The sequence below is a fragment of the Amblyomma mixtum genome, chromosome 6, assembly GCF_055824585.1.
Source record: "Amblyomma mixtum isolate Tamu chromosome 6, ASM5582458v1, whole genome shotgun sequence".
Taxonomy (NCBI): domain Eukaryota; kingdom Metazoa; phylum Arthropoda; class Arachnida; order Ixodida; family Ixodidae; genus Amblyomma; species Amblyomma mixtum.
Window position 1 is genome coordinate 18,321,505 of NC_143017.1, and position 72,089 is coordinate 18,393,593.

Sequence of the window (72,089 nt, forward strand, 5' to 3'; positions counted from 1 at the left end):
TTTAAGGTGTTATCCGTGGTGAGACATCGAATTTTTGTGTTAAACACACATGCGCGAACTTTCTTGTGCCGGGTGTTTCAATGCAGAAGTTCTGCAATTTTTAAAAATGGTTTTTCAGTTAGAACAGCGCTGTTTTCGGCACAACATTGTGTGCGGTGTAGCGCATCAGACTAGAGCTACGATGTGCTAGCCAGAAGGATAGTTACCAAATACTGAGTTGGGAACCACTAATACTGTGTCCTTATTCATTGAGAGGCATGTAGCCATCCATAAGTAATATCCATGATGTAACAATAGCGCGAAAGGAACGCGAGGAACGGAAAGGAAACGACGCAGACAAGCGCCGACTCGCAACGGTGGTTTTTCGCGCTATTCTTACTTCGTGAACGTTATCTAACTTGCACAACTTTCGGCTTTGCGACAGTAATATCCGGACCAGTGTTACAAAATTTCGAAAGCGCCGTTGCCCTCGGCGCCCAAGAAATTTACGCTACATCCGGCCAAAATACATCCGCGCGAAAAGCAACCCCTCCAGTACAAGCCTGTCGGTAAAATAGCCGAAATTTGGTGGACCATGGCGCCGAGAGTAACTGCCTGTCCGAAATTTTAAAAACTGATATGGATGTTACCTACGGTGGCCTACACGTTTCTCAATAAATAAGGAGATTAGCATTAATCGCTAAAAGGTTAACATCCGATATTAGTTACCAAGCCTACTAGTTAGCACGACTTAGCTGCATTCTGATGCGCTGGACTGTTCGCAATGCTATGTGAAAAAAACTGCTCTTCTAACTCAAAAAGCGCATTTTTAAAATTTGCTTTATTTCTTAGGTGAAACGCCCTCTATTATTGTCGTGTAAAGTTCTTTATCCCATAACTTTCGCGCAGTATTTATGGCAACCCATCGTAACAGCGCCGTGGTTTTCACGTTCGGCTGGTGATCTCGCCCGCGGCACAGTATTTCGACGGATCGAGGCGCAATACAAAAGCGCCAGTGCATTGTACGATGTCAGTTGCAAGTAAGTGAAGGCGGTTTTAATTGAACCGGCGCCCTCCTTCGTAGCGACCATCGATCATAGCCGACCCGTCGTGTGGGGTATTTGTAAACCACGCAATTCGCAATATCTGCAGCCGCTTCGACCGCGGCATCTGAACGGAACAAAAAAAATGAAGGACACAAGTTCCACCCTAAGGCTATGGTGCGATAGCGTAAAGGGTTAATCACATATATACATCAGGTCGATCCGTTTCTTTACATTCATAGATGCCTGGATGTCCTCATACCCCTCTTCGCGCAGTGGTGCAGCGGTTAAGCGATGCGCCACTGGCCTGCGATGGCGGGCGCTCCCCGCAGTGGGCCCTGTGCCGCCCAGGTTTGCTCTTCGCGAGCGACCCTTCATTAATTTAAATGCCACGGAGGGCAGCTGACTCACTATCCAATGGGCAGGTTGTGATGACTTGGTGCAAGATCACGTGACCTTGTGGCCCACCTGCCGCCTAGGTTGCTCTGTGGGCACCACCTGCCAGAGCCAGGCTCGTGATTTTTCGCTCTCAGCGCCGGCAACGCCGACACCTGATGTTCTGGGCAACGGGGCCTTAACTCTCGCGTTACATTAAAAACTGCCTCATGGAGCACTAACGTAGCAGAGCCTGTACTGGCCTTTTTGCCTTTCGCCTCTACCTGAATGCGGTCGTCGCGGCCGGATTTCTCAGACGTCCTTGCGATTAGTAGCCCAATACCACATCCATTAACACCATTAAAGTGTCAAGGGAAAAAATAGAAGCGGACCAACGTCAGGAATATCCGCGACAATACGCCATCTGCTGTAATGCCTCGCTGCTTCGTCAGGCAGTGTTTCACCACTGCTGCGACGGCACGGGGGAGACAGGAACAGCCCCGCGAGTGGGCACGCGGGGCTCCCAAGACCGCACGAGGAAACACACACAAAACATACGTTCGACATCACGAACATCAGTCTCGTTCAGCCTTCAGTTGTGATGTCTTGTTGCGATGCAGCACCAGTCTGGCCCTCCCTGCACATAGCATATTTCCGTGCAGTGCACGATATCTGCCCGATTATTCTTGTATAAAATTTGTTTTAGGGCTCCTTTTTTAGGCGTTACATGTGCCTAAAGCGCACAGCAGTGATGTCCACCTCCTGTCTCAGGCATATTCTTGTTTCTCGGCGAGCGAATAGCGACAAGGCTGAAATAAGATGCCTTGTATTGTGTGTACTTCGTGACTACTTCAATGCCTGCGATCAACTGCTTAGCCACACTGTGATGACCGCATTAGAAAATACTGTGCTGTTAAGCGACGACACACAGGCGTAATCAGCTTCGATGCCTCAGTGGTCATCGTGCTCGAGGTGCGGGTTCGATACCGACCATGACGGTGCATTTCGATGGAGACGAAATGTTAGAAGTTTATGTACTGTGCCATATCTGTGCACGTTAAAGAAACACCGGTGGTCTGAACTATCCAGAGCCCTGCACTACGGCGTCCCTCATAGCTTGGGAAAAAAATTAGCTGTGGTTTAGCTGTGGTTAAACCTGGAGTGACGTGATAGATACAGCTGGTCGAGTGGAACTCGCTCCGTCGAATTGCAAAGCCAATCTTTCGCCGCTCCGTTTCGAAGGGCGTTCCTTCTTAATCTTCTTCTTCTCTGGACGTGGATTCACTCACTCCCCCCTCTCCACTCCACCCCCACTCGGCTTCGCCGGTGCGCCGCACTACCGGTAGCTGCTCCGCGGAATGTGACCAGCCAGGGTGGCCACGGCACTACCACGCTGAAGGCTCGAAATGCTAGCGTAATGGAGGCGCTCGACGCGCACTAGCTGCGTGATCTGACGTCACTTCGCGGATGCGCACAACTGACGAGGCGGGAGGCGTCTACTCCGCCGTCGGCGCAGAGGCGAGGTGCGCGGCGCGCACAACATCTGTAGGCTATGACGTCACTCCGCGCATGCGCACAGGCGGCGGGGCGGTGGTGCCACGGATCAGCGCGCAGCCACGCTGACCTCGCGAAGCAACTGGCATAGTGTAGCTATCGCTACAAAATACTGAGCTAGCACATAGAAGGTGCAAGCGATTCTTCTATGAATAAAAAGAAATCACCGCGCCTTGTTATATTACCGCGATGTCCACATTGAACAATGTATATTACCTACAAGAATCAAACTACTTTCGCGGCAAGGAACTACTCATCATTCCTCATTAAACATCTGTCGAAATTAAGCATGCGCACTAAGTTATACAGCTGAAGAGTGTCTTTTCATCCCTTTCTTTGAAATACCAGCTCTTACTACAACCAGTTGACCGCCTGCAAGTCTCAATTGACTCCGGTCATAACTCCCCTCCGTGTAGTGTGGTGTTTGTTCGATTGTGTTGACGGGTCACTTGTGTCGCCCCTTCAGTCTCGCATTATGTTCTGCCATCAAGAAAAAAATGCCTATACTTGAACACCGAAGGTGAGCGGACAAGGACAGCACCGCCTCCCAGGCTCGATCGAGACCAGCTGGCGGAATAAAAAGATAATAGCAACTACAAGCAGACAAAAAATACCTGAGGCTTAGCTTAGGTTAAGCCTAGTCAGATGCGAAGCATATTGTCGCCGAGTTGCATATCGAGCACGCCGCTTGGCTAGACGTTCTTCACGCTCTTCATCAGTCTCTGTAGCACGCCGCAACTTTTGCTTCTCATTCCAACGAGCAGCCCTGTCTCCAGGAGGCATCTCTATCCCGTGTACGCCTAGCAGAGGCAGGCGCACCCCCTTGTATACCGCCGCTCCAGCATCACGTCTTCACTACAGCGCACCTAGCGGCAGAAGCAGGAAACACATTGGTCGCGACGCCTCGCGCGACGGCGCGAGCTGGGGCCCCGTTTCTCCTATGTCGTTACGTCACGCACCACGTGGTCATCCTTGGTCATGACGCCTCGCGCGACGGCGCGAGTTGGGCCCCCGTTTTTCATCTGCTGTGACGTCACGCATCACGTGGTATGACATGGAGGTCACGAAAGGTCAATGGTAACGACACCGCCGCGCTCGAGGAGCTGGGTTGGGCTATCTTAGTATGCTTCGCATAACAAACAATGCGACACAACGAGACAGAAAAGCGCCACCATCCCGTGTAGCACACTACGGCCGCAGCTTTGCAAGGCTCGGGAAAGGACGGAGGTACTCTCGGAATTCGAATCTGTTCGCAACACGACGTGCCTATTGCACCGATGATGCCGGTCGAGGAACTTTCGTGTGCAGTTTTTGCAGAAAGTGCTTTGGTGCTGTTTCGCAGTCGATTCTGACTTGGAGGTAGCATGCTTGTGACTGAAGATGCGGCGACACATTTTGCGATCTCAATTGAAAGCGAGCATCGTGACTGCAGTACAGATTGCGTTGCCTGCGCGAGACATGCTCCATCAAAGAATTTAAGTTTCAAGACAGCAGGATAAACACGTCGTATTCACCTGTACGATGCGGAGCCAACCTTGTAACGATCACTTCAAATCATCTGTCGTTGAGATCTAGGGGTTGGTAATTACAGCGCATTGTATCCCAAAAGAATTGCCCTTCTTCGACCATCACTGTAGGATCGGTCTCTTGGCTCGTCGAAAAGAACGCGAACATCTTCGTACGAGCAACACTAAAACTTTTCTGCCGTGGTCCGAAACTCGTCCGGAATCATTTCTGGCTGTCGCGCTCATCCCGCGAGGCGTCCAGATCGCGGAAGACGAGGCCCATGACAAAGGCTGGGCCAAAGAGGCGACGCTGAGCAATTGTAAAGTGGCGGGAAGAGAGGCAGAGTTCCTTCATTGCCGCAGGCGTTGTGTGGTGCTGGGTGGGCTTTCAAGCTATACAGATGTTGGTACAGTCCCTGCCTGGAAGCAGGGTGAGTCGAGTGAAAATGTCGCGATTGAAACGAAGTATTTCTCTCAGTAGAAGAGCTGGGACTGGCGCCAGTTACGCGTCATTTTAATATCAAATTTAAGCACCCGCTACACACGTTCGTGAACGCTTTTGAATCCGCAATTTAGTATGGTTGTCTTCAGTGCAATGAATCGGCTCTATCACATTGACATTATGGTGAGGGTAATTGAATATAGAACTGACATCCGTTCCGTAATGTTGAGAAAGAATTTGAAGGTGGTTTTTTTCGACGGCAGTGTTTACTGTACACTGCACACAATGCGTTCGAGCCGGTATACTACAATAGATGCATCGCTATCCAGCGCTGACTAAACGAGGTAATGATTCTGTGCGACGCGATGCGGAATGGCTTCGCGCGGTGGCCTGAGGGGTGCTATCGCTGATGGCTCCGGTTCTCCGGTTCTGTGGTTGAGGAAAATATCAGCCACTGCCCAGAAGCCGCTCGCGAGGCAGGAAGCATTGCGGCTCTCCGACTTCCGATCTAGGTTGCGAGGAAAGTTCGTTTTTCTTGCATAGTTTCAGCGGAACGCTGCCTGACGCTCGCTTCGTCGCGAGTGTGGGTCCGAGGGGTTGCAGTTTTTCTATATTGAATTGCCGACAATTCAGTCGACTTTCTTCGATGTTTATTTCTGAAGGAATATTTAGTTGAAACTCCGGTTTTTTTTCTCGCTAATATCGCTTTCTTTAACTATATGTTCAAATCACTTGTAGTCTATCATGACCTTTTTATCATCACGAGCAGTCGATTTTAAAGTAATTAATGCTCAAAGGGTCTTACCTACAGCTGGGCTTCCACACGAGTGTTATCGATATGTTAAAGGTGATAAAATAATGCTGATAATAATGTAAGTGTAAGTTTGTTTTCTTTCTTTATTCAGAGGTACCCCGCTTGGCCAAAGGGCGTATGAGCAAGCAGGGGTTACAAGTTGGACAAAAACAAATCTTCATTAGTACAGCACACTTCTTTATAGGACAATCGATTGCACTCTGCAAAAGTTCTTGCGAAAAATGAATTAGCGTAACAGTTCGTTCTAGTGCGGTATTCTCGTATTTTTTTGCTTTTAGTTGCTTTTGGATAGGCAGTGTGGTTGATGAAAATATGTATTTTTGTAAATTTCGGTCATGTTATAAATTCGAAATAGTAACTTCAAGCACAATTTGCTTCGGTACGAGGACAGCGCTTCCCATTCCAACTTCCTTTTCATTTCACTGCTGCTCTCCCCTCGCTTGTACCGTCCCATAGCGAACCTTGCTGCTCTGTTCTGTGCTCTTTTTACTTGATCAATCAATGTTTTCTGGTGACGATTGCAAGCACAACACGCACACTCCAGGATCGGTCGAACGTGTGAAATGTACGCAGTGTTCTCCAGGAAAAAGGGTGAGGCATTGAGATTTCGCTGAATGAAATATAGTGCTCTGGCAGCCTTTGAAACAACATTACTGATATGGGCACGCCAGGAACAATCAGATAGAAAGGTCACTCCCAAATATTTATAAAGAGCTGACTTGTTAATATTCTGTCTTGAAACAATAGCAAGCGTCAATTTTTTTTTTTTCGTGAAGGACAGATGGGTACGCTTTTTGTAGTCAGTCGCATTTTCCACCTCTCACGCCATGGGACAGTTTTACTAAGGTCAGTTTGTAAATCGATTCCGTTTACTTCAGATATTCAGTCGTGATAAAATTCAATCAGTACTTTGGTTTGGTTTGGTTTGGTTTATTAGGGGTTTAACGTCCCGAAGCAACTCAGGCTATGATGGACGCCGTAGTGAAGGGCTCCGGAAATTTGAATCAGTTGTGTATTACAGAATAGCCACTTACCAGACCCTTGTTGCTCTTAAATTATTAACCCGAGCTCTAAGCAATGTTTGATTATTTCCTTCTATAAAATGTGTTCTAGTATTTTGCAAGACATTGATGGTAAGGATATGAGCCTATAGTTGCTTACGTCTTTTTTTTGAACCACCCCCTCGTGAACTGGGACTAAATGTGCCAATTTCCAATTGCCCGGTAGCAAGACAATAGAGAGATTTGGTGCATATAAGATAACGGTAAGATCCGAGTAGTCATGCACCGCGCTTTCAAAACGCGGGTAGAAATACCAGCGGGACCGAGTGGCTTCGTTTCATCTATTCCTTTTGGCAATGATTCATTTCCACTCGCACTAAGCTCGACAGGGGGCATTAATGGCGCAGCACTCACACGTGAATCCTAAAACTTATTTTCTGGAAAAATACACAATGAAAATAAAGGTTGCCTTAGCTTATCATCAGACAGGACTTCATTATTGTGAACGATTTCATTTATTCCAGACGATTCAGATCCAAATCCTTTCACATATTCCCAGAAAAGCTTGAGATTAGTTCTGATATTGTCACTGAGCCGACTGAAGTACCGTTCCTTAGCACTGTGTACTTTAGTTTTGTACTCATTAGTTACTTGTGTTAACCTTCTGAACTGATAATTACTGTGTTCTTTTGAATGTCAGTTATGCTCATCTTCTCTTCTTTATTAGTCTCAAGGTATTTGGTGTCACCCATGGCTTCATGCAACTTTTTCAGCCTAACTGAATGAATGCACGACCCATACTTTTCCGTCAGTTCTATCATTTTTCTTTAAAAAAATGGCCACTGTTGCACAAAAGTATTAACGTAAAAGGCACTCGAAAGCAGACAAATGATCAAGTACGCGAGAAGTGGCGGAATAATCACGCTTATAAAAAAAAATATTCCCTGATTTGCGTATCTTCATTCGCTTGATCTCAAGTTTAATGCTAGCTACGACAGCGAGTGGTCATTCATTCCTAGGATGCAAGTGACAGAATCTGGCAAATTAGGCGAGTTACAAAGCAACAGGCCCAAAATGCTGTTATTGCGTGTAGGTGTACTCACGTATTGAGTGAAGCCGAATGTGTCAATGAAGTTTTTCCTCTCAAAATTTTTGCAGCAGCCAGTGAGTTGTAAAGGTTCCATTAGACCAGTTCAAGTCCAGTAGTTTTAAATCTCCGGCAAGAATTATCTGATCCGGTGTTTTAGAGACAATCTCGTACAGATGTTGCAACGTAGTTGCATCAGAATTTGGAGGGCGACATGATCCAGCAATAAATGTTGTATTATCCGCAAAAGTCACTTTGTACCGGATTGATTCCATGTTATCGTATCCAATATCCAACAAAGTTTAACGTAAAAAAGAATGAACTAAAAAAGACACCACCACCCGTTCGTGCCCTATCATTCCTATGAGTGATAGAGGGATTAGGAAACAGCTCACTGTCATTGATAGACGGGGATCAGGCACGATTTTGCTCCAAACACCATACCAGCCTTCAGTGATTCTATGAGGCCCCCGAATTCGTTTACTTTGTTCACAATGCTTCTGCAGCTTACGACAACAGCCGTTATATTGTGCGAGGGAACAGCCTTTTTAGTAGCATGGTGACCCTTTTTTAGGACAGGAGCCACTTTCTCTTTTTCTTTGTCCCAAGTGAATGCCTTACCGTCAACAATCAGCTTGTCACAGCTTCGATTAACCTGACTGGTGCTGCCCGTTTTTTGCGCTTTAGCATGTTTCCATAATTGTTTCCGGACATTTTGTCTCCGCTGCGTAGTCCTGGTCTACACTGTATTCAGACCCCTTTAATTTTTTTGGTGTTTTTAAGAGCAGTCATTTTTCCCTTCTGGGAGAGAAAATTAACGACAATCGCTCGATTGAACTTATTGTTGAATTGGCCGACACAATGCGCTCTTTGCACTGTCTTCAGTTATCTTGCAAAATGGTGTGACAGATTGCTTTAATCAATTGCTCTGACTGATCCCACCTTTCTGCCTCGTCATCTTCTACACCACAAACAAGATCCATCCTTCGACTTCTGTTTTCAAGACGGACACTTCTTGTTTGCAGGTATACACTTCTTTAAGAGCTGCTCAACTGCAATTCCTTGTTCTTTTAGTGCATCATCAAGAATTGCAATCTGACCTTGAGTTCCCATTTTGGAATTTAGCTCTGCGAGCATAGCTTCATGTTTAGCAAATTTTGCTTCGATCGCATCCAGCTTATTCGTGATTGCGCTCTGGCCGGCCTGAAAATTTTCAGCAATTCAAGATCTGCTTCACTGAGGGGGCCAGGATTAAGCTCCACATGGCCGGAAAGTAACAATAGCAAAATCAAGAATAGCACTAGATTTGCAAAAAAAACGCAAACACCTGCGGAGTGACTGCTCTCTGTTGTGTACCACAGCCCGACAAAACAAAGGCTGCTGTGGCATGTGTTTTATTGTAAGAGCAATGATGTCATGTTATATTTATGATGACCAGGGTTGGGCGACAGTACGATACCTAATGTAGTCAGCGTGTTGACGGCAGTGATGAAACTGCCACTCGACTGTTGCGATTGTCTGAACATGACACATTCAGGAGAGGTGCAGTGGAAATCTGGTTAATCGAGTAACTGCCCTAAGCGCGCTCTTAAAGTTAAAGGGGTAAAGGCACCTAATTTTTGTGGTATGTTTTCTTTCGTGTAAGACATGTGTAAGACATTACTATTCATTACTACCGCCTTCGCGATGGCAAAGCGGTTATGGTGCTTGGTTGCTGACCCGAAATATACGCTTTCGATCCCGGACGCTGTGATCTCGATCTGATGGAGGCGAAATGCGAGAGACACGTGCACTCTGCGATGTCACTGCACGTTGGAGAAACCCAGGCGATCGAAATTATTCAGTCTTCTACTCCAGCGCCCCTCATAGCCTAAGTCATTTTGGAAAGTTAACTCATAATCGGAACCACGCATGAACCACCCCGTGATATTCGCTTAAGGCCGATGCATAATTTATAATCAAAATTTTCTCCCATCCTGTTTCGGTTTTAACGCTCTTGGAGGGACACTAAGGACAACGCTATCAATTTTTTTTGTTAGTAAAATCTGATAGTTTGGCATCTTGTGGCTGTCCCTTAACCAAAGGTGCAGTTATTGCTAAGAGGTTTGGATTCGAAGTTGAAAGCTTTTTCCCGCCGATACGATTCAGACTCGCTTCTCTGATGACGACATAGAGTGGCGTAACGAGGCGGAAACAAATACGGACTCTGTGATTGCTGTCGCCAGCGAGCAAGCGAAATGAAAACTACTACCGGCCGGACGATGAAGGCCTTTGTGAGCCGTCATCGCTTCGTTTCCGTTTTCACGAACGTTGCGACGGATCCCGATTCCAACAAAAAAGTTCTCTCAAAGAACTGCGGAGTGCATTCAGCGAAGGCAACGCCATCAAGCATGCGATGCTTTTGAGGACTGAGGCGGCGGGTCTTGCAAGAAAGTCCCTAGCGCCGATGAGCCAGCGTCACAACTGATGTGTAGCGACTGGCACATGAGGGCATATTTAATTTCTCTAATATTCCTCATATTGCTGGTCATGCATCTTAGCGTCTTGGTACGCTGACGAGGCGAAGACTCCGAGCGGTGCATTTGCTAAACGGAGACCCGTTGAAAACTGGCTCTAGACAGCTTTTTTTTCTTCCTTGTGAATTCTTGTTTTTCCTTGTGGCATGCTGGTCCACGAACTTCGTCCGAGGGGCACTTGGAAGCCCTCTGCTGCTTCTCCCTTGTAAATCGAGGTGCTAAGTAAACCATGCAGAACGCATAGCCGTGAGACACCGAAACTCTGCTGGCCGCCTGTTGCGCCGCCAATTGCAGGTTTTCTTCGACTTCTAACATTCAGGTTGTTTTCCGTGTTCCTCGTGTGATAAACGTGCACTGGTGGTTTCCAAACAAGACTTATGTTCTTCAGTATCGATCCAACACGTAACCTTCATGCACCTTCGTCAGCCTCAGATACCTGCGGTCTGTGTTATTTCATCACCACGCTTGTACTTGGGAGACTGGTCTGTGGCGGCTATACTTGTACTTCAGGTCTTGCTGTTTTCTACCTTACAAGAGCTTTGTTTTCACAAAGAGTGGTGTTGTTCTGTTGAGGTGCTCGTAATCTATCGATACAAGCCAAGTTCTGTTTCTCCTCAGTGTCTTTTTTAGTCGGGCAACATTATAGAAAGGAAGCTTGCAAGGGTGGAAGAGCGGGTTAGTTGGTAGTTCATCTTGAGGAAAAACACAGCGCACTCCTAAGACACGGACAAAGAAAGGCAAGACGATAGAGCGCTGACTTCAACTGATTATTTTATTGTGGAGCAACATATATATACGTTCGAAAAGTGGGCGGCAAGACATGAGTAACACCTGTTGTGTTTGCACGCGACTGAAGGATAACAAACTACAATTGAAAACAACATGAGGGCAAGGGTGACCCTTGGAGGCAACAAAAAAATGAAAACTAGACAAGATAAAAAGACAAGTGGAGGGGCGATTAAACGGATGACGCTTAAAAAGATGACGCTAAAAGGATGACGCAAGCAGGCAGTACAAGAGACAAAAAACAGTAGGAGATGACAAGTGAAAAAATGTACTAAAAGGCCAAAAAGACCATTAAAAAATTTTTAAAACCGATAAAAGAACCAAAAGGGACGTTAAAAGCAGAAGACAGGAAACAACCTTGTCCAAAACGTAAAAAAAGGCTAAAAGACGTATTTCGGAATCCTAATCATTAAAGTTGCTCTATGCCTCGCTGAAATAATCTAACTCACGTTTCGTTAGCGCTATCGAGTGTGTGCTAACACAATCTTCACCTAGCTTTAGAATATGGGCGGCGTCTATAATTTCGCGTGTGGATTGATGCGCGTTTCTCGCGATGACCGAGCAGTCATGAAGGAAAGGCTCGCAGGAACCGGAGGGACACTTTAAACAGTGAACACCCACGTTTTTCTTGGCGGTGTTAGAAACATTATTTGAGTGCTCCACAAGACGCTCATTGAGGCAACGTCCGGTTTGACCCACGTAGGCCTTACCGCAGCTCAAGGCTACTTGTAAACTACACCATCCTCGCAAGGAACAAAGGGTGCACGGTGCCTAACAAGGCAGGCTGGCTCTCTCACAGGCGGGGCATTTACTCTGCGACAAAGCTTGGATAGCTTGTCGGGCGCCGAGAACACCACTCGGACACCTGCCTTGTGTCCAATTCTTTTGAGCCTGTGAGAGAGACCACGCTGGTACGGCACCATAGCGACTTTGTGTTGGTGGTCTGGGGCAGTACTCACTTGGCTTCCTTTGAGTTTCCTCAAGAGCGAGCCAGCTACTGAGATCAAAACAGTCCAAAACACACCAGCAACACAACCTCATAAAGCTCGTACGCACATCCGAGGCCTCCCCGCAGGAACTCCTCGAGGAGCTTCGTGATCTATACTTCCCCACATATCCCTCCGCAGACCACCCTGACTACAAAGGCTCACCCAACGACCTCCTCGACCGACCGATCACTGAGGCGGAAGTCAGGGCAGAACTTCAGCGCCTCAACACGTCCTCAGCTCCTAGCCCCGACGGAGTGCACAACAAGGCCCTCCGCAACCTTGATTCACCCTCCGTCAAAGCCCTAACCGACTACTTCAATGAATGCTGGATGGGTGGTGCCCTCCCACCTCAGCGGAAAGACGCCAAGGTAGTCTTTATTCCCAAATCCGACAAACCCCTTCACCCCGTTAACCTTTGTCCCATCTCCCTTACTTCGAGTATGGGCAAGCTCATGGAGCATGTTCTCCACACCCGGCTCAGGCGATATCTAGAGAATAACAACCTCATGCCTTCGCGCATGTTTAGTTTCCGCCCAGGCTTATCTACCCAAGATGCCTTTCTACAACTCAAACACCACATCCTTGACTCCCCCGCGGGTGACACCAAGGCTATCCTCGGTGTCGACCTGACAAAAGCTTTCGAGAACGTTACCCACGCAGCCGTCCTAGAAGGCCTTCACGCCCTAGGCGTAGGTCCGCGGATGTACAATTATGTCCGCGACTTCCTCTCCAAATGCACAACCATACTCACCTTGGGCGATCACCAGCTCCCCGGTGTCTCGCTGGGAGCACGGGGAACGCCTCCTATTTATAGCTGCGTCGATTTATAGCTGCGTCTTTTAGCAACGACAATGGGGTAATCTCCCCAAGTGAGGCGGCAATACAGGACAGCAAAATAGAGAACAGCTTAGAACTGACTTGTCTTAACTGGAAAAAGACGGAAGCAAATATTCCTAAAACCACATCCGCAGGCATAGACGAAATTCCAATTATGCTGATTAATGAACTTGACCCAAGAAGCAAGGAAGGGATGATAAAAGCATTGGAGACAGTCATAACAAATCAGCCAATTCCGCACAGCTGGAGGCAGAATAAAATGGTTTTCATTTATAAAGGGAAAGGAGATAAGATGAATGTAAAATCCTTCTGTCCGATTACGAAAACATCTGTTATGTACCGGCTGGCAATGCAGGCGGTGAAATTAAAAATGCAGTCATAGGTAGAAGGTAATCGGATACTCGGAGAACTTCAGAATGGGTTCAGAAGGGGTAGGCGTTTAGATGATAGCCTGTTCGTGCTTACCCAATGCATAGAAATAGCTAAGGCGGAAAACAGACCTCTCTTTTTAGCCTCTCTGGACATACGCGATGCATACAATAACTCCTGTGGAGCATGTTGAAAGATTTAGGTATCGGTCATGAGGTAATTGATTTTCTACAGGACATCTATCTTGATATTGAAGTTGAAATTACATGCGAAGGCAAAAAAAGTACCACAACCGTGGGGGTGCACAACGGATTAAGGCAAAGTTTTCCTCTATCACCGCTGCTGTTCATGCTTGATGTGATAAATATGGAAAAAAGGCTAGAAGAAAGTAATCTAGGTTATAATCTGTCGTACAGATTAGGCGGAAATGTGGTTGAGCAGCGACTCCCGGGTTTAATGTATGCGGACAATATTGTACTGTTAGCAGATAGCCAGGAAGATTTACAGTCTTTTGTTAATTGCTGTGGAGACGAAGGAGACGCTCAAGGATTCAGTTTTAGCGCAACGAAATAAGGTGTGATGATTTTTAACGATACAGCTGACCAGTTGCTTAGAATACAAGGCCACGAAATACCCAAAGTGGCCGAATACAGATACCTCGGGATATGGCTAAACGAAGGGCAGATATACACGGAAAAGCATGAACAGGCTCTTAGGGCAAAAGAACGAAGAGATGCCGGGATAATGAAACATAGGGCATTATGGGGGTACAACAAATATGAAGTACTAAGAGGTATTTGGAAAGGAATATTGGTGCCGGGACTTACTTTCGGCAATGCGGTTCTGTGCTTAAGGGCAGAAGTTCAGTCGAGATTAGACGTAAATCAGAGAGCTGTTGGAAGATTAGCACCGGGTGCCCACGGCAAAACCACAAACGACGCAGTACAAGGGGATATGGCTGGGCATCGTTCGAAGCACGGGAAGCTAGGAGTAAAATTTTATATGAAGAACGCCTGAGGAAATTGGACGATATCAGGTGGGCAGCTAAGGTATTTAAATATTTATACAGAAAGAGCGTTGACTCACAGTGGCGGAAAAAAACTAGGAAAACAACCAGTAAGTATGCCGGAGACGAGGAGGGAGAAAGAAAGAGCATTAAACGACAGGTTAAAAACGCAGAAGTTAAAAATTGGATGAAATCAATGGAAAAGAAACATAGTGTAGAACTATATCAATACTGGAAAAGGCAGATCAGGAAAGATTTTTTTTAGGAAAGGGATGGTGACACGCGCGTGTCAGCATCCACGTAGTGGGGCTATATCGCTCGTGACACGCAGATACCCACGTGACAACATAATTAAACAAAAGGGCGCATAAAATCAACATAAACATTTTGTAATATTCAGTTACAGCTTAAATACTCACCTACAATAGTACAACTGTTAGGTTTTGTTTTAAAATTTGGTCGAAATGTCTTTAAAGCGCATGAGTTGAGGCGAGGCGGCGGCCATGGCTTGCGGCGGAGTTCGCACCGATGAACTGCAGGAAATGAATTGAATTCGGTTCGACGGCATTTAGATCGCCCATACGGAGATACTCGATCGATACTGCGATGGGTCCTCGATCGGCCCCATCGCAGTAAAGAAAGGTCTGCGCCAAGGGTGTCTGTCGTCGCCACTCGTATATTCTAATGGCGAGCATCGAGCGAGAGCTGCTTAGGTCGCAGAATGGTTCAGCTGGCATGGACGACGACCGCCGCGGACAATCTAATACTGCCTGTGGAATACCCCCCAAGGATTTGCGATTTCTGCTAAACAATTGCGGGAATGTGGTTACTCGTCTGAACCCGCGGCTCAGTTCCAAGAAGACTGGTTTACTGTTTGGCTGGAACCAACACGGCGGATTAAGAATTAACTCTGGAAAATAAGACCTTCGCCCAGAGTTTACAGTTCCCATGTCTGGGAGTGGAGATGCTCGCTGGAAATCTGTTACGGCCTTCACAAGGCTACCGACAGGCTGCCCTTACCTTCCATGGCGCCGATTTGATCAGGCGATATGCCGAATGTGTGGGCAATCAGACAAAACTGCGGAACACTTGGCTCTCTCCTGCCAAGGCCTTTCTAGTCCACCGCGGATGACAAGTTCTACAGGCGTTTGGGTCTCTATTTCTCACCCAGCTAGAGGAACTGGATCGCGATCACAGCAGCAAACGTAATGTCCGAGCCCCAGTGGAGACCATCGAGAAGCACCTTGCTGGATGGTGGGTGCTGTGTACCACGATACTAGGAGCACCTCAATAAACACTGGTTGGGGGTGTCATGTGGCAGCAGTCACTGAAATGGCCACCAAGCTTACGATGTGCTGCTGTCATTGCTGTTCCAGTTGTGTGTGTGTGTGCGCGTGTGCGTGTGCGTGTGTGTTCATGCATGTGCATGCATTCTGTGTAGGGAGTGACAAGTTGTGTGTGCTATGTGCACGTGTTTGTGTACTATGGCTGGGCACCACAGCAGCTGTGCCCATCTGATTCAAAGGACAAGGCCACCGTCATCATCAGGCTGTCTCGACTAACTCAGCTATCCACTGTTCCACAAGGGGGAAAGAATTATCATGCAGGATCTCAGAAGATTTGGCGTGCATAGCAATTTCATCGAGTGCAATTTCTAATTACATACAGGGCTTCGATGGCGCACTGTGCTCGATGCGACTCCGATGCTTCAAGCTATTGAAAACAAAAAAAGTTCCCTGTGCCCGCCCCTCAAAATTGTTTTCTTTCTTTTTGGTGGTTATGAAGATTCCATGAGGCTTTCAAATACGAAAGACCTGAAGTGCTCTGTAGCCAGGCTGTTTGTCTGGCTTCCATTGGTTACTGTCACATAAAGAGAAGTGCATGTCTGCGCATGTTTCTGTAAATAAGCTCTCCAGCAGTGTGGCGTGGAATAAAAGTCTCCTACTATTGTTTCTCAAACGAACAGGTCAGCTTCGATGGCCAGTGCTCTAGAGCACTATGCTGTCGGCACAGACGATCACGCCTCGTGTTAAAGTACAACACACTCTTGCACTATGCACTGCATATTTTCATCTTCATCAGCTTCCAGGCGTGAATAGATCGGATCACCTTAGCCTCGATCAGAGCTTAACCTAGTCTAATATCCTTGCTAGACATGCCGACGACCTAGCAAAACAAAACCATGAGCCAATCAGGCTAAACACATGCTTTCACATGTCTGTTCAGGTGAACTATGCGAAAACCCTATCCTTCTTCGTCCAGAATTAGATCATTATTTCTTGTCTGACAGAGTGAGAACTGCAGTTGGAAATGGTGCAGTGTATATCTTGGTTGCATATATGAGGATATATGCACTGATGTAAAATGTGTAAACTGGGTGCAGATAGCTTTGGGTTCTGTTTTTCAAAATGCTCGAGCAGATTCTTGTAGGATATTAACAGGGTAAAGATATTTACCGCATTTTCCTAGCTTTGTCTTTGCAAGTTTTTTTCTTTCTATAGTCCTTTTTGCAAAATAGTTTTTACTGCTGCTGTTCTATCTACTCCTCCAATTTGAACCACTAGGTCAGCGGCCTTACCGCGGCATCTGGCTAGGTCAGTATGACTTCAGTCAAGGAGAAATTCAGAAATCCTCAATTGCTGGGCATTGCACGTGCACCCTAAAGAACCCCAGCTGGTCAAAGTTAATCTGGTGTCCACCGCTGTGGTGTTCCTAATAGCTCACGCGTCGCTGAGGGATGTTAAGTCACATAGTTTACAATTAAATTTTTTTCCAATTTCTAGGGAGCTCAAGTTAGTCTTGTGAATCTTAACGTATATTTCTCTCCATAGGAGAGTAGGGAGACATTTACACCCATTCACGCCTAAATGTTATATACAGTGGGTGAGTGGTGCCATAGGCAGAGCACAAAACTGCATGGGAACACTTAATTTCCTCATCCTCATTATCCTTTGAAAGGATAGAGCAGACCAAAAAAAAAACGCCTGAAACATCTGTGTTCTAAGGTACTTTACCTGAGTCCCAGAGCGAAACGTAGTGCGCAACTATTCTATCACCGAGCGGGAATGCCTCGCCCTGGTTTGGGCTATTGCAAAATTCCGCCCTTACTTGTTTGGGCACCCTTTCTCTGTTATCACGGATCACCACGCCTTATGCTGGCTTTCTTCGCTCAAAGACCCTACAGGCCGGCTGGGGCGCTGGGCTCTTCGCCTTCAAGAGTACACATTTTGTGTCGTCCACAAGTCCGGCCGCTTGCACCAGGACGCGGATTGCTTGTCCCGTTACCCTGTCGATGCGCCTTCCTCCAACGAATGCGAGGCTGACGCCTGCGTCTTATCCATCTCGGCCTTCCGCAACATTGCGCACGAACAGCGCTTGGATTCTTCGCTACGTTCCCTCATCGAACGCCTCACTGCCAACCGCTGTGATGCGTCCCTCGCCCCGTTTGTGCTCCATGAGAACGCCCTCTACCGGCGCAATATGCGGCCTGACGGCGCTGACCTCTTGCTCGTGGTCCCGCAACACCTGCGCCGCAGCGTCCTTGAGCAGCTTCATGACGTTCCCACGGCCGGTCATCTTGGAGTCTCCCGCACCTACGACAGCGTGCGCCGCCGCTTCTTTTGGCCCGGTCTATACCGTTCTGTCCGCCGTTATGTGGCCGCTTGCGAGCTGTGCCAACGACGGAAGACGCCCTCGGTTCTCCCTCCCGGACACCTTCAGCCGATTCCCATCCCCGAAGACCCGTTTTCCCGTGTCGGCCTCGACCTGCTCGGCCCTTTTCCGGTGTCTGCTATGGGAAACAAATGGATCGCGGTCGCAACGGACTACTCCACGCGCTACGCTATTACGCGAGCGATCCCAACCAGCTGCGCAACTGATGTCGCTGACTTTCTCCTGCACGACGTCATACTCCACCACGGTGCTCCCCGTCACCTGCTCACCGATCGCGGCCGCTGCTTTCTTTCCAAAGTGGTCGCCGAACTGCTCCGCTTCTGCTCCGTCCGTCACCAATTCGCCACGGCCTACCATCCGCAGACGAACGGGCTCACTGAACGTCTGAACCGTACCCTCACCAACATGATTTCCATGTACGTCTCCGACCATCACCGCGACTGGGATATTAGCCTCCCATTTGTTACCTTCGCCTACAATTCTACGCGTCACGATACAGCCGGTTTCTCGCCTTTTTATCTTCTCTTTGGCCGCGATCCTTTGCTGCCCTTCGACAGTGTGCTGCCCGCCACCGCCTCCACGAGTCCTTACGCTCGGGACGCCATCGCTCGCGCCGACGCTGCCCGTCTTGTCGCCCGCCAGCGGCTGTCAGCCTCCCAAGTCAATCAGAAACGACGCCATGACTGTCGCCGTCGTGAAGTCACCTACTCTCCTGGTTCTCTTGTTTTACTCTGGGTCCCTTCCCGCCGTGTGGGCCTTTGTGAAAAACTGCTTCCCCGATATACAGGCCCTTATCGGGTCGTACGTCCGGTGACCGCGGTGACTTACGAGATCACCCCGCTACATCCGCCATCCCCGGCCGCTGCACCCCGCACCGACATCGTCCATGTGTCCCGCCTCAAACCTTACAACTCGCCGTCTAGCTGGCCTGTGTAGTGCGCACCGGGACGGTGCTTTTGCCGCGAGGGGGGTCATGCTACGGACGCTGGGAGGACGACGAAGTGGTTTTGTTACGAAGACGACGCTGAGGTGCGAGCTTGTGTGCTGTGAGTCTACTTCAAGCCGTCGGTCCCTTGCGTAGCAGATTACCTCTGCTGTTTCTATTGCTGCTTCTAGCCGCCACGTATCAATATTACTGATTTTGCAGTTCTTATAGTGACTTCAGTATGCCTGCAGTGCCAAATTTAAGAGAAGAACCTTGCTCGGTTGGCGGAAAGACTCGTTGGAGAGCTGAAGAAAAAGGCTACGCCTTCCCCTCAGGGGCACCAGGAAGAGACACAGAAGAAGGTCGTGTCCATCTGGGTATCTGCACGGTGTCTCTCATCGTCTAGGAAAGATCGCAGCGTGACACAATGTGCAGGTGGTGTTCTCCGCCATTCATAAAGTTTAGAAAGTGTTTGCTGCAGTGAATAAGAGGCTGGTACCGGCCTCTTCCAGAAAGGAGGTTCAAAGGTGCACTGTGTCGCATGCAGACAAGTTCATTAGTTGCAACGAAGGGGTGGTGTGTAGGGTTCCTTTGTAATGCGCTCAAACGGGTAGGTGCTGAAACGTCAGATTGAAAGAGTGAAAAATTTCTTCAGAAGGAAAAAATCCCCTTCTTCCCACCTCGTGCTACACTGCTACGAATGCAAAGAACATGAAGATCATCTTTGTGTGCGGGACTTACATAAAACGTCGATAGCATGCAAGAGTAGTAACCAGATAGGCAAGCAAATTTTCAAAGCATGTTGCATCGCTAAGAACTCGTACACGTGTGTAGCAAAACCATCTGTTGTTTTGCAGAGAAACGAGACAGCATTCCTTATAAGTGCCTTTCCTGTGCAGTGTAATTCTTGATGTTTTTCTGTTTTTCTTTCGTTTTAAGTTTCTTGCGTTTTCACCTTATACATTTTCTGATTTTTCCATTAAACCTTCAATTGTTAGACAGTGCCCGTGTCATCTTCTCTTTTGCCGGTCCTTTGTCTGTTTTGGGCTCGTCTTCAAGATGAACTGCATCCAACTCGCCCAATACAGCGTGGTGCAAATTTATAGCCTGAACAATTTGGCTGCAGAAGCAATGTTTTTATCGGGCTCAGCCCAAATTTACGGAAACTCGGTGCCTTCAGGAAAACATCAACAAACCACAAGTCTACGAACACGAAGCAAATTTTTATTTTGGAGAAGTGTTGATGTCTATAAAAAGAAAATGTCTGAGTTCACAATACCATTTTGTAATTGCTGTGTAAAAAATAATGATGTGATGTGACGAAAATAAAATGCTGTTTTTTAAATTTAGTTCCATCCCGCTTCCTAAAACAAAAATCACACCTGGCATGAAAAGCACTCTGCACCCCATTGGCATTAGTTGTTACAGAAATGGGCATGGGCCAAGCAGTGGCAGACTTATGGGTCACTCTTGGAGGAGGTGGTTTGGGGGGAGAATCCCATTTGGACCATGTATTTACGGGCACTTTTTGTCTAAAAGATTTATTTATTTATTTAAATACCCTGAGGGCCCGGCTGGGCATTACATAGGGGGGGGGGACAGCAAATAACACAACTACTCAAACTTCACTTCATGCATAATACAGATAGAGAACAAAGGAACTAGGTGTTAATGATCAAATTCGGTAGTTTTTTTTTAACATCGTGGGCATGGTGCACTGGGCAATAAACAAAAATAATATGTACACGCATACGGCAAAGCAGGGGTACAAGGCGACAAGTTCAAACAGACGACAATGCTGCGCCTGATTCAAGAAATGTTAGTAGCGCTGATCGGAAAGATGATGGTTCAGTGATAGCTACAATGCTAGCAGGTAAACCATTCCACTCCCTTATAGCCAAGACTAACGGGGAATTTTGATATTTCTTTGTGCGGGCGAAAATTGTTTGAATTTTATGCGCATGGTCGGTTCGAGATGATATGTGATGTGCTGCTGTGATGTGCCTCCGTGCAAAAGATGAATGGTTGCAATAGAGGGAGTGGAACAACGATAGGCGAAAGAATTTGCGTCGTATGTTGAGGTGCAGAAGATTTAGAGACTGTTTTATTGCAGTAACGCTCTGAAATGGAGAGTACGACCATAAAATAAAGCGTGCTGCCTTATTTTGCACTGATTCTATAGAGCTAGATAAGTTTTCTTGGTGGGGATGCCATACTACCGAACAATATTCCAATGATGCCCGAACTAGAGATGTGTAGGCCAGCAGTTTGGTGTCAGGGTTAGCTAGAGATAAACGGCGTTTAAGCAGGCCTAATTTTTTCAAAGATTTGCTAGTTATATACTCTATGTGGCTATGCCAATTTAGGTCCGGGGAAAGAACAACGCCTAAATATTTGAAAGTTGATGAGCGCGCAATGACGCTATTATTTATACTGTAATTGTTTACTGATGTTTTAGAGAGTGCAGAGAAAGTCATCTGTTTGGTTTTATCGGTGTTTATTTCCATCTGCCAAACACTGCACCAAGTACTTAACCTATCTACATCAGTTTGCAAGACAACAACGTCGTTAGGATTAGCTATTTCCCTATAAATGATACAATCGTCAGCGAAAAGACGTATGGAGGAGCTAATGTCTGAAGCGATGTCATTAATATAAATTAAAAACAGAAGTGGACCTAAGACGGATCCTTGAGGTACACCTGATTTAACATTTTTAGTTTCAGATACGATGTTATTAGCGGATACGGATTGCTGCCTGTTAGTTAAAAATTCTTCAATCCACTTTGTAGTATCATGATCAAGCTGCAAGTTGTGCACCTTTTTGATAAGGCGCTTGTGAGCTACCCGATCGAATGCTTTTGAAAAATCAATAAAAATTGCGTCAGTGTACAAGGCGCTATGAATTGTAGAATGAAGATTCGTGACTAATTCAAATAATTGGGTTTGACATGAATTCCGGTACCGAAAACCATGCTGATTTTCAAGTAGCAGGTCATTTGCATTAAGGTGTTTCATGATGTGGGTAAATATTATGTGTTCCAGTAACTTGCAGCACACTGAAGTAAGAGAAATTGGTCGGTAGTTGTTGGGATTTGTAATATCTACAGACTTAAATATTGGTATAATGAGTGCAGTTCGCCAATCGTCTGGAACACAGCTACTGTTCAAAGACTGCTGGAATAAAAGTGATAACAATAATGCCGACACATGAGACGTTAGCTTTAGAAGTTTTGTGCCTATGCCATCAGGACCAGGGCTAGAATTTAATGGAAGCCTATCAATCGCCCGAAGAACCCCATCTGTTGTGATAGTGATAGGATTAGAATGATAAGCAATGCATGGAACGGGAAGCTGAAAGTGCTCGGAAATAGGTGCCTCGTCTTTAAATACTTGGCTGAAATGACTGTTTAGATGTTCCGCACTTGCTTCTACGGGGACCAAATTTCCATTTACTTCCTTTAGTGTTATTAACTCGCTTGAATCTTTAGGATTGACAACACGCCAGAATTTTTTCGGGTTTGTTTTTAACAGGTTCGGAAGCGTATGATTAAAAAAGCGATCCTTTGCTTCTTTTATACTTTTTTCCGCCACAGATGATAGGTCTTTATACCTTTGCCAATCACGGGGTGCGTTAGCCTGAGTAGCCTTTCTGTATGCCCTTTTTTTCTGTTCAGATGCTTCCTGATTTCCTTCGTGAACCAAGGAGCGTCAACTCTTGTCTTGATCTGAATTTTTGGTACGCAAACTGCTTCAATTTCCTTCAACTTGTCGCGGAACATTATCCAGTTTTCATTTGTGCTGCGTTCCTCAAAGTTATGATGGAATGCGGTTACAAAGTCAGCTAGCATTCGGCTCATTTTGTCTTGGTCCGCTCTGGCGTAGTTCAAGATATATTTTTTAGCGTCTGTTTTTGTGTGAGCCTGTATCGGGTGTAAACAGTGTACAAAGCTATGGTCGCTAACACATTCTAACACATGCACCTCTGTATTGTGAGGTTGATTAGTAAAGATCAAATCCAAGATATGTTTTCCACGTGTTGGCTCATGCACCAGCTTTGTTAGATTGAACAAGTGAAGAGTACTGCGAAAGTTGGAACAGTGATACAGGCTACCCTGGGAATCTCCAAATGATACACGCCAGCCAATGGCAGGGTAGTTAAAGTCTCCTCCTAAAATAAGGGTGCATTTCGGGAATTTGTTAAAGATGCATTCAATGGCCCAATGAAAATATTCAACAAAATTTGACCAACAGTCAGGTGGTCGATAACAAACACCGATTACATAAGTCATACCACTAAACCGTAACGTCACAAACAGCAGTTCAAGAGGCGTGTCAAGAGGAAACAGAGATGGCTGATAGTCGCTTCTTACTGCGATCATGACGCCTCCTCCTCTCGAAGTCAGTCTATCTTTGCGGAATATTGATAAATGGCTTGGAAACAACAGATCAGAATTTGGTACGTCTCCGGTCAGCCAGGTTTCAGTGCCAAGAACAATATCAGCTTCACATGTGTGCATCATTGCTTTCGTCACTTCAAGTTTAGGAAGTAAGCTACGGAAATTGGCCATGAGGATGGATGCATTGCATGCGGTTTTTTGTTTTACTGCATTTTGGTCTGCCTGTCACGCCGACAGGTTGACATCATGCGTAGAAGCCAGCGTTGAAACCTGCACAACTTGATCAGTTGCAGCATCGTAACGGTACAAAGTGTCGCGAAATTTGAGTTTATTAAAATGGACAGCATAGCGCTCATTTTCAGTTTTGTTGATTTTGGCGAAGTCCCGCAGCTTTTTACGTTCTAACTGAACTTGCGGGGAATAATCTTCTTCCAGCCATACCTTGGGCGAAACATGTTTCAACTTATGGGCATTGCGGATGACTTCATTTTTTGCCTTAAAATTTAAAAATTTGATCATGATTGGCCGGTGAGCGCCAGCGCGTTGTTTTCCTATACGATGTGCACGCTCAATTTCGCCTATCTCGACACCAAAGTGAGGTGAGAGGAACTCACGAAAAACTCGCTCTGTTTCCTTGTAGTCTTCCTTGTCAAGTTCGGGAAGACCTTTAACAAGCACGTTGTTCCGTTTCATTCGATTATTCAAGTCATCAACGACATTAGTCAGTTTTCTCTGCGTTTGCGATAATGAGCACTTAACATCTTCAACAGTACCGCTGACAGTGCAAACATCGTCGTTAATTTTCGGTACGCTACTCACGCTTCTTTCAATGACACCAACCCTGTCTTTTAAGTCTTCAATAGCCTTGTGTATTTCATCAAGTGCTGTTTTGGTGCTGCTAAAGTATTCTTCATTTTCATTTTGGAATTTGTTCAGCAATGTCAGAACATCATCCAACTTCGGTCCAGGGTTAGCCTCGACATCACCAGCACAGAGCAATAGTGCAGCAATGCACATCAATGCTAACATTGTGGCAGGCTTAGGAAAAACACCGCTTATGAAGTTACATCCTGCACCGAAGCGCTCAGGTTTTCTGCTGACACTTTGCCGAAACGGTAGAAAGGAGCCGATACGGGCCCTGTAAGTGCTTACATCAATGCCCATAGCGTTACATGGGTACAACACAGCGAACCACAATGGGGATCACGACCACATAAAATCGACTACAGTATTAAGGACAGTGATTAAGACGTCATACCTATAACAGTGAAAAGAAGAGGCGCTCAGCTGTTGCCACGCGTGGTCGCAAATCCCAGGGAAACAGAGGTGATGCAGTCCTTATATAGCTGGTGGTGGCGCTGTTCACGACGATAAAGATGACGTCACTTCCCAAGGCAGTTATCACGGAGCAGCCAGCTTGCAACAATCAGAACTGTCAGTCGTGTGGTCGTTGTCTTGATGGCTATAACAGTAAAAAGAAGAGGCGCTCAGCAGTTGCCACGCGTGGTCGCAAATCCCAGGGAAACAGAGGTAATGCAGTCCTTATATAGCTGGTGGTGGCGCTGTTCACGACGATAAAGATGACGTCACTTCCCAAGGCAGTTATCACGGAGCAGCCAGCTTGCAACAATCAGAACTGTCAGTCGTGTGGTCGTTGTCTTGATGGCTATAACAGTGAAAAGAAGAGGCGCTTGCAGTTGCCACGCGTGGTCGCAAATCCACGCGTGGTCGCAAAGATAGGGTTCAGTTTGGTTTGCCTATGTGAAATTTCTTGCTTGGGAAAGATTTTCCTCCCCATCGCGGAATAAATCCGCCCCTGGAGCCGAGTTTATGTGAACAGAGGCAGTTCTGGCAATTTCAAAATTTTTGGGCATCAGCAGCACCCTTGAGCCCAGATCACTTCCACCTTCTAACATATTGTGTGAACTGCTGCGGAGACCATCCAGCTTATTGTTGTTCATGTTTAGTGTGGAAAAAGGAAGACAATACAATAAGGCTGAAAGTCAGAGAAAACGTTTAATTTTTTTAAGCACGCGCAGGCACATGACACAGTCTTCAAAACGTGCCTCTCGTGATGTGTTCATGTGTATAGAATAGTAAAGTGGCCCAGGGAGTCGGACTTTTATTGAGATCAGTAGTGTAGCGTAGCTGGCAAATATTCTGAACTGAGCCATGAAAACCTAGATAACCTATTTTCCTTAAGAGGAAAGCGTGATATCTTGTTTGCACTCACAGATGAGGGAAAAACTCTGAGAGTGATAATGAGGGTGGTATGTTAATTAAGGACAGCGCAGTGAAGCATGGAAAGTAACATGGCAGGGCAAAAATAAAGGGTTTGAGGAGATCCTAATGAGTTAGGGAGCAAGTAGGAGGTAAGGAAATGCTAGCTGAAATCAAGGAAATGTACACAGAGAGTATGTGGGGGACGGATAACTGATGATCCATTATACTAAAGGAATAGATTCTGTTGCAAGAAAGACATAGCAGAGAGTCAGGTGGGCAGGTCAGATTAGTTTGATTGCTGGGATAAGGTGGCCGCATCTAGAGCAGGAGGACATGGTTAATAGGCGGGATATTGGAGGGGACTTCATCTCGTAATGGATCGAGTTCACCAAGCGATGTTACATCAGGTGCTTCTAAGGATTAAAGTTATGTGCCTTGAAAAGGCATGCTTCCTTGTGCTAGCTTTACTCGTTAGCAATGGAGGCTCTGGGAAGCAGATGATTTCAAGCATCAGAATTTTAATGGCACAAATATAATAAGTTTCATAACTAGCCAAGTTTGTCATTGAAAAGGCAACTGCATAGGTTTCAGAAATTTGAAGAGCTTAAAGGGGGTGAATGTATGAAACTTGAAGGTAAAACATGCAAAGTCCTTTCGGGCGAGTATTTGAAATGATCATGTAAATGCTGTCCGAAATCCTGACGATGTTGAAGCTTCTCCGCAGCGCTAGCGCCAATTTGGGGTGTGCATCATGATGTCATCGAAAGTACCGCTACATTTACCATGCATCAAGGCTTGTTTTCAAGAAAAAAAAATCTAAGGTCGTCGAAGGCAAATGTCGCCTACCGTTGTTCAGCAGCACGCAACAAGGCACGACAGGGTGTGGTCGACGACAGTGAAAATTTGAAATCTTGCCTTCCGTGACGCCACACCAACCTTCTCTGCACTCCTCCGGTGTTGTGAGGAAAAGGCTAAAACTTAATCTTTGATTATGTCAATATTTTAAATGCTGATGCAAGAACTGTTGGCATGGTTTACCTACAGCTTGTAAAGATTTGAATCCTTGAGTAGCTTGGAATTTTCAAAAAGTGGTGCAGTTGCCCTTTAAGACCAGATACATATCAAGCATAATTTTGAGTGTACTCTAAACACAATATGAATGCTATGCTTATAAAAGAGTCTAAATGTTTCACATTGTTTGATAAGTACGTCAGAATGCGTTATAATTTTATATGAAAACTGCACCAAAACTCTGTATCAGCAACATGAGCAGTATTAGTTTGACCAAATAATTAGGGGAATCCCCCAAGGTTGAGTAGATTTGTAATAAGGGAGTAATTACTCATTCAATGAGTAATTACTCCCTTATTACAAATCTACTCCACCTTGGGGGATTCCCCTAAATATTTGGTCAAACACTGTTCCCACTTCGAGTTATAGATCAATTCGCTCTCGCCCTACCATAAGCTTGCCGTCCCGGTTAGCTCAATTGGTAGAGCGACTGCTCCGGTGTAGCGGTGGTCCCGGGTTCGAACCCCGGACCAGGACGAATTTTTCTTTAACTACGAAGTTTCTGTGAAAGCTGTATCGCTTTCCTTTGTGGCCGTATGGCTGCGCTCGGGTGGACGTCAATGAGTAATTACTCCCTTAATAGCAGTATCAGTTTATAAGACTACTAAGCCATCTGTATCGGTAGGACAGTTATGTCGAGTCAGATTTCGTTACATCACTATGATATGAGGAGGGCGTACAGCAAGCACAAGCAGTAAAGAAAAAAAATAAGGTGAAGAGCACAAAGCAGAAGAGGGGAATAAAATTGTCAAATGCAACCACCTATGGTAAACGCTCACGAATGTTCATTAACACACATAGGATGTTTCGCTACCAAAGGACACGTGCAAACTGAAATGCATATACCACATAATAACACTGAAGAAATATAAAGACGCTTCCAGAAAATATTCTTGCAGTGTTCAGAGACTAGGTTTTTGTACTGAAAAACCTGTTGAAGTTAGTTTCTTAATTAATCATGGGGCTGCGTGGTGCATCATTTGTCAGCCAAGTCCTGTAAGGCTGAAGCAAAGGTTCCAATATACTTGTTCTCAAAATTTACAAAACGGTGCCAAGGTTGGCTTGAGGTGCGACAGTTGTAGAAAGATGTATGGTCACGGTGAGAAATGGATTTTGTATGTTTGATGGCTTTGCTGTGTGTGATGTAAACCAACATTAGCTATGCAACACGCAATGTTCTTTTGCAACATGTAAATTTGATTTTGGCTAGGGTAGCTTGTATAGTACTTCCTAAGACAAAGGAATGCTACATTTCCTGTCTGAAAATATTAGAAAAAGGACCACAATTGGGCTTTATCGCACGAAGCAGATTTAAGTTATTGGATAGTGGGCCGAATCACCGGCCTGTTGAAGAAATTGTCTGCTCTGGCACTTTTTTCCAGAGCATTTCATGCCACAAAAGCTAAAAGCAAGGCCTGTAGAAAGCTGGCATCTACCCAGCAGCACTGGGGATTGAACCCAGCGCCGTCCACATGCAAGGTGCATGCTCAAACTTCTGGGCCACTGCCTAGCAATTACTAGGCAGTCTTACAAATTTTTTTGTTAGGGTAATTGATAATTCAAGCAGTGTACTTTTTTTGAAGGAAAAAAAGCTTGTACCAGTTACCTTATGAGAGTAATGTACATGAACATTTCAATTCTTGTCAAGTACATGTAGATGTTGTGGCACTAGTGATGTTGTTAAAGGGAGACTGAAGCACTTTTTTTGAAAATCCGGCTGGCAGCGGCGTCCTATAGTTTTTCATGCTGTATGCTCGAATATCGCATCCAAATAAGGCAAAAACAAGCGCGAATTGCCTTTTTTAGCCGAAATATGCGGCCTGTGCCGCGGGGCACGCCGCGCGGCGCGCCGCCGCCCGTGATTGGTCAATCGAGGTCGTGACGTCATTTTGAGGACTGGAGAAGCTGCCGATGCGGATCCGGCGCTGCGCTGAGTGCAGATCGCAGCTTTCCGTGGCGTTGTAAAAGCGAATATGGCGACTATTTTTTTACTGACCTCCAAAGAAAAGGATACTACAGTTTGTTCATTCCACGTATCACCTGAAAGCCAAAAAGACACGAGCAAAAAATTATACGCCTAGCACAAGCATACGCTAGCGTGAAAGACACGTATGCAGATCATGCGTAAAAGGTGCCAGCACAACCTCGGCTGGTATTCTCGGAAAGGAAGGGGTGCGAACAATACGCAAGTCAATTACCACCACCGGACGCCTCCTGGCTCGCCCGAAAGAGCTTCATCCTAAAGAAAAGGCTCAAAGCGCTGTGTACAAAACATCCTATTCTCACTACCCGGCGTAGGTTGGGGCAAGAAAGTATTTCAAGGAAACGATGAAGCAGCACAAAGCCGATGTCAAAATTAGCGAAGCACAGTGGCCAAGCACTACGAGGCATGTGACCACAGGATATTGAAGGAATCATTGTGCGCTGGAAACCAAGCTAAATACGCGCACAAGGCTGCTGCTTCACTCGTGGCGCGTTCAGCAGATGCCAGAAAATATTAATCGCTGCCTCGGAAACGTTCGCCCTTCCTAGATTTGCAGTTTAGGTTCAGTGAAGTAGTGGCCAATTATATGTGTGTTTATAGGCCAAGCTAGCTGCAACTCGTTCGCTGCCACAACTTGAAGAAGAAACTGACTAAGGTTGCGGGACATGATGTTTTTTTGCATAAACTTTGTTGACATTCATTTCTCTGTTAAATTTGCATCCGAAATCAGAACGACGAACGCTTTCATTTTAATCGCTTAGATACGATTAAACGAGATGCCGCATATGAAGAGCTTCAATGCTTGCTTGCTTTGCTTTATTGTGTTTTGCTTTGCTTGCTTGCTTGGACACGTCGAACCGAGTATAAAATCACTAACCGAGCCTTGCTGAGCACGATTCAGGTGGTCTGGCCGCACCTATAAGCTGAGAAGAGCAACACATGCTTGAGCCTCTATTAGGTTTCGGCAGGGGCATGTTTCTAGTGAGCATGTTCCTGCTTTTAGAAGAGGCGCTTCTTCGAAATGGTGCCACGCCTCTCATGCGCGAGGAAATGAAAGGAACTGCGTCATGGTTCAGCCGCGACCGAAATCTCCAGAGATCACATTAGGGACAAGCTCTGCATGTAGCCGGTCTCACGAAAGTTCTTCGAGCAGAGTACGCTTGCTTTGGTCGGCTTGAATTCTTCGTCAAAGCAGCGAGCGCTTGCGCTGCGAGCGTATGATCTTGCGGAAAACAGTGGAAGACGACAAAGTCGCGGGCGTAGTTGTTCGTGGACACGAAAGCAGAGTAGTACCTCGTGTTGAATCTGATTCTCAAGGTCGGCTGACATGCTTTGTACGTCACAACGCACGCAGTACGAGGAACAACGCATGCAGCACGAGAAACAACGCGCGCTGAAAGCTCTCTCGGGTGCGCCGAAGTATCCCTGGCTCCTCAACGTGACGTCACGTTGGCCGACATGGACGAGGTTTCGCTCTCCGCTGTTCTCCTCTCCTGCGGTCGCGCGCGGCGCGGGAGATTTAAACATCGCGTTTTTAATTGGAGATTGCGCCACTGTTTTGGCCAAAATCGAAAAAATAATTTCACTGACGTGATCAGCAATGACACTACTTCAAAACCATAAAAAATTAGCTGATTCGAAAACCGCCTCAGTCTCCCTTTAAGGGGCAAGCAAGATTAGCCTTGCATTGAAAATTGCGGAGTTGGTCCACCTGTATCACATAGTCTGTAAACAAAATACAACTCCTACCACTGCTCTATCACAAAAGGAATTGTGAGATTATGCTTGTGGAAATGTCAAGAACAGCCTCGTCACGTTTTCAAATAAAAAATAATATTTATTTCTCTTTCCCTTAAATCAAATACCAACTGATCCTTTAGAAATGACACACAGTATTTTATGTGCTGCATGGGACCCTTGTTTTGCTGAAGGGAGAGAGAGACTAATGAATACGGGAGAGGTCTGCTTGGTTGTTAGCCCAGCTTGCTACTCCAGGTGAGGGTGAAAGAAGAGAAGAAGATGAAAAGAAGAGGGTGAAAATAGAGGAAACGGAAAAAAATAAATTGTGAAAAGTGAAATATAGCATAGTCAACACTCCCGCACTCACAAAAACACATAATTATCAAAGTGTGTCCACCAACCCATCTTCCTAAGAAAAACTTATAATGCTTTTGTCCCTAGCGCAGCCAAAGTCACATCACTCCAGGGTCCAAGAAACTGCTCCAGGTGCACGGGGTCATCCTGACGGAGTCCTAAAGCACTTAACAGTGCCTTGCAACGGTTAATAAAGGTTTGGCAGCAGCAGATCAAGTGTTGAAGATCTCCGCGCACACCACATGCCAGGCACAGAGGACTACTTGATGCACCAGTTTTATGAAGATGGCATTTAGTGAAGGGAATGTCGATGCGGATTCAGTGCAAGCAATTACAATCATGTATATTTAAATTGCGTGGCATGCGGAAGTCACAGGTTGGGTTGATATGAAGAAGGGGTCTACATTGACACTGCGGATTACACCAAAAAGAGTGTTGCATCTGCCAGCATTTAGTAGTCAGAAGACTCATGCCATCAGAACGAGAGAAGGGTACGTTTGCGAGCAAGGATGTGTCACCATGTGCCGACCTCACTGCACCGTCAGCATGATCATTTTCTGCGAGGCTGGAGTGAGCGGGTAAACACTGCAGCACAACACGGTGACGTAGCTCACAGGCCTCGGTGTGTAATCTGTTCAAGTCATTGACGATGTGCTCCTGAAGGCTTCGTGATGACTTTATCGATTTCAGTGCCGTGCGAGAGTCACTGAAGATAACCCCCGCTGTTGGCAGTTGTTGCAGAATGTAAGTAAACGCTGCTTTTAGAGGAGCCAGCTCGGTAGCAGTCGTCGAGTCGCTGTAGTTGTGGTGCACAATGACCGAGTCCAGGTGCCAATTGCTGATGAGATGGAAGTGTCAGAGCCATCAGTGTAGATGTAGCGGTGCACACTGTAGCAACCATAAATGCGCTCAAGAGAAAAGTACTCAAGTGCAGGATCAGGGGTGTTTGTTTCTATTTTAATGCCAGGGACAGTTGTCCTGATGTGCCATGCTATGTACCTCTATGATGGGGAGGAGGTTGTGACAGAGTGCTGGTATTTTTATGGAAGAGGGTCAGAAATCAGAAACTTCCTCTATGTAGTACTCTGTGAATGGATGGTTAAGTACACGAGCCACAAACCGCACCTCGGCACAAAGGAGCTCCAGGGTTAACAGTACTGATGCAGATAGGCGTCTGCTCTCTGCTAGAGTACCCACTGTGGAGGTGTTCTTGGGAAGGCCCATGCAGATTCGCAAGGCTTTAGCTTGCATAGCTTCACGGATTTTAATATTTGCTTGAGAAATACCCTGAAGAGCTGGGAGACTGTAGTGAAGGCCTTCACAGTGCGCTCCATACAGTCGTAGTAAGGAAGGTGTAGAGCAGCCTCGATAGTGGAGAGCATACAAATGATAGAGGCGCAAGAGGAGAGCTTGACTTTCAGCTGTTGCACATGTGGGGACCATGATAGCGACCTGTCAAGCGTCACCTTCTGGAATTTATGGCTGGTGACGTATTGTATTGGGGGACCAGCAACTTTCAGCACGTAGCGCGAAAGATCGCGCCACGAAAATGCAATTGCTGGGCTTTTATCTGGCAACATGCTGAGACCATGCTGACTTAAGAATGATTCAATGCAGCGTTTTGCCCTCTGTAATCAGACGTCCACAATGCGCCTGTTGCATCCGGAACACCATATATGTACATAGAGGGAGAGTTCAACTGTAGGTGGTAACCATTTTTCCAAGCCAAGTGAGATATTGAAAAGGGTGTGACTTAGAATCCCCCTCTGAGGTACTCCGCACAATATATGATGCAAAGCTGTGTCACCTTAACTTGCTGACGTGAAAATTCATCTTTCATGCAGATAGTCACCTAGCCAGTCATACATTCGTCCACCAATGCTAACTGATTGTAAGGCTGAATGAATTGACTAATGTGTGAGATTATCAAAGGCTTCCTTCATGTCAAGAAACACAGCAATGGTCATAGACCACTCTGCTGTGCTGCGTTTGACACAACTGGTATGGGCAATAATGCTGGTGCTGCATCCTTTTTGGAAACCAGACATGGGCGGACAGTAAATTCCCCTGTTCATCTAGTCCCAGGTAAGGCGGGAGTGTACCATTTTCTCCATCGGCTTTCCGATGTAGCTTAAAAGCGCAATGCGACGGTAGGCGCTTAAGTCAGTTGATGGTTTTCAAGGCTTGAGAATAGGAATGACATGTGCATGCTTCTAGCATGTTTCAAGGCAGCCGGACTCCTAGGAGGTGTTATAAACTGCGAGCTGAACCTTGGCCTTACTTCTCAAGTGAGAAAGATCAGTGTAGCTTACACATTTTATTGGTAGCTGCCAGAGCCGCATGGAGTTCTTCCGTAGAGAACAGTTCGTCATGGAGGACAGTGTTAGGTGAAGGGGTAAAGCTTTGGAGAGGCAATGACATCAATACGGCTGTTAATCGAGCAATGATCTCCGCCGCTGCGTCGAGACGAAAAATATTCGCATTTACACCTAAGCCCTTAAAATGATTTAGTGGCACGGGCTGACTGTCTGCATACACTAGCTGCTACATACCTTAGAAAGAGGCTTTCTGGGATAAAGCTTCGCGCAAAAGGATCGCCATTCCCGTCTTGCAAGCTTGTCCAAATGGCGCTGAACATGTTTCTGTGCACTCCTAACAACTCTGATGTCTTCTCTATAATTCATCCGGCATGCTCGTCTGTCTGCTCTGCGGCGAATTGCTCGAAGTCGCTCATAATCGCTATCTGCAGCTAAGTACACTTTTTGTAGAGTTATAACCTTAGTGCTGAACATTTTAGCATGTTTTGGTGAACAGATGAACAAAGTTGGTGAAGATGAACAGATGAACAAAGTTGGTGAACAAAGTTTTGGTGAACAGATGTTTCGCGTTGGTGGTCGGTTGCATACTGCGGCTGCCATGAAGTGTTCACATGTGTACTCGCTACAGGAGATGGCTCAACGTTTTGATGCGGTGGAAGAGGAGGGAATTCAACCATGCACGTGCTTAATGCACAGATGACTGCCTTTATTTTTGTGCGGTGGTTGAGTAGCTTTCTTCCCCGGTGATGAATTTTTCCTGCGGTGACTTCCCTGGATTTGGTTTTGTTCAATTAAAGCAGTTTTTGCTCACTTATAGTCTGTATTGTTGGAATGTACTTGTAGATGATTTTTCTTATTTTGGTAAACAGTGCAGCAGAAAACGTTGCCTCGTGGGGCTTACCGCAGTTAGGACAAAGGGGGTTAGCACTTACGCATTCATTTCGATTTTCACATTTATTTCCAGCTGGAAGAAAAGAGATAACTATTAAGACTAAGGAAAATGCAATGTTTCAGGAAGTGCGAAGACGATTCACACAAACACAAGGAATGTTCTTGCTCACAGGAAAAAATTGGCAGTGGCTTAGCTCACCTATGCCAGGATATACACAGCGAGAGGTACGGTATATCCCTTGTTACGTCTAGTTGTTTTGCTTGTTCCACTGCCACATCACCGTCATTTATACACCGCGACCCTCCTCCTCCCCTTGCCGCGCATGTGCAATAGAGCACGACACGCCAGCTGCGTGTCGCACATGCGCAGTCTCGGTCGGAGGCGAGCAGCGTCGGAGCGCGGCGCCGGCAGCTGGGATGTCACTAGGCGGCGCCTCCCGGGCAGAGGAAAGGCGTGGCTGTGACGTCATTCGGCTTCTCGCGCAATCGTACAAGTGGCGCCGAAGGCCCACAGCGAAACTGAGAGACTGCAGGTAACGTAGCTCTCGCTACCGATGTGGAGCAATGGAGTGGAGAACCACACCGTCCAATACACACTGAGCCGGAGGCAGGGCCATATCGCGCCCCCGGCAAACGCAGCAAAGACTGCTCGGCCACCTCTGACAAATGCACCTGGGTTGGCAGCTCTGAAGGCTTCCCGCAGTCGGGAGAAGCCTGCAGCTACTCTGCGGACCTCCAACGAACGCCTCCAGGCTCTAGGGAGGTGATGGTCACAGTGACCATTTTGCCTTCGCTTAGGCGGAGCTCTCTTGAGCGTAGGATATGTGGGCATGATCTCTAGTACGCAGGGTGACCACAGTAGTGTACTTTGGTGCTGAGGTGCAGTCATTGGATTTGTGTTCATCAGATGCACATTTGGCTCAGGTTTGGCGGCTGCGACAGCTTAGAGAGTCATGGCCATATTTTGACACTTGAAGCACCGTTTGGGATTTAATTGGGATGTATGGTCTTTGAATTCAGTGAGCGCGCGGGCATTGAAACTACTTTTGCCGTCCTGCGGACGTTCAAGACGTCTTCAGGACGTCCAGGGGAGGTTCAGTGCACATCGGGAGTTGGCTGGAGGCTAAGTTTCCTTCTTGTTTTTTGAGATCTTTTTATACGATGGACATCGCGGGGACGTTCTGGTCTCAAAGTTTTTCAGTGAGAGTCAGGAAACCATGTTCAGGTCCAAATTATGCCCTTGACTGTGTAGAGTGATCTGTGAGCGCATAATGGAGGCAGGGATGTCTCCAAGCTCGGTCGCTATGGGAGTTTGGAATATTGTACATTGCTGGGATCTCAAGTGAAATGATTCAAACTGTTTTGAAGCGAAAGCTTCACTACGGGACCTCGGGCTTCAATCACGGACCATGCAAAATTGACCTTCAAATGACCCTGAGCTTCGAAAGCAAAGGAAAGGCACATATATAACTGGCACCCAGGGACAGTGGACACCTTAGTAACGCTTTAAGCTATAAAACCAATGGAGCGGGAGTTTGGATAGCAAAGGAAAGGCGCATAACTGCCTCAAGTCGTGCTTCAAGATATGTGGCAGTGCAGTTGTGCGCTGCATGCGTTGGCATTGACAGCGTTGTGGCAGAATTGCGGCACTGAAGCAATAGGCCGTCGGCATTCGTTGTGTTCAGTGGCGTTAAAAACGTTTTACATTGAGATGATTTTAAGGAAAGGAAGTGCGCATAACTGGCTCCGGTTAGTGGATGCTTGAATCGTGCTGATAGGTATACGTGGTGTGATGAGAAAGAGATGTTGGCTGCATGTGGGCGCTGACAACGTAGTGGCAGACACGTGGCACTGCTGCAATAAGCCGCAGCGTTCATTAGGTGAGCAATTGCACTCGCTATCAACCATTACCTGCCACCTGCCAGGGTGGGTGTGCTGCCTATTCAGTGTCCATCCCAAACATATACGCCAGCTTCTGGTCATTCCTCCAATACCTGAGAACATGCACCCAGATTTCCACGCTGAACTTCGTACAGAGAGAGCCAAATCGTTAGGAAAACGCTTTCTTTTTGATACTTCTCTGGTATATGTAGATACAGCAGATTCTTCGGCTGACAAGACGGTAGCTGTGGTCACCACGGAAAGGGGTACACTCATAACTGGGGGCACTATATGCATTCAGCACACACATATGTTGGAGAGGAAACAGCCATTGCTCTAGCCATTGCGGGATCATCGGCAGAAACCATTGTCACCGACTCAAAATTGGCGATACGTCTATACGTTGGGAAAAAGCTCCCCACAAGCAGCACGGATTCTGCAAAATTATCAGCCCACACGGCGGATTTGCCTAATCTGGACGCCTGATCATGTCTCCCTTGCTGGTAATGAGGCGGCTCATAACCTAGTTCGAGAACTGTCCCGCCGAGCTGGGTCTTCAGCCCTCCCACCCTATGGTCCGGCAAGGACAGGTTGTTTTCTTAGAGAAATCCTGCAGCACTTCAGGCTTGCAAGACGCAGATTCCCCCCAGAAGATAAAATTCTCTCCAAACAACAGGCCAAAGCCTGGCGTAATCTTCAAACTAACACCTATCCAAATCCCCGATTATGTAGCTTCTATTCGGAAGGACTCTACTCAGACAAATGCAAACATTGTGATAGCTAAGCCAATCTAAATCAAATGATCTGGAACTGCCCGCAGTCCCTACCCAGAAACCCTGGTGGTCTAAATTCCCGAAGCCCTCCACTACGGCGTCTGTCATAGCCTTAGTCGCTTTGGGGCGTTAAACCCCATAAACCAACCAACCATACGATTCATTACCGAATCTGATCATTGGGAAGCTCTATTGCTCAGCCTCGACCCGGGGACACAGATCAAGCCCCTCCAGCTGGCTGAAGATGCCGCCGCTGGCCAAGGGATAGCGGCCATCGTTTAAGCGAGGGGCGACTTTGAGTCATTCCTCTATATCTGCTGGAAATAAAGTTTCACCACCACCACCCGTGTTCGGAACACACTCAACGTTACAGATGCCAAGCCGCTTATTTATACTTAGTTGCCCCATAGGCCATAGCTTTCGCTCTGTAACCATGTTCAGCAGTGCTGAACGGCTTCATTTTTTTTCTGCTGTTTCGCTATGTGCGTACCACATGGTATCTTGGGAAATCTCTTTTTTTTAAAGAATGAAGCTGTTGCTTCGGTCCATCCCCCTTTTTTTAGGGCGATCATTTGATGCATGCATGGTAGCCATGAATAATTGTTTTTTCGGCCTCGGTGCCAGCTATGAATACCCACCACGAACTCATTGAAGGGACGGGACAGGAACTTGCACGCAAGCCTTGCCTACGGCCAGTGCTTGCATTGGCGTCTGCAGCGTGCTGTAGACATCATATGCGTTGGCATGCACGCCATATATGCTACCCCCCAGCAATAAATATATGGCATACCCCAGGGTAGTTCTACATGCAAGGTTAGGCCTATAGCCACCCACGCAAAATGAAAAGGCAAGAACAGGAGATGGGACAGTTAACTGTGCCCCTGTGTGGGCATGTGCCATTGTATTAAGATAACAACAACAGCAATAAGACAGCTGGAAGATGAAGGGGAAGACAGGAAAGGGCGACTGCCGATTTCCCCCGGTCGGGCCAGGCCGGAGGTGCCGCGTCTTCGGGAAGCTGAAGCCAAAGTGGTGTGTTGCCTCCGCTGAAGGGCCTTAATTAATGGTCCAAATGCTCAGCACCGGTTCAATTGCCAAGATGTTTTCCCCGGAGATGGCTATGTCACGCACGACCAGGAGTGGTGGTCAGGTTCGTGGTGGCGCACTGCTCACCAAGATCCCCCAAACATGTTTCTATTGCTTGCTGGGTCATGGAAATGGAAACCACGCCCTTTTCAAGTTGGATACCATTAAATTTAAGCTGGAAAATTCTATTTACAGCTAGATTATGGAACTGGAAATCATATCCAGCCGGAGTATGTATTTCTTGCTTCCAGCTACCTCCAGCTGGAAAGTTTTGATGTCCAGCTAGAAGTTGAAATGGAAGCACCATTAACTGACCATAACCTGCATATGTTGTAGATGCTCCTGCAAGGCCGAGGGACCTTTGAGACTTAATTATCTTTTCACTAGGAAATTTGCTTATGAGCAACTTCAAGATAAGCATGCACTCACATTTCTTCGCAAGGTAAACAATCCAGCTCGTCCATCCTGTCACCCTGCTAATTCTACCACCGGGACATATTGAGCACACTGATTGCGTTAGAACGCAGTGACAAGGCAAGTACAGACTCTCCTTACCCCAGTGAACCAATCAAACTAGCTCAATGTAAAAGCTGTAGCTACTGTAAATAATGTAATCTCGTCATGTTTTTTTAGGCAAAGCTCACCGAGATTAAGTTTCATGAAATGTTTGGAACCTGGGTATTTTGATGCTAGGTTTGAATGAAACAGATTTATTCCTGTGACATGCCACTTAAGTCTTGAGAATAGTGTTTTTACCTGACCTATTGCTGTGATTTTGATGGCAGTTGTATAGCATTATACTGTGCTACTGCCTCAAACTTAATGGAGCCCTGAAAGATGTGGAGGGTACCTTAAGCCTCATATATGCAATCATACGTGTTCATGGTGATGGATGTGAAGGTAGTTAACATTGCTGCGTCATATAGTTCCAAGAACATAAAGAAAAGTTGCAATCAGTGGATGTTTGCATATTGCATACACTTCTTGCTGTTTCGTATGCTTGAAGGAGTTTCCTACTCCAAAAAAAATATTCTAACTTCCTTGACTGTTATGCAATTTGATAAAATTATTTTCAGAGCTAATAGTCTACAGCCTAAAGGCTTCTACTAAAATGAGTCCACAGAGAGGGCCCGTTATGAGATGGAAAGAAAGAACTGCGTAAACGAGAAACAGACGGCAAAGAGGCAAATGCACACAAACGCAGGCTAACCACTTCATCATGCGAAGGAAGACGAGGCGTGTATATAAATTGATCTCAGCATCTTATCAAAAACGCTGGCATGTGGAGTCGTAAACACATGCAAAGTGCCACCAGAACTGGATGGTTCAGGTGGCACGGGTGGCAAAAGGGAACGTGATAATGGCAGAAAAATCGCAGGCAAAAAATCATGCGAGATTTATATAAAGAACAGAAGATACAATTGCATAGTTATAACTTAAACTGTCCTCAGGACATTTTTTGATTCTTTACCAAACAAGGTATGATAGAGGTCTTTTATAGTTCATGTGAAAATTATTTAGGAACATTTACACATCTTAGACTGTTATCACCTACCACCTGAGAGGTAAGAGTTGAGACATGGAGAGTTGAGACAGGGAAGGCCTTGCACGTTGCCATGAACCATAAACTATGAACGCATATCTACAGGATATGCAGTCAATGACCCTGCAGTTCAAATAACAGGGGCAGCTATTGCATTACGTTCAATTTGTCAGCAGTTGGCAATGAATAAATAGTATACGATTTTATGTTGGGGTTTTTGGTGCTTTCATACCCATCTATTCCATATTTTGTGGTTTGCTGAGATAGCAGTTGCATGTATTGCTCACAATGTAAATCACATTTGTACACCAGTAGCAGTTTGTTGCAAACCAAGTGCGCTCGGTGAGATTCTTTGGCACACACACATACACACACAAATGACAATACATTGCGCAGGACGCATGCAGCAAACACGGAAGAACAGAAACTGTTGCAAAGCTTCTGTTCAATCAAGCCCGCACTGCGTGCATGGTTCCAACTGTTCAGACTCCGGGCTTGGCTAGTGCTTCGACTTCACCATGGCCAAGCCAAGCCCAAACCAAGGTAGTAACAACCTCCATCCAATGAACAAAAAAATTTCAACTTGAGAGAAGCGCAAAAATTGAAAATATCATGGACCTGCCCTTCACAGTGACCGTCGTGTCATAGCCCCGCGTGTAAACTTTGACGTTGACCGCCTTCAGGATATCGTACGCAGTACCCCTGCACTGCACATCATAACGGCAGACTTCAACACACACCATCCTGCATGGGAAGGCATCACATCAACAGCCAGAGGTCGACAGTTACTTGACATTGCACAGAGCAGGAATTTCACTTTACTTTTAATTTTTTATCGAGATGCAAGATCCAGTGCCCTTGACATTTCTATGATTTATGCGCACCTGTCGTCTTCAACAATTTGGAGTGTCGGCATACAATCTTATGGCAGTGATCACCAACCTACGTACATTGAGATTGGTGGTGCTTTTTAAGTTCCCAGCAGTGCAAGGCACACTACATGAATTGGGAAGTTTTCCCTGACGCAGTTGAAAAACTGGAGCTCTCAAACCTAGATCACGAAAACTTATTGGTGCTGTACCACATGCTAAAACTTCCAGCACTAAAGTTATAACTCTACCAAAAGTGTGCTCAACTGTAGATGCTGAATATGAGCAATTCGCCACACAGGAGAGAGACGAGCTTGCAGGACGAATTATAGAGAAGAAATCATTGTTGCTAGGCATGGACAGAAACCATGTAAATTATGATCCTTTTGCGCGAAGCTTTATCCAAGGAAGTCCCTTTCTAAGGTCAGCCCGCGCCACTAAATCCTTTCCAGTGCATAGTAGGATATGCGAATATTTCTCATTTCGATGCAGTGGATGCTTTCTGGCTTAAGATCAATGTTCGATTAAGGGCCGTATTGGTGCCATTGCCTCTCCAAACAATTGATAAAGTCATCAGGAAGGCTTCAGGAGTACATCGTCAATAAATTGAACAGATTACACACCGAGGCCTGTAAACTATGTCACCGTGTTGTGCTTCAGTGCTTACCCACTCACTGCGGCCTCGCAGACAACAAGCATGCTGACGGTGCAGCAAGGTCGGTGCATAGCGACACCTCCTTGATCCCACCCATATCCTTTTCTTGTACTGATGATGTGAGACTTCTGGCTAATAAATCCTGGCAGACGCAGCGCTCTTTGTGGGGTGATCCACAGCGTCAATAAAGACCCCTTCTTCATATCAACCCAACTTGTGACTTCCGCATGCCTCACAATTTAGATAGACATGACTGCAATTACCTGCACTGAATTGGCATCGACGTTCCCTTCACTAAATGCCATCTTCATAAAATTGGTGCATCAAGTAGCCCTCTGTGCCCGACATGTGGTGTGCGGGATCTTCAACACTTGATCTGCTGTTGCCAAACCTTTATTAACCATTGCAAGGCACTGTTGAGTGCTTTAGGACTCCGTCAAGATGACCCCGTGCAACTGGAGCAGTTTCTTGGACCCTGGAGTGATGTGGCTTTCGCTGCATGAGATACAAAAGCATTATTAGTTTTTCTTAGGAAGATGGGTTGGTGGATACACTTTGATAATTATGTGTGTATGTGAGTCCATGAGTGTTGACTATGCTATATTTCACTTTTCACCCTTTAATTTTTTCCTTTTCCTCTCTTTTTCACCCTCTTCTTCTCATCTTCTTCTCTTCTTTCACCCTCACCTGGAGTAGCATGCTGGGCTAACAACCAAGCAGACCTCTCCTGTATTCATTAGTCTCCCTCTCTCTTCAGGAAAACAGGGGCCCCATGCAGCACATAAAATACTCTTTGTCATTTCTAAAGGATCAGTAGGTATTTGATTTCAGGGAAAGAAAACTAAATATTATTTAACGCGACGAGGCTGTTCTTGACATTTCGAGACGCGTAATATCACAGTTCCTTTTGTGAGAGAGCAATGCTAGGAGTTGTATTTTGTTTACAGACTACGTGATACAGGTGGACCAGCTCTGCAATTTTCATTGCAAGGCTAATCTTGCCTGCCCCTTAACAACATCACTAGTGCCAAAACATCTACATGTCCTTGACAAGAAGTGAAATGTTCATGTAAGTTACTCTCTTAAGGTAACTGGCACAATTTTTTTTCCTTCAAAAACAGTACACTGCTTGAATTATCAGTTACCCTAACAAATAAAATTTTAAGACTGCAAGGCAGTGGCCTAGAAGTTTGGGCATGTGCCTGGCATGTGGACGGTGCCGGGTTCAATCCCCAGTGCTGCTGGGTAGGTGCCAGCTTTCTACAGCCCTTGCGTGTAGCTTTTGTGGCAAGAAATGCTTTGGAGAAGAGCCCTTGATCAGAAAATTTCTTCAACAGGCCAGTAACTTAAATCTGCTTTATGCGATAAAGCCTAATCGTGGCCCTTTTTTCAATGTTTTAGAACAGGAAGACTACTGTTCCTTTGTCTTAAGAAGTACTATTCAAGCTACCCTAGGCAAAATCAAATTTACATGTTACAAAAGAACATTGCGTGTTGCATAGCTAATGTTGGTTTACATTACACACAGCAAAGCCATCAAACATACAAAATCCATTTCTCACCGTGACCATACATCTTTCTACAACTGTCGCACCTCAAGCCAACCTTGGCACTGTTTTATAAATTTTGAAAACAAGTATATTGGAACCTTTGCTTCAGCCTTACAGGACTTGGCTGACAAATGATGCACCACGCAGCCCCATGATTAATTAAGAAACTAACTTCAACATGTTTTTCAGCACAAAAACCTAGTCTCTGATCACTCCAAGAATATTTTCTGTAAGCGTCTTTCTACTTCTTCAGTGTTATTATGTGTATATGCATTTCAGTTTGCACGTGTCTTTTGGTAGCGAAACATCCTATGTGTGTTAATGAACATTCGTGAGCGTTTACCATAGGTGGTTGCATTTGACAATTTTATTCCCCTCTTCTGCTTTGTGCTCTTTACCTATTTTTTTTTCTTTACTGCTTGTGCTTGCTGTATGCCCTCCTCATATCATAGGGATGTGACGAAATCTGACTCGACATAATTGTCTTACCGATACAAATGGCTTAGTAGTCTTATAAAACTAATACTGCTCATGTTGCCGATACTGGCAAGCATCAGACTGATACAGAGTTGTGGTGCAGTTTTCATATACAATAATAACGCATTCTGACGTGCTTACCAAACAATGTGAAACATTTAGACTCTTTTATAAGCATAGCATTCATATTGTGTTTAGAGTACACTCAAAATTATGCTTGATATGTATCTGGTCTAAAGGGCAACTGCACCACATTTTGAAAATTCCAAGCTACTCAAGGATTCAAATCTATACAAGCTCTAGGTAAAGCATGCCAACAGTTCTGGCGTCAGCATTTAAAATATTGACATATTCAAAGATTAAGTTTAACCTTTTCCTCACAACACCGGAGGAGTGCAGAGAAGGTTGGTGTGACGTCACGGAAGGTCAGATTTCAAATGTTCACTGTCGTCGACCACACCCTGTCGTGCCTTGTTACGTGCTGCTCAACAACGGCAGGCGACATTTGCTTTCGACGACCTTAGATTTTTTTCCTTGAAAACAAGCCTTGATGCATTGGAAATGTAGCGGTACCTTCGATGACATCATAATGCAGACCCCAACTTGGTGCTATGCGCTGCGGAGAAGCTTCAACGCCGTCAGGATTTCAGACAGCATTTACATCATCATTTCAAATACTCGCCCGAAAGGACTTTGCATGCTTTACCTTCAAGTTTCATACATTCACCCCCTTTAAGCTCTTCTAATTTCTGAAACCTATGCAGTTGCTTTTTCAATGTCAAACTTGGCTAGTTATGAAACTTACTATATTTGTGCCATTAAAATGCTGATGCTTGAAATCATCTGCTTCCCAGAGCCTCCATTGCTAACGAGTAAAGCTAGCACAAGGAAGCATGCCTTTTCTAGGCACATAACTTTCTTCCTTAGAAGCACCTGATGTAACATCGCTTGGTGAACTCCATCCATTGCGAGATGAAGTCCCCTCCAATATCTCGCCTATTAACCATGTCCTCCTGCTCTAGATGCGGCCACCTTATCCCTGCGAATTAAACTAATCTGACCTGCCCACCTGACTCTCTGCTATGTCTTTCTTGCAACAGAATCTATTCCTTTAGTATAATGGATCATCAGTTATCCGTCCTCCACATACTCACTGTGTACATTTCCTTGATTTCAGCTAGCATTTCCTTACCTCCTACTTGCTCCCTAACTCATTACGATATCCTCAAACCCTTTATCGTTGCCCTACCATGTTACTTTCCATGCTTCACTGCGCTGTCCTTAATTAAAATACCACCCTGATTATCACTCTCAGAGTTTTCCCTCATAAGTGAGTGCAAACAAGATATCATGCTTTCCTCTTGAGGAAAATAGGTTACCTGGTTTTCATGGCTCAGTTCAGAATATTTGCCAGCTACGCTACACTACTGATCTCAATAAAAGTCCGACTCCCTGGGCCACTTTACTATTCTATACACATGAACACATCACGAGAGGCACGTTTTGAAGACTGTGTCATGTGCCTGTGCGTGCTTAACAAAATTAAACGTTTTCTCTTCCTTTTTCCACACTCAACATGGACAAGAATAAGCTGGATGGTCTCCGCCACAGTTCACACAATATGTTAGAAGGTGGAAGTGATCTGGGCTAAAGGATGCTGCTGATGCCCAAAATTTTGAAATTGCCAGAACTGCCTCTGTTCACATAAACTGGGCTCCAGGGGCGGATTTATGCCGCGATGGGGAGGAAAATCTTTCCCAAGCAAGACATTTCACATAGGCAAACCAAACTGAACCCTATCTTTCAGACAAAAAAGCGCCCGTAAATACATGGTCCAAATGTGATTCTGCCCCCAAACCACCTCCTCCAGGAGTGACCCATAAGTCTACCACTGCTTGGCCCATGCCCATTTCTGTAACAACTAATGCCAATGGGGTGCAGAGTGCTTTTCATGTCAGGTGTGATTTTTGTTTTAGGAAGGGGCATAGAACTAAATTTAAAAAACAACCTTTTTATTTTCGTCACATCACATCATTATTTTTTACACAGCAATTACAAAATGGTATTGTGAACTCAGACATTTTCTTTTTATAGACATCAAAACTTCTTCAAAATAAAAATTTGCTTCGTGTTCGTAGACTTGTGGGTTGTTGATGTTTTCCTGAAGGCACCGAGTTTCTGTAAATTTGGGCTGAGCCCGACAAAAACATTGCTTCTGCAGCCAAATTGTTCAGGCTATAAATTTGCACCACGCTGTATTGGGCGAGTTGGATGCAGTTCATCTTGAAGACGAGCCAAAAGCAGACAAAGGACCGGCAAAAGAGAAGATGACACGGACACTGTCTAACAATTGAAGGTTTAATGGAAAAATCAGAAAATATATAAGGTGAAAACGCATGAAACTTAAAACGATCATCCCAGGTAGCACACGGCAGCGGGCCAATATTGGTAATCCACTGGCAAAGCGTGGCCCTAACTAGGCCCAGAGTTGCCAGTGAGCATCCGATATTGGTTGTGCCACTCCTTAGCACATCCAACAATGGCCCTGGTTGTCCGTCGCTTTACCAGTATTGGCTGAACCGTAATTAGATCCTGGCTATCATGGGCCAGGTTAGCCAGGATTGCCCCACTGTTTGCCATTGCTGGCTGTGCCATCATCGAATCCTGGCTATCATGGGCCATGTTAGCCAGTGTTGTTCCACTCTTTGCCAGAATTGGCTATGCCATTTCCGGGAGCTGGCTATATTGGCCTAGGATTGCCACCGCTTATCCAGTGTTCAAAGTATACTGACAAACGTTGGTAAACATTGTGTCATCCATTAAAATGGGTTCGAAATTATTTTTATTGTCGAGTACCATATCGGCAGTTCATAATTTTCGAACGCGCTAAAACATGCGAGTTCAAAGATTTGGTGTTATTTTTATTATATTTTAACCGAACACTTTTGCAGTTTGTGAGCAAAGCTACCCATGAGTTGGAAAAGCTGCACTCTGGTTGCGCAGTGAGCAGCATTAATACGTTTAGGAGAATTGCGATCGAAGTCCTGTTGATCAGAATTAACGTTCTGATTACACCCGAGACGTCTTCAACAAAAATTGTCAACAGGCTCCTTCAACAAAAATCAAATAAGTTTGATTTGATTAAATTTTTGGAATAAAAAAATCACTTTTTTTTATTCGCTCTAGGAATTCACTGCCGCAGTGCGCAGCTGGTGTCTGCTTTATGGAGATCACGATACAAACGTAATAGATTAGCGCAAGTGCATGCATTCGCTAAACCGAAATTGTGCTCAGTTTTGGCAGCGTCCAGAAACGAAGCAGTCGCCTCGTAATTTCGAATTATGCGTTGCGCTCGTGAAATATTAGGCGGGTGCTTCATAAACGCACGCGGACACGTGCTAAGCGATTCCTACGCTTCCCTACCTCGTCCCTGTGATCGCGCCTTTCCCGTGTTTTCTGATTTGCTATTTCCTTCGTTTTCTGCAAATCGTAGTGTTGGAAATTGCTGTTTTTGACCTTTTTATTCTTCTGTTGCGTAATTTGCATTGGGGGCAATATAGCTCTTGCTCACGTCCTTGCATATTTACTCGCAAGCTTTTTTTTTCTTTCGAACATGACCTTTATTGATGAAAACCATCGAAAGTAGTTGCGAACCACAATTCAACATGTCTTTGTTTGTTTTTGCTTTTTTAGCGCGCAACTTCCACACCAACAAACAATTTGAGGATTCTTCGACGACCACTGAATAAATGGACTGACAACTGGCGTTAGACGCATGTTAACCTAGCTTGTTTGGCGTATGTACGGTACATGAAACTATGAAAGAGCGCGCATTCTGCTTGGATATTTTTTTTTGCTTTATATTTTTGTTATTATGTGGTAACATTTTAAGCTATCTTGAACTAACAGAAGCCACATCATACGGCCCCACAAAATACGCGAGTGTCTGAAGTCGTTTTGGCGAAATTCATCTTGAAGCTCCAAGTTTTTCACTTCAAAATTTTCGGGCTTTTGCTGCAGCTTTGTAGCAATACTTTGACGCTTCCGTGTTTCCCATCCACTTGTTCCTTGTAGGTATTGCTTTCCGTACTGCCTGTGGCCGTGTGACTCGTTCTCCAAAAATTCCAAACCCTTTTCACGTGTTTTGGCCCCTTTCCCTCTCTCTTTCAAGTCTTCCCATATCTCCCCACCTGTTCTCCCGGCGGCGCCCTTTTTTTAGGTAGCGGGCTAACCCCCCACCCCGCGAAGCGTTTTTTTTTCTTTTTGGTTGTCACTTCCTCAAAGCTATTTTCCCTCGCGCGCAGCTACGCGCTTCGCTGTTCGTGCACCCTTCCACGATCTCCCTGTCTCCACCTTTCAGCTCGTGGACTTTTCTCGGAACCACAAAACCTGTGTAAAGGAAAATGACCCTATCCCCTCCAGCCAACCCCCCCCCCCCCCCCCCCAACCATCGTCTCCACTGCTCGTCTTGGAACCGCGCGACGCATCACAATAAGACATTCTTGACTCCACGGCGGAGCCCAACCACGTGCACAACCAACACGACGGAAATGCATGCACACTCGAGCTAGCACCGTTCATAGTCTGTGCACGCGAAAAGCCACGCTCATATATTAGGAGAGCTCCGACGCTGTTCGTACCGCCTGCAAGATCTTATTTGTAAGTACTAAAACTCTTTTATCTTGATATACGTCTGGAAGTTAAAGTGGTTTTTGTAGTAAACGTTGCTTTGACTACATGCGCCTTTATTTTTTCGGCAGGAAAACAGAGCGAGCCAAAAAGCACGAGGACGACTTCTGTGTACCCACTCTCATTGCGAAATGGCTTGCTTGACGTCGTGCGCAGTGGAATTGTGGCCGAATGGTGAGAATTTAATTTTTCGTCTTGGGTGAGATGAACTCACTGAAGATTCACTACTTTGGCTAACAGCGGGTTTGAACTCATATGACCTGAGATGGGATGCATTCGGGAATATGTCCTTTACCGCTTATGCACGACGGAAATCAGAACCGCTTAATTAATTTTCCACTGCAGACCAGTTGGTAAGAATATGTGTAATACTTCCGTACTGTTTCCTTTTGCCTTCTACACTTGCAGACTCAATAGAAAATCCGCAATTTCTGGTTAAAGCTTTTGCCCAAGTTCTCTCGCAATGAAAAAGGGCATTACTCTGGACTATCAGACTAGTATATTTGTGTGGTTTGCAAGTCGCAGTTTCGAATTCAATTATAGCATGCATGCGAAGCGACTAAGGTAAAACAAAAGTGCCCTGAGTTCCTTGCGTTCAGCGTATTTCGCAAAAACTCGCAAGCCGTATTTTTAACCCTATTAAAAAAAACTAATCAAAAATGTTGTTTTGACGTCCATGTGGAAGAGACGCTAACCCCTGTGCATATTTACTTGAATAAAAAATTAGCTCGCAATTTAGAGATACGAGTTATGATATTAAAACAAAATAATACATTAATCTGTTGTCAATATCACATTAATTTGCTTATCTCGCATTGAATATATTTACTGGGAGTGCGACACGACGCATTGGACTAAATTAAACCATTTGGTATAAAAGAAGTTTAGTAAATTAAATTACACTTTGTGCAACTAATGTGGTGCTGGTTCTTAAGAATAAATTTAAAATTATCCTGTAAAATATGTTGCTAGTGTCTTCACGATGACTGTGTTTCACAAAATTCGGTGTTATTTAATCATTTTTGTTTTTGTTCTGTGATGGCCATAATTCAACTTACCATGACATCACGCATCTCGATCGTTGCAGGCTTGGCGCTTCGTGAGGCCATCGTGCAAGAGCTGGACGAGGAATTTGTTTGAATGCAGTCCAGCAGCCCTCTTGCAAGTGGAGTGCAACGATTACTTCGGATATGACTGATCAGTTCACTGGAGGACAGCTCCGTTGAGCACTTTATAGATGCCTTAGCCGTGCCGCAGCAGCTTGCCCAGATGCTTTGCCCAACCTGATCGGCACGCACCAAACTTGAAAATAAATTGTTTTCCCACAGCCTCTGCCACCATGCTCTTGGGCCCCCTTTCTTTACTCCCCAGGGTGGCTGGTGGTAGCGCAAACCATCCTGTGCGGGCTAAAAGCGTGATTCTTGTAACTCAAAGCAATAAACGGGTCTTTTTTCTGGAATTCTTTCGCACCCTTTATTATGAATATTTGCTAGGTAGAATGGTATGTACATCCATCCACAGTGCCGGTCATTGGCGAGTGGGCTAATTGCATGTGCCAGCGTTCGAAAGCTGGATGCCATTATTCGAAAGCTGGAAACCATTATTCGAAAGCTGGATGCCATTATTCGAAAGCTGGAAACCATTATTCGAAAGCTGGCTACCAATGTTTGAAAGTTGGCTACCAATGTTTGAAAGCTGGCTACCAATGTTTGAAAGCTGGATACCAGTATGAGCCCATTGCTGGCCCATGCTGCAGAACGAACATCGGTACTGCGTTGGCCGCTTGATCGTCCGAACATTGGCCCAAAACTGGCATGAAAGTAGGTCCAATGTGTAAAGTGGTAGCGCTCGGCCCAAATGCCAGTGTAGGACCGATGTTCGTGCCAATTTTTGCCAACAGTTGACCGACCTTCGGCCAATGTTGTTGTGCTGCCTGGGATTTTGTGATCGCCAAGGACCATCTACCGCACCCTCTCTCTACCATGGACTTCAGTCAACGGAAGATGACGGAACAAGGTAAGCCTCTCCCCCTTCTTTCATTGGCACATGTAGCGTTGATAGGTGATAGTCAATACAAGCACATCCACAATCACTTTCCTCCCGGAGAACATGCACCATACATTAGTTTTCAGAGCGGCGCCAAAACCAATGACATAAGGAAACTGATAGCCGCAGCACCGCAGAACATCACGCACTTCGTCATTCACTGCGGGACTAATGACCTGAAACACAGCAGTGCGGAACAGACCATTGAGGCCATGAATACACTGGTACACGAGGTCCATGCCAACAGACCAAACACGAAACTGCACTTGACAACCGTGCTTCCTAGGGTAGTCAACTTGCACCACAGACACATGCCACAATTCCGCCAACTCGCAGCTCACGCACAGGACTCGTTTAAGCTCAACAATTTTTTGCTGGACATGGAACATTACCAAAAAGACGTTGAAATCATCCACCACGCTCAGATCCATCATGACCCCGAGGCACTCCTGGCCAGAGATGGACTTCACCCTAATTTTTTTGGCGTCCAAGTAATGGGAGACAACATAAAGTACCGGCTGAGAAACACATTTAGGCGGACGCTACAGCCCACTCATGCTCCCTCTCCCACTCTGGCCAACACTCAACAACAGACCACCCACAAAAGCGACAACACCCCTGAACGAACACAGCCTGCCCCCGCTAGGACCCAGGACACCACCACACAGTTCACTCCAGAGACTCGCGACGCTGGCACACAGACGGTAACCGTGGATCCCACACCAGCGGAACAGCACGTAGGAATCACACCGAAAGTAGCCACTAAACAACAAAGCGACCACTTCACACAGACACCTAAGCGATTAGTGACGCACACTAGCACCCAGATTGTCACCGACGCGGACCTCGACACCGATACCACCCCCAAACAGAAGTCCCCTAAACACACAACACCCGTCAAGAGGTCCACTCGGCACAAGCGCAGATGACTCACATCTGGCAGCTTCAATCGCCCCGAACCCAAAAGACGAATTTTCCTGGTCGCCAGAAAACTAGCCACTAAACAAACTAACTACCGATTCCACCTACACACTTAAAATCCTACTCGCAGCACAGGACAATACCCAAAGGACTTCGAGTTAATGTTAGGTGCTCCCTCGGTGCGCTCAGGCCTGAACTCCTCGCTCGATGGGAAAAGGTTTCAAATGACGCATCCCTTTCATTCATAGCTATTTTAAAAGAACATTGTCAAGAGCAGTTAAATTCCCTCGATGATCAACTTAGTAAGATAGAACTAAATTCGGGTGAAAGCCAGGCACTAGCAGATTTTGTAGCCAGAAAGGAACGCAAGCTGCACGATAAACAACAGCATAAACAAATTAGAGATAAATTTCCGCTAGATACGAATACATCTGGACAGTTTAACAACCGCCTTCCAATTTCGATACAGACAAAAGATACGCATTTTCCGCCGCAGGACACTGACAGCAACATTGTCGATATTTCCAAATCCCTAAGTGATAGCGACAAACGGATTCTGAAGCATGGCCTTACATTTTGTCCAACTAACAATAATTTTAACGAGTATGAACTTCACAGAGACCTCACAGAATTTGCGCGAAGATTGCGAATTAAGGAATTCTTTGCCGAAAAAGCAAACACCCCAATTACTAACCTAGCTCTTTCCTGTAACACGTGGTCAACACGTGCTCACCCTACTTTAGTAACCAGCCTTAATCCCATCCCTCTCAAAGCCGAAATCACGTGGACGCCGGAAGCGCAGCAGAGTCCAGAATTAGACTTCTACATTAAATCTGTCTCGAAAGAAATTATAGACCAAACAAAGCAAGCTCGAAAACGCAGAAACGTTACCCCAACGGAACAGGCTACTCTGAACCACTTAGCTTCTAGAACCGATATAGTCATTAAACCTGCAGACAAAGGAGGTAGCATAGTTATCCTGCCAGCCGAAAAATACAAAAAAGAAGCTTTTAGGCAACTTAACAACCCTTGTCATTATAAGAAATTAGATTCAGATCCCACTTCAGAGTTCTGCAAATTGATTCTGAACGAACTGGCAAACTTACTATCAAGAGAACTAATCACGCAGTCCGATTACCACTTCTTAAATCCGCTAAACAAACAGGCAGGACGCTTTTACCTACTTCCCAAAATCCATAAGGTTTCCGCAGAAGACTTGTTTACCGCAGATATCCCCGGCAGACCTATCGTTTCAAACAATAACACGCCCACAGAGAACTTATCAATTTTCCTGAACAACTATCTTGCAGATATTCCCACCCACCTCCCTTCCTTTGTCGAGGATACACCGCACTTTCTCCGCATAATAGAGTCTCTGAATGACGCTTCCATTATCCCAGCAGATAGCATACTTGTCACACTTGACGTCGCCGCTTTGTACACAAATATTCCCATTAATGAAGGTATCGACGCACTCTTAAAAATTCTAACTCGAAGTCCTCACCCGCACGAAACTGAAGTGTACCTCACGCTACTTGAATTGGTACTAACACTCAACTACTTTGAATTCAATTCTTCTTACTACCTTCAAGTATTTGGAACAAGCATGGGCACTCCCTTCGCACCCACCTACGCGAACATTTTTATGGGGCTACTGGAATCTAAACTTCTAAATTCATTTCTAAAAAAACTACTCATATACCTGCGGTACATAGACGATATTTTCATGATATGGGAGCATGGGGCTGAGACCCTGAAGGCATTCGTCACACAATTCAATTCATTCCACTCCAGCATTAAATTCACCTTCAACTCTTCGAAAACGCAAGTCAATTTCCTTGACACCACTGTCCATTTAGAAAATAGAAAAACCACACTTTACAGGAAACCTACTGACCGACAACAATACTTAGATTTCACTAGCCATCATCCAAGACACTGCAAACAAGGTATATTCGTAGGACAGGCAACGAGACTAAGAAGAATATGTAGCGACGACGATGACTACCTGAAACACCTCCACTCGCTAAAAAACACACTAATCACCAGAAACCATCCACAGACAACCCTTAATAATGCGTTCCAACGAGCAACCACTTTGAAACGAGATGTACTTCTTAAAAAACGAACAAAAGCTAACAGTCAACGACCTCCTGCACTTATAACGAAATACTCAAATGCGCTTCCAAACATCAACAATATCCTGCGGAAATACCACCCCATTTTAACTGGTAACGACCGTCTCAAGAAAATATTTCCCGACGCACCAAGGGTAACATACAGACGCAACACAAACCTGAGGGACATCCTGGTGCATGCTAGGCTCGGTAAGAAACCACCACAGACAGTAACTTCATGCTCTCGACCTAGATGCAAGACATGCAAACATTTACAAAGGGACACTACGGTTAAAAGTACGGCAAGCGATTTCAGTTTCGATATAAAGACCAGTTTTGACTGCACATCGTCCAATATTATCTACATGCTCCAGTGCTCCTACTGCCAGAAACAATATATCGGAGAAACCGGACAAACAATGAGTGCCAGATTAAACGGGCACCGGGCTGACACAACACGGAATGAACAGAAGGCAGTGTCGACCCATTTTAATCAACGCCATCACAAATTCGACGAACTCAAATTGTTCATTCTTCAGTCAGGCTTCAAATCGACTAGGGACAGAAAATACAGAGAAGCATTCCTAATCCACAAATTTAAAACACTGCAACCAACAGGGATCAACATGTCCACAGGAAACCTGGAATCTCTCAGGTACATTCCAGGGTCAGCATAATTTTAAATTAACAAATGTCTTGCACGTGGTCAGACTATTTCCTAGAACCTCACATAAGTATACTGTCGCTCCTTGCACCCTTCCCATGTCATATCTTCCACCCCATTTCCGGCCTTGTCACCCTCTCCCTTTGTTCACTTTTTTTTTCTCTCTTCTTTTTCTCCTAATCCCCTGCTACCAGTTCTCGGAAACCATGACACTCCTGTTACCCCCTCCGCCCCCACTTTTTGGCTTTCTCTGAACACGAGCCATCCCCCCCCCCTGCCTTGTCCTTCCTTGGAAATGCCCCCTTCCTTTCTCCTTCCAGTGCCAGCCTTTTTTTTCCCTTGTTCTCATTTCCCTGTACCACGCTGACTAATCCTTTTATCTGAGTTTTGCAGGTTCACCCAGCGCCACATCCCATTCCCCCGTCGCAGACTCTTCAAAGCCTTTTGTTCATTACCCACCCCCCGGATATAAGTTGTTCCACTATTGCAGCCTAAGGAATCATGATTCACCTCCCTCCCCTTCCTGACACGCATCCCCTCCCACACCACTTTCCTTCCCCACCCCCGGGGCCTTCCTCCTCGGAGCGAAGACTCTATTTAATCCCTGCCGATGATGAACGCTTTGCCCAGACGAAGACAAGTCCCCTTGTCGAAACGTTGGCTCCAGCAACCTGAGGTTTTCCCCTCCCTTGTTCATTTTGTGATCGCCAAGGACCATCTACCGCACCCTCTCTCTACCATGGACTGCACAGGAAAGGCACTTATTAAGGAATGCTGTCTCGTTTCTCTGCAAAACAACAGATGGTTTTGCTACACACGTGTACGAGTTCTTAGCGATGCAACATGCTTTGAAAATTTGCTTGCCTATCTGGTTACTACTCTTGCATGCTATCGACGTTTTATGTAAGTCCCGCACACAAAGATGATCTTCATGTTCTTTGCATTCGTAGCAGTGTAGCACGAGGTGGGAAGAAGGGGATTTTTTCCTTCTGAAGAAATTTTTCACTCTTTCAATCTGACGTTTCAGCACCTACCCGTTTGAGCGCATTACAAAGGAACCCTACACACCACCCCTTCGTTGCAACTAATGAACTTGTCTGCATGCGACACAGTGCACCTTTGAACCTCCTTTCTGGAAGAGGCCGGTACCAGCCTCTTATTCACTGCAGCAAACACTTTCTAAACTTTATGAATGGCGGAGAACACCACCTGCACATTGTGTCACGCTGCGATCTTTCCTAGACGATGAGAGACACCGTGCAGATACCCAGATGGACACGACCTTCTTCTGTGTCTCTTCCTGGTGCCCCTGAGGGGAAGGCGTAGCCTTTTTCTTCAGCTCTCCAACGAGTCTTTCCGCCAACCGAGCAAGGTTCTTCTCTTAAATTTGGCACTGCAGGCATACTGAAGTCACTATAAGAACTGCAAAATAAGTCATATCAGCACACTACTTTTGGCTCTGGGACTCAGCTAAAGTGCCTTAGAACAAAGATGTTTCAGGCGTTTTTTTTGGTCTGCTCTATCCTTTCAAAGGATAATGAGGATGAGGAAATTAAGTGTTCCCATGCAGTTTTCTGCTCTACCTATGGCACCACTCACCCACCGTATATAACAATTAAGCGTGAATGGGTGTAAATGTCTCCCTACTCTCCTATGGAGAGAAATATACGTTAAGATTCACAAGACTAACTTGAGCTCCCTAGAAATTGGAAAAAAAATTTAATTGTAAACTATGTGACTTAACATCCCTCAGCGACGCGTGAGCTATTAGGAACACCACAGCGGTGGACACCAGATTAACTTTGACCAGCTGGGGTTCTTTAGGGTGCACGTGCAATGCCCAGCAATTGAGGTTTTGTGAATTTCTCCTTGACTCAAGTCATACTGACCTAGCCACATGCCGCGGTAAGGCCGCTGACCTAGTGGTTCAAATTGGAGGAGTAGATAGAACAGTAGCAGGAAAAGCTATTTTGTAAAAAGGACTCGAGAAAGAAAAAAACTTGCAAAGGCAAAGCTAGGAAAATGCGGTAAATATCTTTACTCTTTTAATATCCTACAAGAATCTGCTCGAGCATTTCGAAAAACGGAACCCAAAGCTATCTGCACCCAGTTTACACATTTTACATCAGTGCATATATCCTCATATATGCAACCAAGATATACAATGCACCATTTCCAACTGCAGTTCTCACTCTGTCAGACAAGAAATAATGATCTAATTCTAGACGAAGAAGGATAGGGTTTTCGCATAGTTCACCTGAACAGACATGTGAAAGCATGTGTTTAGCCTGATTGGCTCATGGTTTTGTTTTGCTAGGTCGTCGGCAAGTCTGGCAAGGATATTAGACGAGGTTAAGCTCTGATCGAGGCTAAGGTGAACCGATCTATTCACGCCTGCAAGCTGATGAAGATGACAATAAGCAGTGCATAGTGCAAGAGTGTGTTGTACTTTAACACGAGGCGTGATCGGCTGTGCCGACAGCTGAGTGCACTAGAGAACTGGCCATCGAAGCTGACCTGTTCGTTTGAAAAACAAAAGTAGGAGACTTTTATTCCAGGCCACACTGCTGGAGAGCTTAGTTACAGAAACATGCGCAGAAATGCACTTCTCTTTATGTGACAGTAACCAATGGAAGCCAGACAAACAGTCTGGCTACAGAGCACTTCAGGTCTTTCGTATTTGAATGCCTCATGGAATCTTCATAACCACCAAAAAAAAACAAACAATTTTCAGGGGCGGGCACAGAGAACGTTTTTTGCTTTCAATAGCTTGAAGCATCAGAGTGGCATCGAGCACAGTGCGCCATCGAAGCCCTGTATGTAGTTAGAAATTGCACTCGATGAAATTGCTATGCACGCCAAATCTTCTGAGATCCTGCATGATAACTCTTTCCCCCTTGTGGAACAGTGGATAGCTGAGTTAGTCGAGACAGCCTGATGATGACGGTGGCCTTGTCCTTTGAATCAGGTGGGCACAGCTGGTGTGGTGCCCAGCCAGAGTACACAAACACATGCACATAGCACACACAACTAGTTACTCCCTACACATAACGCATGCACATGCATGAACACACACACACATATAGACAGCTGGAACAGAAATGACAGCAGCACATCGTAAGCTTGGTGGCCATTTCAGTGACTGCTGCCACATGACACCCCCAACCAGTCTTTTTAGAAGTGCTCCTAGTATCGTCGGCACACAGCACCGAACAGCCAGCAAGGTGCTTCTCGATGGTCTCCACTGGGACTCCGATATTACGTTTGCTGCTGTGATCGCGATCCAGTTCCTCTAGCTGGGTGGGAAATGGAGACCCAAACGCCTGTAGAATTTGTCATCCGCGGTGGACTAGAAAGGCCTTGGCAGGAGAGAGCCAAGTGTTCCGCAGTTTTGTCAGCTTGCCCACACATTCAGCACAGCGCCTGATCAAATCGGCGCCATGGAAGGTAAGGACAGTTTTCGGTAGCCTTGTGAAGGCCGTAACGGATTTCCAGCGAGCATCTCCACTCCCAGACATAGGAACTATAAACTCTGGGCGAAGGTCTTATTTTCCAAGGTTAATTCTCAATCCGCCGTGTTGCTTCCAGCCAAACAGACAACCACAGTCTTCTTGGAGCTGAGCCGTCGGTTCAAACGAGTAACCACATCCTGGCAGTCGCTCAGCAGAAATTGCAAATCCTTGGCGGGTATTCCACAGGCAGTACTAGATCGTCCGCGAAGGTTTTACCCGGCAGTTAGCGGTCGTCATCCATGCCAGCTGAGGCGGAAACCGATGTGCGACCTAAGCAGCTCTCGCTCGATGCTCACCGACGACAGACACCCTTGGCGCAGACCTTTCTTCACTGCGATGGGGCCGATCGAGGACCCGAAGTGCGCGACGACCGTGTTTTCCTCACAGAGACGTACAATGTCGACCAGCAGATGCTGCGGAGGCCCCAGGTCCGAGTCCGACAGGGAGGTAAAAACATGGGCAAAAGCACGGCATGGGGTACGCTGTCGTACGCTTGCTCAGCATCGAGTATCTCCGTGTGGGCGAACTAAGTCCCTCTGAGCCGACGGTCTGGACGAATTTCAATTCATTTTATACAGTTCATGGGTGCGAACTCCGCCGCAAGCCATGGCCGCCGCCTCGCCTCAACTCATGCGCTTTAAAGACATTTCGACCAAATCTTAAAACAAAACCTAACAGTTGTACTATTGTAGGTGATTATTTAAGCTGTAATTGAATATTACAAAAGGTTTATGTTGATTTTATGCGCCCTTTTGTTTAATTATGTTGTCACGTGGGTATCTGCGTGTCACGAGCGATATAGCCCCCTACGTCGCTGTTGACACGCGCGTGTCAGAATCCCTTGGCTTTTTTTAATGATAACTCAAGAGGCAGTGCCCTACTTTTTGAAGCTAGGTCAGGGTGTCTTAGAACGCGCAGCTACAAAAAGAAATTTAACGAAGAAGATGACACTTGTGCAGTGTTTGGTAGATCTGTGGAAGCAATTGCACACCTCATAATTAAAAATGATGGTATCCATCCGGATGTCGATGCAAGCACAGTCACTCTTCCTGAGTCCCTAGGGTTTAAAGATAACAATGGTCATGTAAATAAATCTGCAGTGGAAGTTAGCAAAAAGCGATTGGAGGATTGGTGGCTGAAAAGCAGAGATGTGGCATAATGTTAGAATTGTAGGAAACTGTAGGTAAAGATGATAGCGATTCTGAATGAGAATTGCCAACACAGTAAACAAAAAATAATAAAGAAAGAAAAGCTGCGCACGGTGGCAATTGCCACCGCCCCGTTTCAAAGGGGGCGCTCCCATCCATCCATCCATCCGGTTGGAGCGCAGCTGAAGCGGTTGCTGGGCAACGGTAACTCAAGGTAGTTTGGTAGCCGCACCGCCACTAGCATACGTACGCGACGCGCCGAGCTGGGCTCCAGTGGTGTTTTCGCAACAAAAAGTGATCGCGAAAACCAGGTCAAAGGATGTCGAAATGGAAGAAAAGGAACAACTAAATAGTGCTCCTCCAACCGATACAGCCGCCGCGGTGGCGCAGTGGTTATGGTGCTCGCCTGCTGACCCGAACGACGCAGGTTCGATCCCGGCCGCGGCGTTCGAATTTCTTTGGAGGAGAAATTCTAGCGGCCCGTGTACTGTGCGCTGTCAGTGCACGTTAAAGAACCCCAGGTGGTCGAAATTTCCGGATGCCTCCACTACGGCGTCTCTCATAGCCTTAACCGCTTGGGTACGTTTAACCCCATAAACAAAACCATGAAACCAATACAAATACTATGTTCCGAATATTAAATGAATGAAAACTGGAAACATATGTTAGGATATGCAATAAAAAAAAGATCTCCTGGTCAAAGAGCATATCGTCAAAGGGACAAGTCCTTGTGGGAAAAATCGCCCACTTTTGCTTCTAAACTGGTTTTGCATGAGTCAATCATGTTCCCGCCGTCTTTCTTCTCCCGATTAGAGACGCCTTGGTAAGAAGAGGGTATGAGTAGTATTCGCATGGCCCTCCCGGTCAGAAGACACATGATTTGCTCGTCACACCAGAGACACGTGCGCCGGTGACGTATGCAGGGTGAGGTGTATTGAAAGTGGGCGTTTTCTTTTTTTGGTTTCTACTTCAGCAGGTATGGAAAGGCGCAGCACAAAGATGCGGCTCTAGATGCACGTGAGAAAGGACGGAACGGGTGTTGGCCATTCTTGGACACAATTATTATGTGGTGCGGGGCGACTGGTTGCGGGAGGGAGGCGCTCTTGAAGGGGCGTGGCGACGCCTTGTGCTGTTGTGAGCCATACCATTCACTCACTTGTTCTCTATTTCGTTTCTGCGAGCTCCGCGGAGCATGAGGCAAGTCTCGGAATGCCGTCCAATGTTTATGTTCTGGGTTAGCTAAGAAGTGGATTGCAACAGTGTAAAACTTCGACTGAAATTTTGGTCATGTTCTCGGGTACCTTTGGGGTCGGTGCAATCTAGATGACCGGTAGCTCCATGCGCTCCCTAAAGAAGCTCCAAGCGTAATTCTTACCCTGCTTCTATTTTTCAGCTTTTTGTTACACCAGTGCAAGTCGTCAGGCACTTCCCAAAGGGATTTCGTCCATTAGGTCTTCATCTCTTTCTATTTGGGGCAACGAGGAATATTTATCTGATGAAAAAGATGCCCACAAATCAAGCTAGAAAAATGCATAGCCGAGTGCCCCACTGGAGAGACATTTAATGGATAACAATCCTCGCGTCCTGAAGAGCAAACCATGTGTCCTTACTCTTCTCCGCAAATGAGGGGTATACCAAAAAAAACACGAAATATAAACGCAGATAAAAAATTATGGGGGCATCTGAGCAATTCTTATGATTAGTAACTGCCAGGGCATTGCTTTTTGCTGAGTTGTTTTTGGTGGCTTGGGCGCTGAATGTTCTGTCGTTGCAGCAGCTCGCTTAGCACGTTTCGCTACTTTAGGTTCGCCACGTATTTCATCGGCAGTGAACTGCCGCCTTCGGTCACGCTTTCCTGCCTTGCCTGTCGATGTAGATGTGAGCGATTGAACTTGGACGACGAAGGCTCCATAGCACCGCAACCTCAGTCACCGAAAGCTGAACGCCAAATGTTGGCGGGGCCGGGACTTCTCTTTTGTGTAATATCTAGCCACGTTTGCACGAATACGACAGTGGGGCATCGTATTTCCTAGCGTATCTCGCCGAGGCGACCCGCCATCAGGTCAGGCGGTAGAGATATTAGTTTGGGCTTAAAAAAAGAAATAAGAAAAAAGTGCCCTGCCCGCACCGTCATACGGCACAGTGGCATATCGCCCAGTGCCTGAGCCTGTTCTTTGTTATACAGGTGAGGGTTATTGTATAACAACGCGAGGCATGCAGTGGGGCGCCGAAATCTGTTTCCGTTCATCACGGAAGTCGTCTTTCCCTTCTCGGAAGGGGAGAGTCGCATTGATGATGATGACGTCACTCGCGTGCGGCGTCTCTGCCACGCGTGCCTTCCAGTCTAGGTAGTTCTGGCCTGCCATGGCTTACTGGCTACGTCGGGGTTTCCGCATAACGAGCCTTGTCACACAGGAGGGTTTCGTGACACTTTCACGAAGGGCACTTTTGGTGCGCGAGCCGCCACGGTGGCTCAGTGGTTATGGTGTTCGGCTGCTGGCCCGAAAGACGCGGGTTCGATCCCGGTCGCGGCGGTTGAATTTCTTTGGAGGAGAAATTTAGAGCCCGTGTACTGTGCGATGTGAATGCACGTTAAAGAACCCCAGGTGGTCGAAATTTCCGGAGCCCTCCACTACGGCGTCTCTCATAGCCTTAGTCGCGTTGGGACGTTAAACCCCATAAAACCAAAGCAAGCTTTTGCTGCGCGCTGTCACACGGCAAAAAGGAGTGTTATTTGGCAATGATGGCAGTGGCGAGAGATGTTGCAGTAGCTTCGAGAAGTTTTTTTTTGTGTTATTACCTATAAATTACAATTTTTTCGCAAGTGTAGTTACTCCGAGTCAATTTTCAGATTTATTTCCACATCTGACTACATGTTCACGACGAAAAGCGTCACGATCCGTTACAAGTAATACCCCTGCTACACCGGGGTTTGGAATGCCTTCTAACTGAATGGCAATCGACTCGACTGCCGCATTGTGCTGTTAGACAAATTTTTTTACAGCATTCGGCTGAGATACATTATAGTCCACGGAGTTGCGCGAATTCATTCGAGCTATTGGGATGCCTCCAAAGCTCGAACACAGCCCGCACTACCCGCACTGACCTACAGCCGTCGCCATCGCTTCGCTCCCCCCCTCGGCCCTCCCGCCACAGCAACACCGGAGTGCTCTGGTTTTGTGGATGTTGATTTTAATAATAACAACGCCTTTATTCGTGTCTCACACGGTACAGAACCGTGGAGGCCGACAGTAAAAGTTGTCATAAATGACAGCTTGACAAAGGCGCATGCCCCAAGCACTAGACAGCGGTACAGTGGTATTGCGTATTAAAAACAGAAAACACAGTACACAATACGCCCTGATCAATGAAATTCCACTCTTGCAGAGTGAATAGAGCACATAGAATTAGCTTGTTATCAGGCAGAAAGAAAAGACAAAACAAATTCACTGAACGCAAAAAAGTTGCAAAACTGCATACACAATTGTAGTAGAGTTAGGCTGGAGAGAACAATCATAATTACCATCCACTCGCCCTATGGAAAGGAGGTTATATTAAAACTCTCTATGGAAACAACTTGAGTGCATATACAATTACAACGGCTAAACCAAGCAAGGTCACAAGGAGAAAGGATTTAACGGAAAGAGAAGTAGATTGAGAACAAAAAAAAGCCTACAAAACAGGCCTCAAATGAAGTAGTCCAATGCGGCTCGTCACTGACGAAGCCAAAGACAATCATTCGGAGATGCAATATTTTCATGTGTGTTGTTCGCTTTTTTGCTTCTCTTTAGCAAATAGTTTGTGCACACGCTAAATGAGTGCTTGAAGACCATAGTACATGACTGAACATTAACTGTATAAGCGCGAAATTTCCCCAGAAATGCACAGCTGAGGACGACTGGACTCCTTTGCTCTTGTTTACGTCGCTGTGTACACACTGCTAGTGCTCGGTTGCATGACATAATACACGAGCTGCGCATCACTTATCTTAATTAATCTCACTGTTGTACCGGTTGTACTCTTGCTTATTTACTAAGCTCGACAACTCTGTAGGAAGCGCCGATGTGACTGCGCGCCTGGGAAATACTCTGTAGCCTGGTTGCTGATATGGCGTAGGATCGGCGCTTCTCGGTAATCGTTTCTGCTTTCTCCGATAAGAAGAGTAGCTCATTTTGAATCAGTTTACGCACAAACATATTCGGTGACCATTCATTGAAGCGGCCTTATTTTTCACCCAGAAGCGGCGGCAGCGATTGTTGCCAGCTGCCCAAAACACTGAGCGGCAGTCTGAGTCCCACCGGCGCTTCCCGGTCAGCGCATGCGCGTCCTGCAAAGTAACCGACAGTCGATTTCAGATCACTTTTAGCAAAACTACACTCGCTGTCCATTTGGGTTCGCTGAAACTTGAGAATTCGCTCTCCACAATCGCCGAAATTCAGTACACGCACCCTGCGGACTCATTAGACCCATCGCGAAAGGGGGTCGTCATCTGCAAAGCGGGAGTAGCTGTTCAAGTGCGCGCATTACTTTCATTTGCATACGAATTAAAACATGCTTTCATTAAAATGCGCTATCAAGGAAATAAAACGGAGGTTTTTAATTCCCAAAACAAAATTTTTGAATGTCGGAGAACTGCTGTTCAGGCTACGCACTCGCCTTGCCGGACCTAGAGGAGTTAGCATACCAAACCCACTACGAGGAAAGTACGTTCTGAAGCGAGTGTCACTAAAGCTCATCGTGTGCCAGTGCGCAAATGACACTTTAAGCGAATGCCACTTGTCGAAAGTGGCACTAAATGAGCCATTGTGGCAGGAGTATAATGCTCTCGCGTTAAACTGTTCCAATCCGTGCTAAATCTGGAATACCACATTGCAGTAATGCAAGCGTAGTGTGCCGTGTTTTATAGCAATGTATAGATGTCGAGCGTTGTCACTACAGAAAGCTTTATCAATTTGTCTCGTTCCTTCTTCCATTTCGCTTCCATTTCGGGCTGTCGCCAAGGACGCCTTACGCGTGAAGTCTTCAAGGGAAACCTCGTTTATTGTTCTGGCTTCTATGGCCAAGTGTTCGACGGCGTGTGGTGATGACTTGACTAGACTACATGCTGAAAACGCTGCTGCATGAAATGAACGTCGCTTTTCAGTTCTCGGTCGCTGTTTGCGAAGGGGATCTCGGCGCCTCTTTGCCGCGACAAATGCCCCGGCCCGCTGTCGCCTTGTCATGGCGCCAGGCGAAAGTGCGCCTCTTCGGACGGCTTCTTCCACCTCTTTTCCCATTCCTGTCGCAAACTCCGCCTTACTGTGTACCCTAGGCCATCCATTTAGTGTCCATGTCTCTTGCCTCAGTTTCTAGTCTTTTCGTCTTGCTGTTCTGCCATGAAGGAGTCGCTTCTCGCAGCTCAGCACAGTGCTAACTTTTGCAAGTTTAAATTCCTTCTAGAGACATGCGCTGGTGACTTATGGCGATAGTCGAGCTGTGTACAATGCCACACACTTTTATGGTTGCCCCTTAAAGGTTAGAAACACGGTGGAACTTCAAATTATCCCACATGTACTTTTTTTCGGGTGGCTTCTTGAGTCAAGTCGAAGGTGTAGCATCGAAATGCATGCCTGTATTAATACACGCTTGAACAATACTCACGGCCACAAGAGAAGAGCATCGGACAAAAACAAAATATATCAACTGATCGCATTTCTGGAGTGTAGGAAACTGTCTCCTCGTTTTCCGTCACTCTTTGATTTTCTGAGTTCTGTTACTATAATTTTACTTGGTCCATGGGGCAGACAGCGCACTCACTTATTCCTCAGTCAAGGTTGCCATAAAGAACAATACTTCTCTTGCATTCTTGATCACCGATTTTGCGAATAGAGTTTTCTCAAAATTCAGCGCATGTTGCCAGCGCGATATTCGGTAAATCGGCCATATGGCGCCACGCAGATATGCAGACGCCCGCTACGTGCGCTTTCGGGGCTCCTGCTTGCGTTCATGCGTGGTGCGTGGGTGTGTGCAAACGTGTAGCATAGCGCGTGTGTAGCGAAAGATATGCGCAACGTAGCACAATGTATATTGCCGCGAATCTTTGTAGCGTTTGTTTGTAGTGTTTGTTCATGCTTCAAGGCTGCCGGCACGCCGCTTTATCGCTTCGTTTGTGACGCAAGACGCGCCTAGATGTATCTCGACTGATCGCATCCAGGCCGAGCTGATTCTACTTTGCGCCACAATGTCTCTAGTACCTTTCCAGCACGGCCGACAGCGGCAAGGATACTGTTCGACGACCGCCGAGCACGCTTGTTGCTACGCCGCCGCCGAGTGGTTCAGTTCCTTGCGGGCGAAAGTCAGCCCAAATAAAGAGTTCCGTTTGGAAGACATTCTCGCTGTTTTCCTGTTCGCCCGACTGCAGTCACCACTACGTGACATCTGGTGGAGGTGCTAACGGATGTCCCGGTCTTACTCCCGGAGGGGAGTACGTGTCGTCAACCCGTCTTTCCCGCTCGCCTTCACCGTACACCACGCGTTTTGCATCACCGGGCCGCAGCTAAGCCACGGCTGTCCTAGAAAGGTCCCCTAGCCCGCGTAGGGGAAACTAAACAAAACAGCCTGTGGAGGTCAGGTTGCTTGCCGAGGAAACGACGAAGATCCTCCAGCGACCACGCCGTATAAAGACGTCGCACCCACTACGCCGACGCCGCATACAATGACAACCTCGACCACGACGCAAACCACCTTCAAAACGACGCCGTCATCAGGAAAAGCTTCGACCACAAGCTCACCCACAATTCACATACGTACCCGACGAAGCCGCAACCCGACGCCGAACACGACGTGCAACGCCAGAGCCAGGACATCCGACTTAGAAGTCGTAATCGACGGCCGGAAAGTTACCGCTCTCCTCGGCACAGGAGCTGATTATTCGGTGATGGATGAACCATTCGCTGCGCAGCTGAGGAAAGTAACGACAGCTTGGGACGGCCCGCAAATTCGCAACGCAGGGGGCCACCTCATTACGCCATCAGGTCGATGCTCGGCGCGAGTGACTCTCAAGAGACATACCTATCGCGCAACCTTCGTAGTGCTACGGCAATGTTTCCGCGAAGTGATCTTGGGCATGGATTTCCTTAATGAACTACAGGCAATCATCCAAGCTGATCTGCGATCCAAGCTGATCACACTTTCCACGGACGACGTCATCCCGTCGATGAGGACTCCGGAACATCACGTTGCACTTAGTGTCCTGGAAGAAGAAGTGAGTGTGTCGCCCCGCTCAAGCGTCATCGTCACCGTAGGAGCCACGGGAGCGAATAATACTGTAGCCATTATCGAGGGGAACATGCAGTTGCTTCTCGACTGAGGAATCGGCATCGCAAGAGGCATCGCACAATTCCGCAAAGGGCAAGCCGAAGTACTGCTGACTAACTTCAGCGAAAAATACCGGCACATTAACAGAGAAACGGCGATTGCTTTCCTCGACGAAATGTCCGATGGACCTCAATAGCGGCTACTGGCAAATTGAGGTCGATGAAAGAGATCACGAGAAGACCGCATTCGTCACTCCAGATGCCCTCTTCGAGTTCAAGGTGATGCCGTTGGGTCTCTAGTCCCCTCCAGCGACATTTCAGCGAATAATGGATGCAGTGCTGGCAGGCCTGAAGTGGGAGATTTGTCCGCTATATTTAGAAGACGTTGTTGTCTTCGCCTCGAACTTTGAGGAGCACCTAAAAAGGCTTCGAACAGTACTAGACGCAATCAAATTGTCCGGCCTAACTTTGAAAGCAGAGAAATGCCACTTTGTCTATGAAACGCTGCTTTTTCTAGGCCACATTGTTAGCATGGAGGGAGTACGCCCAGACCCGCAGAAAACAGCTGCCATCGCAATGTTTCCGCCACCGGCCAATAAGAAAGCTCTGCGCAGATTCTTCGGACTGTGAGCATACTACCGACGATTTGTGACGAAATTTTCGCGCATCGCCGAGCCACTGACCCACCTGACAAAGGCAGACGTGCCATTTAAATGGGAAGTGTCGTGTATAGTGGTTGAGTGCGGGCGCGAGAGATGGCGCCACCACCCTGTGTGGGGACTGGGGTGAACGCACGGAGTGGCAGGAAACGAGCGCGGGCAGTTGCCCGGTGGCTGGCGCCATGGTTGGAGGTACGGCAGTGCAATAAATATGTGTGTGCTGTTAACAAGGGCCGTCATTCCCTTGGTAACGCGACATGGTTGCAGCGGTGTGTAAACGGTGAAGTGAACACGGAGGACGACCGAGTGGTGAGCGACCACGCATCAATCAGCCTCCAGCTTGCCTGTCGAGAGAGAAGACGCCACACAAAGGGCCGCCGCAGCGCAGCATGAAAATGGCGGGAACTTCTTCAATCCCTTTGCCATCGAGCTTCCCGAAAAGCTGGACTTCCACGACCCAGCGGATTGGAAACGCTGGATTTCAAGGTGGGTACGCTACCTACTCGTATCTTCACTGCACCTCCGTGGCGATACAACGCAAGTATATACCTTCTTGAACGCGATGGGGAAGGAAGCTGAAGATATTCTAGCGTCACTGAAGATGACAGGCGCTCAAATGGCGAACTATGCTACTGTTAAATGCAAGTTTGAGGAGCATTTCATACCCTGCACGAACATAATTTACGAGAGGGCAAGGTTCAACCGTCGGGTTCAGCAAAGCAGTGAGTCATTCGAGGCGTTCATTACAGACTTACACAAACTTGCCGAGACGTGCGAATACGGCGAACTCAAGGATGAGCTCATTCGTGGCCGCCTCGTAGTGAGACTTTTGGACGTTGGACTTAGCGAGAGGATGCAACTCGATCCCAAGCTTACTCTACAGTCTGCGACAAAAATGGCGCGAAACTCAGAGGTTGTGAAAAGGCAGCAGAACTAGTTGCGCGAGACGGCTGAACAAAACGCTGTAGTTGAGGAGCTGCGATTCCCGAAAGGTTGACCAAGGTACAAATACGGGCCACGGAAAGCAGCCAAGTCTTCAGGCGGACAGGAAACCGGCCAAAACGTGTGCAAATGGTGCGGCAGTGCGCAACAGCACTTCAAGAAACAGTGCCCGGCATCGAGGAAAGTGTGCAGTTACTGTGGAAAAACCAGTCACTTTGCAACAGTGTGTTTGTCTGCACGCCAGCAGTCATCGAGACGGCCTGCACGAGGAGATACCACTGCAAAGAAAGGCACCGCTAATACAGAGGAAGTATTCCTTGGGGATGTCAACACTATCGATGATCAGGAACCTTGGTTCATAACAGCATTTGTTGATGGAAGTCCCGTCCAGTTTAAGGTCGATACTGGAGCAGATTTTACCCGACCAGCAGGATTTCTGTACCCCATTGAACCCCCCTAAAGGCCCTTTCAGCAGATCTCCATGGACTTGCTTGGCCCTTTCCCGAAATCAACATCTGGAAATAAGTGGTTAGTTAGTTATATGGGGTTTTATGGCGCATAATTCAAGTATGGCTATCATGCGCCAAACACAAGGTTAGATGATGTTATGTTAAGTGCATAGAGGCTACATTATAATAGATTTAAAACATTGGCTTTCTTTAAAAACTTACAAACAAGTGAAAACTCGACAAGTGTTTGCTCGCCTAAAAGCAATGCGGGATAAAATGGAATGTGTTCATTGTAAAATACCGTAAAAAATTTTTTGCGAAGTTCTTCGAGATTCGAACAAGAAATTCAAATGGGATTTACTGTGAGGTCCTCACCACACATTTCACACACAGGTTTGTCTTTTTTTTGTTAATAAGAAGTTATGGGTGATGTGTGTGTGACCTATCCGTAAACGACATAAAATTACTTCGATAAAACGCCGTTTATGACGGCATGATTTCCATTGTTTTAAAATGGGCTTTATGGTATGCAGCTTGTTGTTTCCTTCATTTTCCCTACAATCTTGCCACTTGGCTCTTAGTTTGCTATGTACTGACTTCATGTAATCCCTAGGAGGCAAATTCAAATGTTTTATTTCCATGGTTCTGGTCTGTGCAGCACACAAGTCGGCTTTCATTGTTCCTAATGCCAACGTGACTGGGAACCCAGCAGAATTTTATAACATGTTTTTGTGCTGTGACCTCTACTATATTGTGTATGATGCTTCCTATTAGTGGCTCCGTGGCATTTTTGGAGTTTAATGCTGTTAGGACGCTCAGTGAATCTGTATAAATGATGCTGTTTTTGATGTTTTCATTTGTTATTTTCTGTACCGCAACACAAATGGCACAACACGCAGCGGTGAAAACTGTAGAACATGAGGGCAGTCGTAGTGTATTTTTATTTTTTCCTTGTATTACTGCGCTTTTTACATGGGCATGAGTTTTTGACCCATCAGTATAAAATGCAGTATAATTTCTGTATTTATCTTGTAGTGCTAGGTATTCTTTTATTATGTGGTCGTGTGGCGTACAGGTTTTCGTGAGGCGTGTTAGTGTGACGTCACACACTGTGGGGAGAGTGTACCATGGTGGTAGCGCTTCGTGTCTTGGGGCAATATTTTTAATTTCATTTAGCATGTTCAGAGCTTGGCATTTTTCTTCGAAGCGTAAGAGCAACGGCTTAATCGCGTGAGGCTTGTTGTTGAAGAGTATTCAGGATGAGCATTTCGTGACAATTGGGAACAGAGATGTTTGGGCTGAGAAAGGATTTTGAGGATGTATGTGCAAGTTAGTCCAGTTCTTCGATCTTCTAAGGGAGGTTCATTAGTTTCCACATACAGACTTGCTATTGGGGAAGTTCTGTAAGCACCAGAAGACAACCTTAAACCAAGATTGTGGACAGGATCCAGTCGTTTTATGTAGGACGGTCTTGCTGAGCCATATACTATACAACCATAGTCTAACTTAAAGCGAACCAGAGAACGATATCTATGTAACAGGCATGCCCTATCAGACCCCGAGCGTTTTCTTGACAGTAATTTCAGTACATTCAGGGCCTGGGAAGCTTTTTTCTTTAAGCTGTTTATATGTGGCCAGAAAGTGAGCTTTCTATCGAAAGTTATCCCTAGAAATTTATGCTCTTGTTTGACAGGTAATGGGGTTTGGTTTAGATATAGTGTGGGGTCATCCTGTAGGACTCGTCTCAAAGAGAACAGAACCGCTACTGTTTTCTGAGGGAAAATCTAAATCCGTTTCTATCTGCCCTGGTAGCCAGTTTATTTATTGTTATTTGTATCTGTCGCTCACAGGTAGGTATGCTGGAAGACGTGCATGCTATTTGGAGGTCGTGTACGTAAACTGAGTACATTATGGATTTTGGGATTACTTTTCCTATGCAGTTCATTTTGATGGGGAATAAGGTCGTGCTGAGGATGCACCCCTGGGGTACGCCAGTTTCTTGATTAAAAGTGTTGGAGAAGGTTGCGTCTAGTTGGACTCTGAATGTACGGTTGCTTAGGAAGTCGCTCAAACAGCCCAGCATCCTGCCGCGGATACCTAGGTCCGCTAGGTCACGGAGGATACCGAACCTCCACGTGGTATCGTAAGCTTTCTCCAGGTCGAAGAAGACCCCGATGCAGTGTTGGTTGTGGATGACGCTTCCCGAACTGTGTTCTGAAAGCGAACGGCGTGATCGGTTGTGGAACATGTCTTTTTAAAGCCGCACTGGTGTATATCTAAAAGTTGCTGGGACTGAAGTATGAAGGTTAGTCTGATGTTTAGAATGCTTTCGAATGATTTTGCTATACAGCTATTGAGTGCTATTGGCCTGTAACTGGTGGGACTAGTTGGTGGTTTCCCAGGTTTTAGGAAGGGTACTATTATTGCTTCTTTCCGTGCTTGGGGGATTTCTCCACTCATCCATATTTTATTGAAAATTTTTAGGAGGGCCTCTATGGCAATCTCATAGAGGTGAGCAAGCATGGCATAATGTATATTGTCTGGGCCTGGTGCTGTCATTTTACCGGATGTTAGTACTGTGTTTAGTTCCTGTATTTTAATAAGCTGATTGTAGTCTTCATGTATGCATTGTCCAAAGGGAAGCTTTTGTTTTTCTACTATTGTTTTGTGCTTTTGAAATGTTTGCGTTTAGTTGGATGAGCTTGAAACTGTGGAAAAATGTTCACTCAATATGTTGGCCTGCTGTTCTAATGTTGTTTGAGTACCGGGTGTTTTTAGCATTGGAAATGTGAACGGAGTAAAATTTCCAGTGAATTTCCGCACCTGCTCCCACATTTTCTTTGATGATATTGAGCTGTTTATGGAGGATATGTACTGTTGCCATGATGCCCTTCCTGCGTTGTGTCTAATGTATCCTGCTTGGGCTCTAGCCCTTTTGAAGATGAGCAAGTTTCCTGGTGTGGGATATCTGCGAAGGTTGCCCCAAGCCTTGTTTTGCTGCTTTTTAGCCAATGAGCATTTATTTGACCACCAAACTTTATGTGTTTTTCGTGATATTTCGGACGTTTGCGGGATTGCTTCTATTGCTGCAGATTAAGCATGTGACAATTTTTTTATTTCTTTCTTCTATCGTAAGGGTTTCGGCATATTCTTTTACCAGTGTGGCCTTCGTTCTGAAAGTGCTCAATCGGCGAGGTGAATTTTCCATCGCCGTGGCTTCGTAGGGAGGATGACTGTAGCTGACGTTAGCTTTAAAACTGTTGGTAAGTTATCACTTCAACGAGGGTTGTCTAAAACATCCCTAATAAAATCATGAAGAACCGAATGCAAATGCTAAATCGAGGCAGGTCATTTTTCCAGAGCTGGGGTAGCAGTACGTGGCTTTTCCCGTATTCATTAAACATATGTTATTCGAAAGAATAAAATCCTCGATGAGCTGACCCCTGGAATCAGTATGGTCACTTCCCCAGAATGAGGAGTGTGCGTTAAAGTCCCCAATTATCACATATGGCTCAGGCAACTGTTCCAGAAGTTCTTCTAGGTCATGCATGGTAATTGTGTTGTGTGGTGGTATGTACACAGAGCATATTGTTATTGTTTTATGGCTAATTATGTTTACTGCGACCGCTTCTAAGTTTGTCTTTAATGATACCTCTCTTGCAGGGACATCGCTTTGCGTAATGATAGCGACGCCTCCCGAGAGTCGGCCAGCTTGCACTCGGTCTTTCCGGAAAATATTGTATCTTTTTAGGATGTTTGTGTGCTGTGGCCCAAGGTTCGTTTCCTGCAGGAACACAGCTGTAGGTGCCATTGTTTTGAGCATATCGGTTATGTCTGTGTAGTTTCTGTGTAGACCTCTACAGTTCCACTGTATTAGATAAGCCATTGTGAAAAGCTGGGGATTGGGGAAAGTTACTTATTCTCAGGAGCAGTGATTCGTGGTTTCCCTTTTTTCTCTAGGAGTCTCGCCGCCGCTGCAGCGGTGGCGAACCAGGAGTTGTATCCATCGCCACTTTCGTGGCGCCGGATTTCCGCTGAGAATCCGCGGATGCGTGTGTTTTAGATGTCGGCGGACTTTCGCTGACGTCCATGTCCTCCACGGTGGAAGTGGAGGATGCTTCCTTTTTGCGATGGCCCGTGGCCTTCGCATTCGTCTTTTTTGTTGCCACCTCTGAACCCGGCCCTGCTCAAGTGGCAGAGTCTCTTGGGCCAGCCGTTGCCTTCTGAGAGGGGTGGGGCGACAGGTCCAGTTCAGCAGAGTTGTTCTGGGTGTCTGTCGCCGAGGATGCCGCTGCTTAAAGTGGGGCCTGAGGGCCTCCGGCGAGGATTGCGTGGTCTTCTCGCGAAATTTTCAGCCCTGTGAACTGTACCACCGACTTCTGTGGTGGGGACTTGGGTATCGAAATCAGGTCCACGGGATCGACTTGTGTGCCGACAGAAACTGAAGCCGGCGGCGCTCCCCGCGTCACCGCTTCAGAGTATGTCCCTTTCTGTTGGAAAGAGACGCGTTTTTTTGCTCAAGGTAGGACGGGTTTTCTGTGGTCTTCGAAGTTATGATTTGTTTTTCTGTTTTCCAGACTGGGCACGACCTGGAGTACGCGCCATGTGCGCCATTGCAGTTGATGCATTTTGGAGTGCGTTCGCATCTTTCCTCTGTATGTGCGTCTCCTGCGCATGTGACACAAGTGGGTTTACCCCGGCAAGCCAACATGCTGTGTCCAAAGCGCTGGCACTTGAAACATCCTCTGGGATTCGGTATGTACGGGCGGACTTTACAATGGAGGTATGTGGCGTGGATGGAATCAGGAAGAGTTGTGGTATTGAAAGGACAATGTGTTCGGTCTTGATTTCAGCATTGTTTCTCCGGATGGTTATTCGTCGCGCTACTATTACTCCTCGTTCAGCTAGTTCTTCTTCCATTTCCGCATCGGTA